Source organism: Panicum virgatum, chromosome 5N (assembly GCF_016808335.1).
Source record: "Panicum virgatum strain AP13 chromosome 5N, P.virgatum_v5, whole genome shotgun sequence".
Taxonomy (NCBI): domain Eukaryota; kingdom Viridiplantae; phylum Streptophyta; class Magnoliopsida; order Poales; family Poaceae; genus Panicum; species Panicum virgatum.
Window position 1 is genome coordinate 23,652,956 of NC_053149.1, and position 72,089 is coordinate 23,725,044.

The 72,089-nt window shown below is 44.8% G+C and overlaps 3 protein-coding genes, 2 long non-coding RNA genes and 1 other non-coding gene across 7 annotated transcripts; 3 read left to right on the top strand and 3 right to left on the bottom strand.

The window, feature by feature from the left end:
- Window positions 1–26,306: 26,306 nt before the first annotated feature.
- LOC120672608 lies at window positions 26,307–29,925 on the top strand. Its single transcript, XR_005674214.1, has 3 exons — window positions 26,307–26,700; window positions 26,792–26,927; window positions 29,571–29,925. It is a non-coding gene; the product is annotated as an uncharacterized LOC120672608 (long non-coding RNA).
- Window positions 29,926–30,518: 593 nt separating this feature from the next.
- LOC120672607 lies at window positions 30,519–32,110 on the top strand. The gene has a single exon (XM_039953103.1). It carries the CDS (start codon window positions 30,636–30,638, stop codon window positions 31,821–31,823), a length of 1,188 nt encoding a protein of 395 aa, XP_039809037.1. The 5' UTR covers window positions 30,519–30,635; the 3' UTR covers window positions 31,824–32,110.
- A 200-nt stretch (window positions 32,111–32,310) lies between these two features.
- Window positions 32,311–37,721, bottom strand: LOC120672606 (U3 small nucleolar ribonucleoprotein protein MPP10-like). Its single transcript, XM_039953101.1, has 13 exons — window positions 37,359–37,721; window positions 36,025–36,765; window positions 35,640–35,698; window positions 34,995–35,124; window positions 34,803–34,913; window positions 34,544–34,681; window positions 34,313–34,381; window positions 34,187–34,228; window positions 34,028–34,096; window positions 33,292–33,363; window positions 33,156–33,209; window positions 32,935–33,076; window positions 32,311–32,778 (listed from the first exon to the last, which is right to left on the bottom strand). Exons 1-13 carry the CDS (start codon window positions 37,371–37,373, stop codon window positions 32,738–32,740), a joined length of 1,683 nt encoding a protein of 560 aa, XP_039809035.1. The 5' UTR covers window positions 37,374–37,721; the 3' UTR covers window positions 32,311–32,737.
- Window positions 37,722–48,334: 10,613 nt separating this feature from the next.
- On the top strand, window positions 48,335–50,400 carry LOC120671969. Of its 2 annotated transcripts, none has more exons than XR_005673919.1 (2): window positions 48,335–49,291; window positions 49,741–50,400. It is a non-coding gene; the product is annotated as an uncharacterized LOC120671969 (long non-coding RNA). The 2 variants fall into 2 exon arrangements; XR_005673920.1 differs by having other exon boundaries at window positions 49,819–50,400.
- Window positions 50,401–51,830: 1,430 nt separating this feature from the next.
- Window positions 51,831–51,940, bottom strand: LOC120677117. Its single transcript, XR_005676181.1, has one exon. It is a non-coding gene; the product is annotated as a small nucleolar RNA snoR74 (small nucleolar RNA).
- A 13,901-nt stretch (window positions 51,941–65,841) lies between these two features.
- On the bottom strand, window positions 65,842–66,996 carry LOC120675856 (glycine, alanine and asparagine-rich protein-like). Its single transcript, XM_039957062.1, has one exon. The coding sequence runs from the start codon at window positions 66,766–66,768 to the stop codon at window positions 66,262–66,264; it is 507 nt and encodes a 168-aa protein (XP_039812996.1). The 5' UTR covers window positions 66,769–66,996; the 3' UTR covers window positions 65,842–66,261.
- Window positions 66,997–72,089: the final 5,093 nt, after the last annotated feature.

Sequence of the window (72,089 nt, forward strand, 5' to 3'; positions counted from 1 at the left end):
AAAGGGCACCCTTTTTGTCCCGGACTGGCGTTCCCGGTTGGGAAACTGGGACAACAGGGGTTTCCCAACCGGGACAAATCAACGTTTTTGTAGTAGTGTAAATATGAGGGCACTACCCTGTAACCGTGAGATGACTTGGCGGCTGGTGTGGGCGGCGGCGTGGCCGCGGTAGTGCTCGGATGCCGGTGTAGCTGCTGTTTATGGGGAGGAGCGCCCGTAGTCATGCCCCGAGGATGTAGTCACATCGCCGAACCTCGTTAAAAAACATCGTGCCTCGGTGTCGTTCTTGTTTGTGTGATCTTGTGATTTGGTTTTGTATTCTTGGGGTTATCGCTTCCGCACAATTATTCTAACAAGTGGTACTAGAGCCAGATCCAGGGAGAAGATCCACAAGGAGGCGCAATGGGCATGTTCCACACCGCGCAAGGTCACACAGGCTGTCCGGGAAGGACAGGGCGCAAGGTGGAGCATGGCGGCGATCGACGACTCGATCGGTGGTGTTGGACACTTCACGCGGGTGGCTCGAACCGTCCAATGAGCTGCAATCAACATGGATGCGTCCAGACGTGGAGATCAGACTGATAGCGGCTGTAGGCTGCTATTCGATAGGGGCCGGTCAGACGTGATGGCCAGGTTCGACGATGCGGCTGGAAGACGTCGTGGATGAAGACGGCGGCTTTGGCTCGCGATCAGACTGACGGGCGGTTGGTCTTGATCGTGGTGGTCGTTGCAGACTCAAGGTGGAGCAGCAACGATGATGGACTCAGATATGTTAATGGATACGGTTTGTTTCAGGTTGTGTGATTGCGAAGTTGCAGGCGGCGACCTTGGGCGAAACGTGCTGCAGCTGCGGGCGTGCGTGGTAAGGAGTCATTAGGGGCCGATGAAGATCAGGCAAGGAGAAAATTGCATGCTTGCATGCATGGATGTACGTTTGCTGCATGAGAGAGAAATCATGTGTCAGGTAATTATGGATGCATGCAAGTTGATCGAGAACTCTCGTTGATTAGAGGAAACCGGCCAGAATTGGGACTCCGACTTCGTGTAGAAATTGGACACCTGGTGGGCCCCACAGTGCATGGCTTGCCAATTGGTGGATGTGTGCGCCTGGGAAAGAAAAAAACAAAAGGAATCCCTGCGTACAAGGAAATAGGCCAATGGTGGGTCTCTTATAGGTGCATGACTAGTTCTATGCGGAGTGGAGGCGTACGTGAGTCACGGAAAAAAAGAAAAAAAGTCCTGCCAAACCAGGAAAAGGAAAGAGTGGCGGTACGGTGAACCCCCTTTTCCTCTACTGTTGCTCAAGGATGTTTGGGATGATTGGCTTAGGGCCAATCCGCAGTATGCCGCACAAACGATGTCCACTACTGATCCTACGTCGCATCATTTTGGCCAAACGTCTACGGGTAATTATGAGGCCAATCTTGCTAGGATGAAAGAGGATCTGGCCGCTATGTTTAAAAAAAAACTGGGCTTTGTTGCGGGTAGGAGTCGGCTATATCTTAGGCCATATGTTGATGCTTTTGACTTGATTCCCTACCCCACTGGTTGGCGTGTTCCTGATTTTGTCCAGTTTAACGGTGATGATAACCGATCCACTTGGGAGCATATTAGCCAATATATTGCTCAACTTGGAGAAGTCGGTTCTAGCAAGTAACAAAAAAATCCGGAATCGAAATAGAATTGGCGAGAAACACAAATTTAAATAAAACGGAAATAGAATTTTGAAAACCTGAATCAAATGGTGCAATTGCTTTACAGGTGAAAATGGGAGGGAAATAAAAAATAGAATAATTAAATACAGAGGAAAAGGTATTACAATAAATTAGCGGGAAACAGAAATTTGAATGGAACTCCAAATTTTGGCTTGGCGGGAAATTAATTTCAGGGGCGGCTCATGCTTTGAGCCGCCCCTGAAAAGGGTTTTCCAGGGGCGGGTGATGGCGTCAGCCGCCCCTGGAAAAACTATTTTCACTGGCGGCTCACGGGGTGGGCCGCCCCTGAAAAAGGGTTTCCAGGGGCGGTTGGTGCCATGGCCCGCTCCTGGAAATTGGTTTTCAGGGGCGGGCCCTGTACCCGCCCTTGTAAAACTTGATTTCTAGCTGCGTCAGACAGAGACGGGTCGCGCGCCCGCCCCTGAAGATGTCAATCTATCCGCCCCTATAAACGTTTTCTGCAGTAGTGCAATTTACTAATTTGTTCTGTTAGGCATACAAATTATCTGGGAATGTATTTTTGTATGGAATTTTGGAAAATGAAATGTATTTTATTAAAAATGTATGTGTTTTTAGCAAAATTGGGAATGTGTTTTTCATATTAATCTATAATTTACATATTCCTGTAGTTGTTAATGTAAGAATATGCTAACTTAAGCTATTTATGAGCAATGTATGTTACCATGTGATCATGTATACATGTATGGAGGAAGCTATGAGAATATCGATTTTCATGTTAAACACATAGCTAAAACTAATAGCCTCGTATGAAGGTGCGACAAAAGTGAAAAAACTATGAATGTGCATGAAAAAAAATTTATAGTAATTGCTAAAACTAAAGCCTGTCAAAACCAAATACGGATAAGTGTACAAATGAGAGCACATGGTAAACAATTCTGATATTAGCTATGTGGCTTGTTTTGAATTTCTAATAATTATGTCCCCTGAAATTATTAGCATGTGCAGAGGCACGAGTTGATGGACTAGTTAATAATAATCAGAAGTGTTGTACGAACAATACAAATAATAAATGTCAATATTGCCACTCTTGAGCAGGTAATTCCACCTTTCTGCTTAATTACATGGTTGTTCCTCAACAAGCTGCTTACATGGCTAGCTGTTTAGCAGGTCATTAAATAAAATATTAAACTGCAATAAACATGACTTTACATCACTTGTTGGCACTAACAGCCATCACCCAGAATGCAACCCCTGCGAAGGATATGAACGTATGGGCGAAGAAGGAAGCATGATTGGCAGCTTTGAGCACAGCTTCGGATGGTTTGGCCTCGTGCGTCAGGAGCCTCCACAAGAGGCCCAAGAGAACGGTGGTTGCAGTAAATAACACAAAAAATATAGAAGGGATGCCGACAGAAGCATTTGTAACGCTCGGCATTGCCACAGCCAAGAAGCCCGTAAATGCTAGCTTGGTCAATTCCAACGGGGCTGGCTTTTGATCTTCAGGAAGATCAAGCTCGTTCGATTTCTTATGATCTTGAGGTTCCATTTGTTGGCATGCTTCACTTAAATCGGATGAGGAGCTGCCTGCTACTCCTGGCGCTTCTCCTGCTGCTGCTGCTGCTGCTGCTGCAACCCCGCCTTCTGGTCCCCCTCCTCCTGCTTGCCCCTCCTCCTTCAGCTTCGGTTGGGTACCGTCTCCAGAATGGTCACGTGCCAGCAACACCAGAAGTACAATGAACGGAGGGAGTACTGGAAGCCATACTGCAGGTTTCCATGCGTGCGGAAGCACATCCAGTGTGATCAGGATCACCACCGCGGTGATAGGCAGAGCCTGAAAAAGGATACTCAAACCCCTCACGAATTCGGTGGAGACCACATTTTTGTTGCAAACATGGGGGGTCGTCCAGACATTCATGAGGAACGCGCCAACTGTGCTGAAGATGAAACTGATGAGCAAGGTACCACCAAGGAACGTCTCGTTCTGTGGTCCTTTGGCGGTTGGACTTGGACCCTCCGATGGCGCTGGAACAAGAAGAGGCTGAGGCAGGAGTCCGGCTTGTCCCTGACTGTTTCTAAGCAGACCTTCCAGTGCCACTACTTCAAGCACCAGGAACATCATGACAGTTACACCAGCTGCCAACTCAAGCAAGTGCTCCAGTTTACTATGGTACCCCTCGTCGTCTTCGGTAACATTATTGGCGCAGCAATACCAACTGATGATGTGAAAGGCAATAACACTGACAGCCATGATGGAGCATAAAGAAAGTACTAACCAAGCTTCCTTATGGATGAGAAGTAGAATCCCACAGCCAAGGACCATGAGCAAAATGTTGGAGACGAACAGCAGCACCTTGGATCAGCAAGCAGCCTTGGGGCGATTTAGCTGGCGCATGGTTCTGACATCATAACGCACAGGAAAGGCAGTATGCCAACTTGTAAAGTAGCAGCTGCCAGGTGGGGAAGCTATCCTTGAACAAAATCGATAAAGACTTCAAGAAACCGTATCCCCTGATACTTCCCAGCACCAGATAAGTTAACTTTCTTCAGCACGATGCCAAGGAGAACAGGGGAAATCATAACCGCGAAAGATCCGGTGAAAGCTCGGATACGGTTCTTGAGCTTGTCCTGTAGAAAAGGAAAACTATATGGTTATGAGGAATTGAGGATGAGGTCCATGCAGCAGAAGGATGAAAATTCCGGGAACTAACTAAATGATAGCATGTATCCACTTTTAAGGAAACATTAGCCGGCTTATGCCTTGTGTATGGTGCTTTTTCTCAAGGAGTGTTTTGTGCCAACAAGGAGCTGAAGAAACATTGCACTTCCTCTGTTTCTTTCAACTAAATTATCATAAATATAAGAAAATATTTTTATGGGAGGAACAAAAATAAACAATTTTATGTAGTCGTAGGCCCCACTTAAAATTATCTAAACTATGGTTAAACCGAGGTCGGAATGATTAGTGCACTGCTTTATTTAGTTAAGGGGTCGATTTGCATCAATTTAAATATAAGGATTGGAACATACAAATTTTCCAATACTTAATCCATGAAAAACACACTTTTCCAATTTATAATTAACAGAAGTATACAATAGTTTTGAACAGCATATAGAGCTAACACATGAATTTTGTTGGATGTGGATCCATTGGTTTGAGAATAAAAGGTTTGAAGATTGCAGTCTCTTGCTAGATGATACTCCCTCCATTCTCTTTTGATAGTCCTATTTCCAAAAGTCAAATATTCACAAATGATAGTCCTATTTGCTATTGATAAGAACCATGGCAATAAATTGCACTAGTAACGAGGAGTTTCCAGCAAAATGATTTGCGTTACATTAGATGATAAGCAAGATTGCTTTTCCTTGATCATTGTGTCAATGTGAAATAGGACTATCAATAGAGAATGGAGGGAGTAAGTGATAACCACTCCCAACACTCATATACGTAGTGTGTCCTTCTCCTTGTTACTGCTGTTTTTCCACTTGTATCTGGTGAACCCCCCTTGATATCTACTTTATGGGATGGCTCCATCTCCACTTCTGGTGACATTCAACGCTATGTTTCTTTGCTCCCTGTTTTGGCTACGTGTTCACTGTAGGAAAAAAGTGGATCTTATTAGCAATTTATTCCTCCATTGAACGCTAACTATTTGATCTTATGAATATGTCTCCAATGATGACCTACCATCGATCGAGCTGCATGTGTAAATAAAACCAACTCATAATAGATTATTCGCCACCAGTCAAATAATATCAATCACAAACAAACAAAAAACATAGGCGTAGCCATTTGAATTTGAGAACTTGGAGTTGGTAGTAGCATCAGTAAGTAGATCACTCATCCTTTATTAGGTGTCCTGTTTTCTCAGTTCATGAAAATTGAGGATCCAAGTTCTCCATGTGAGTACCATTATTTTGCAAAACCTTTATTTTATACATTCTTTTTTTGCAAGTTTGGATTGCTCAGCAGATCTGCGTGGCCAAGAAAGGAGGCGTTGGTCCTCACCCCTGACGAACTTCGCGTGTAGGTAAAGCAAATCCCTTTATTCTCGGTAAAATTAACTGATTAATTTAACTTCACCTGTGAATGATGCTGACAACAGACATCGGTACACTTAGTATTAACACTTATTATTCTGCAAATTTGTCATGTGTACATTACTGTTAGCATCATATTTGGATACTTTGGGCATAATTTTATCTAAGACATGAAGAAGAACTTAGAACAGCATCACGATGAGGTTAAATCATGAATCTGAGTGCACCAAGACAAAGCTCTTGTAAAAGATCAAAATGGGCATATAGATCACCTAATTAGGATGAGTGATCTAATTCGGACGATCAAAAGTTTTTGCAAGCAGAAGGTGCTCACAATCTGCAAAACAGGTCATTTGATTTAGGAAACCGGATCATCCAATTTTGGCACATAAGCAAACCTTGGAAACCTGGTATCCGGTTTGTTGAGTCCAGGCCATGAGTTATAATTTCCCATTAGGGCAAGACCTAATCACTATAAAGGTCCATAGCTGATTGAAAGTAATATATCCAATCCAATCAATCAACCAATCTATTTTTTTACCTTTCTCTTATTTATCCTACTTTTCTAAGCCTGTCATTCCTCTCTAACCTCCATGGTTTAAGGAGGCTTACTTGCGGCTGACCGATCCTAGAACGACCCAACCTACACCTACCCTAGCCTGATGGAATAATTATGAGATCTTCATTGGAATCCTGGCGAAACAAAAGGGTCAAATTTTTAAAACTAGGGGGATCGGGTTTTCGAAAAGACGCATGTGTATCAAGGAGTATCTTTATGAGCTGCACTTAACATGCTCATGTTATCACGTGTTTCAGCGTAGCATATTTTTTGCCAACTCTGCTGGTGAATGGTCCTGTCCAGTATGTCTCTGGATTACTCACAAGTTTTATCTGAGAGAGTTGAACAAGAACTTGTTTGGGAGGATTATGCTCTAGAAAATTTTCTTTGTTCCTAGAAGAAATATGATCTAAAAGAGCTTCATTTGTCTTTCAATCAGATACTTCAGTTGCAATAAATCAATCTATTCATGCTTAAATAATTCTGAAAGACGAGAGGTATGAGAAAAAAACAAAATCTAATTGGCAGGCGAGCGTTCCTCGGTGCGCTGGCGACGCACACGCGCCAGCAGTACCAAATAATCCAGTAACAATGCGCGAGCGGAGCAGTTAGCTACCGACACTCGGGAAGGGGGCACCTAGCAGAGTGGCTCCAGCAGCAACCCACAATAGTTAACTGGTAACGTGTGTTTCGTTTTGCTTTCCTTCCCATGTCAACCTTCAGTTTTTCATCAGCACGCTCTTTTTCGTCAATGTTTCTAGATTCTCTTATCTAGCTTCTCTTAAATTTCACCTCAATGAATTTTGGCACGCAATTTTTCCCTTTTGGGGACACCGACCGATCTTGTGTGCTTCTCTTTTTTCCCATTTTGGCACACAATTTTACTAAGTCTAGATTCTCTTTTCCCTCTTATCAGTGTTAAGGGACACTGCTTTCTCCCCGCACAAGCTCATAATAAAAAGCAAATAAATATAACCTACTGGAACAACCCACCTTATTATGAGCAGGGATCAACCCTAAGTAACTAGGTTTAAGAAAGTAAAAGGGAGAAGAGACAAGAGAAAGAGAGGGAAAAAAATGAGGAAAGTCAAACTTGGTCAAATTTCTTTCAAATTTGAAAAATATGCATGTCAAACTCTATGAAGAGTGTCAAATAGCAGAAGAAGTCAAAGGATGGTCAAATTTGAAGTTTAAAACTAAGATTCATCAAGGAAGAGTATGATGAATTCAATAATCTTATGAAACATAGAAGATGGTTGATTAGCCCCGTTCAATAACTTGTATTTTGAAATTTTGTTGAACAAGTTAACTTTTGGTCAATATGAAAGAGGTAGATCAATGTGTGTGCTTTGCTATAGAGTCAAGCTTGAAGGAATTGAAGAATATCTTGTACATATGCCAAGCACTCAAAATTTGAACAGAATATTGTTTCAACTAATGACTTAGAAAATTTCTAAGTCCGGACTACAATGATAAAGGACTTAATTAAATAAAATAAGATTTTAAATATCACTTTTGGACAACAAGCACAGTTGTAGCTACAGTGTTTGTGAGGACCAGCGGCAGGCGCTGGGGTGACTTTTCTTCGTAGCCGAACAAGCTGTCTATTATTAGGCTTCTAGGTGAAAATATATGACTTCTACCGTTCAATGGAACACCGAATTTGACTCGCCTACACGGGCGAGGCAAGCTTGCTTAGGTGAGGCGAGGCTATCCCGCCTATATATTTCCTGCATTTGCTCTACCAGCTTTCGGTGATTGTTTAGGAAATATCCATCCTACATTGACTCCTTGTTAAAGTCGTCAACAGTGAGTGCGTTGTGGAGTAATTAGACTTAAAAGATTTGTATCGTATGAATCAGTTAAACTATATAATTAGTTATTTTTTCTACAACATTTAGTGCTCCATGCATGTGTCCAAAAATTCAATGTGACAGATACTCTACAAAAAATTTTGGGAACTAAACACCCTCTGACATGTACAATCATTGGAATATATGGTTTACGATCACTACTACAAAAATGTTGATTTGTCCCGGTTGGGAAACCCCTGTTGTCCCGGTTTCCCAACCGAAACGCCAGTCCGGGACAAAAGGGGGTGCCCTTTTGTCCCGGGTCTGGCAACCGGGACAAAAGAGGACCTTTTGTCCCGGTTGGTAACACAAAAGGGGGACAAAAGGGTGCGCCACAATTTTGTCCCGGTTGGTGTTACCAACCGGGACAAAAGGTCCTTTTTTTCATGTTTTGAGGACATTTTGTCCCTGTTGGTAACACAAAAGGGGGACAAAAGGGTGCGCCACAATTTTGTCCCGGTTGGTGTTACCAACCGGGACAAAAGGTCCTTTTTTTCATGTTTTCCTTTTCTTAATTCTTTTTCTATTTCAATTATACTTTTGCATTTCAATTAAACTTATATATTGGAATTCAGTGTGTATGATCTCCACTAATATATATATATATATATATATATATATATATATATATATATATATATATATATATATATATACTTATATAATATTTGTCCTAGATAGTTTTCATATATAAATTAATTCACTTATACATATATATATGTATACACATATCTATACATGTGAATTCCTTTACATATGAAAATGTCTAGGACCAATATTATATAAATATATATATATACACATATATTATTGGAGTGCTTATATATATAATACATACATACTCATAAATAGAAATTTAATACATACACACACATATATATTTACATAGGTATATTCATTCTTAATTACATATATACGCGTATATTATCATATTTGCTGCGATTGTCAATATTAGATATTCCATCATAGTATAATTCGCCTTTTGGATCGAGGACTTGCTCAACAATAAATCCGGATAATTGTTCTTGAATCGCCATAATCTTTTCCTCCGGTATGAGTTTATCGCGCATCTGCCCGACCTATGGAAAAAGGGGATAATTAATTTCGACTAATTAAAATACGAGTTCAAATATTAACAAGTTTTTTACTTACTTCCTCCTCCCAATCTGTCCAGCCCTTTGGAGGACCTACCAGACCATGGATGTTCTCGCATACATAGTATGCGTATAAATTAGTGTCTTGTTTCTACCTCATACACTTTAAGAGAGAAGAAATTATCAGGTATTTACATGAATATATAATAAAACTAATGAATCGTGCAACGAATCATCCAAGTGCGTACCGCAAAATCTGTCTTGATCTTCAATTCCTTGTCAAATTTGCCTGGATGATTTTTAGCGAATTGTTTCCAAATCATGTGCATGATTAGAACAATTATAGTCAAGTAACAAAGTGATTCAAATTATCGGTCATCGACGGAGTAGTGGTAGAATTACTTTTTCATCATGTTAAGAAGATTTTCGTATTGTTCTGGATGTCTCCTCAATGAGTCCATAACCACGAGTAGGCTCTTCTCGGGAATTATGACAATTACGACCCAGTGTTCACTGCAAGATTATACGGAGGCAGTTCTTGGTAGTTAAGGTTTAAACAATTCGATTACAGAATAGAAAGAGTTAGACGGAAGGAATCACTCATGCAAAGTTGTAAGGAAACAATATCATTTGCTTGTTGTGATGAACGCTTATGTACTTGAACAATTTTTGGTATAGCTCATCGGCAGTGTCACGTAGAATCCTCCAATTACAAGTACTTGGGTCGATGAAGCCGAGGTGAGAGTATCTCTTTCTCCTGCAAGTTTGTATCTCCATTCTACATGATACCGAATAAATCAAGAAATCAGTATGTTGAGATCATGCAAAACAATACGTAAGGAGAGTAAAATACTTACAGAACCCACAAGCCGACCATAGAGATATCGAGGGCCTCCTGATGGAATAGTTGGTAAATTTCTTCCCAGTTTATCCATATAATGGCCTCCCCCCGTAAGAAATCGTCATCTTTAATCTTTGCGCCCTGCATGAAGATGCAATCGGCCATCGCACGCATATAGTGCTGGTGCAGCTTATACATTTGTGTTGGAAGCACGGACACTACTTCGGGGGGTACAAGAGATTTAACGATCTCATACGTCCATTTGACGACCACATCGGCCTTTGGAATATCTTCTCCCCCTGCAATCTGAGCCGCCGTCAGGTTTGATTCTTTCAAAAATATAACAAAGTCTTGTTCTTGCGTCCTCTATCCCACTACGAGAGGCTCTATTGATTGTTTCTTTTGGGCTCCGAGCTGTGGAACATCGGACAACGACGACTTTAATTGTCTCTTCTTTTTGTCAGTAGTTTTGATAATTGTGCGTTCGTAGTCTGAAGGTGGGTCTCTCGGAATGAATTTTCTCTTATTTGCTTCGCACATTCCCTTAAAAAATTTCAAATCTATCAGATTTATCACTTTCTCGGGCTCCGGCTTCGGCTTCGGCTTGAAGTGCTCTTTAACTCTTTCTTGAGTTATCCAATCGCATTCTTCAAGGCTCATGTCCCAGGGTTTAATAGGAGCCTCCTTGGTTTTCTTCCCCTTTTCCTTCTTCTTTGGAGGCTCTTTAGCCAGTGCAGCTACCTTCTTTGCCGGCGGCCGTTTCTGCTTCTTTGCCGGCGGCGGAGGGGGTGACCATGGAGGCAACGGTTACGCTTGAGTGTTCATCGGCGCATGAGATGATGGTGATGGAGAATGTGCCGGTGAACTTTGCCGAGACAGTGCTGCCCTTGGGGAGTTTTGCGGAGATGCCGGCCTTGGAGAGGCATGCTGAGATGCCGGTCTTGTGTTTGATCATCCGACTTTAGGACAATGTAGCGCTTATCCCATAGGATGTAGCCATGAATGGCTTCTGCTAGTATCCTCTCCCCATCGCCTCCAGGAATATCAAGCTCGAGCGTCTCCCAACCCTGGCACACCTGCGCCACGCCAACTCTTGTGTATCCTGGCGGAATTTGCTGCCCGTGGTACACGTCGCCTGGTTGGGTTGGCATGGCGGTACCGTACGCAACAGTGAACATTAAGTTCTTAACGGCAGTCTGCAAGTCACAAGGTGTCCGCTGGGTGATCTCATCCACTGGAAATCGCTGCGGGGCCGTCGCTTCAACTGCGGCCTGGATCCCCGTTGGCTCGGCGACGGCGACGTCTGTGGAAGCGCAGCTGCTTTTCCACTGAGACAGATGATCGGCTGCAACATTAGGCTCTGGAGGCACCGTTTGCGCTTGTTGTTGCTGGCTCATTGCTATGGCCACTTGGCGTTGAACCTCTTCCTCAATTCTTTGATCGTGTGACATGAGCCGTTCCTCTAGCCTTCGCATATGCTCCCACTCATCATTCTTTCTTCTTTGCCGGCTTCTATATGATTCAATGTAATCCCTGAACCCATACTTCCACGGAACCACGCTTTTGCCACTTGTGCGGCCCAGATGCTCTGGATTCCCAAGGGCGTAAGTCAGCTCGTCCATCTCTCTATCCGGATGGAATGTTCCCTCGGCCGCTGCTTGTATGGCCTCCTGTAGTCTCTGGACTGCTCGCTGGATGTTTGGCCCATAGATGCAGTCACCAGTCAATGGGTCCAAGCTTCCCCCGTGACCATAAAACCAGGTCCTTGACCTTTCAGGCCAGTTCATGGTCGTGGGTTGGATGCCTCTGTCAAGCAGATCCTGCTCCATCTTCTCCTATTTGGGTATTGCAAGCTTGTAGCCTCCTTGGCCTAGAGTGTGATGGTACACTTTCTTCGAGGCGTTGTCTTTGGCCTTCTGCACCTTCTCAAGCCCAAGCTCTGAAGACTTGTATTCCACAAATGCATCCCAGTGACCCCTGAGCTTTTCGAGCTCGCCGGTAAATACGGGTGTGGTCCCGGTTTTGATATATTTCTTCGTCAAAATTTTCTTGAATGATTGCAGTTGTTCGGCCATCTTACTCAGGGTCCAGCGCTTGCATATCTCTTCGGATTCAGCTGGAACCGTGAAGTTTTTCTTAAGCTCCCGCCAGCATCATTCTTTTTTTTGTCTTTTGGGTACCACATCCCGTTCCTCGCTTGCATTGGAAGCTTTCCAGAGCCTGAAGCTGATCAGGATGTGATCCCTGACAATACATCCGGATTGTCTTATGAATCTTTTGGCGGCAGCTTCTGGAGCGATCGGTTCGCCATCTGGACCAACTTCCGTTATAATGAACCGCCTTTCTAGTTTTTTTGTTGGGCCTCGCTTCGTCTTTTTCTGCTGCGACGATGATCCAGACGGCTATAAAAAAACATTCATAGTATTCATATAGATTCACATGAAAATTTGATTGTCACTACAAATAAGTATAGTTGTGATATGTACATTAGCACTTTGTTCAGCAGCAGCGTCATCCTGAATAGATGGTGGCTCAATTCCATCACCGGACATATTCAAATATATGTTGGTATTGCTGCCATCATCAGCTTATTCAGCGACATCTCCTTGACCTTCGCCGATCATATTCAACAGGAACTGTTCGTCTTCCGCATCTGTGTATCGCGGGTCCATCGTAACTAAAATATGAATACAAATAAAACCCTTAAAAAATTCTCTAAATAATCCACATATTTAGATCGGTAATGATCGGAAACTATCGGAAACGATTCGGTCGGTATCGGTAACGATCGGAAACTATTGGAAACGATTCGGTCGGGATCGGTAACGATCCGAAACTATCAGAAACGATTCGGTTGGGATCGATAACGATCAGAAACTATCGGAAATGTTTGTATGTTAGCGTGAGTTTGCGAGGTCGAGAAGTAATATAAATGACATAATTAAATAATAAATACATGATACATTAAAATATTTGAATGACATAATCAAAGAATAAATACATGATAAATTGAACTCTTTGAATGACATAAAAAAATAATAAATACATGATAAATTAAAGTCTTTGAATGACATAATTAAATAATGAATACATCATAATAGAAGCACTGGCATCATGATGAACTTTCATTTCATGCAGAGCCATGGTGGAAGATTGCACATACAAAGAGTCACAGGCCAAGTGCTATGACCACTGCTCATCTCACCAAAAGGATTCATGCCATCCGTACTCAAACCGAACCTTATGTTTCTCGCATCCAAATCAAATTCAGGGTATGTCTATCTATTTTTCTCCACTGTGACCCATCAGCGGGGTGTCTCAATATCGAGTCTTTCTTGCGTTTCTCTTTGTGCCATAGCATCAACTTAGCATTATCTTTATTTCTAAACAGACGCTTCAAATGTGGTATTATAGGAGAATACCACATGACCTTCACAGGAACTCTCTTCCGGGGAGGCTCCCTGTGACACCCCAGGTGTTTAATTAGATGAACCAGAGTCATTAGCACCAAATCATGCATCCTTAACCAAGAAACGTTGAAATAGATGTGTATGTCTGTGTGTCGAGGTGTATATGTGCATAGGTCGAAAACTTTAAATAGTTTTTAAACTGATGCAAGTTTGCTTGTGAAATTTCATAGGCACCTCACTAAAATCATAATAAACCAAAGTCTAGTTGAAGCCATGGGAAGAAAGTGAGTTTTTGCACATGAAATGATAAGTCGATCCACATTACTTTTTCTCCCATAATTAATTTCAGAAAATGCTGAAAAGATCCGAAAATACAAAGTGCAAACCATAGCTTAAATTAATTTTTGCCCAAAACTAAAGCTGTAGAGTTTCATATAACAAACAACTTTTATGTTCAAAGTTTTTCAAGTTAGCACACAAAATTTGGAGAAAAATTCGAAAAACAATGTGTATAGGGTAATTTCTTTTGCGTTTAAATTTGAATTTTTTACTTTCAAACGAAACCTCAAATGGGAAAATGCCTGAAACAAAAGTTGTAGATTTCGACATTTTGAACAACTTTCATATTCAAAGTTTTTCGAGTTTCAATTGAAAATTTTGAGAAAATTTAAGGTCAACTCTCTGACTTCTCTCTCTTTCTCTCTCTTCCTCTCTCTCTTCTCCCTCCCTTTACTCTGTCATGTCGCCGTCGCCGCGCCGCGCAGAGCACTCGAACGCCCGCGCTGCTGCACCGCTGCCGCGCTGGTGCCTCGCTGCGCCTGCTGCCGCCTCGCTGCGCCGCGCCACCACCACCCCACTCGAGCACGCGCCGCGCCCTGGCCATCGCTGACGCCCCGCTCCGCCCGCGCACGCCACGCTCCGACGGCCGCTCGGCGACAGCCGTGCCCGGCCAAGCGCCGCTCGCGCCACGGCCGGCCTCTCTGCCCCGAGACCGACGTGCCCAGCCCCTCTCCTCCTCCTGCTCGCCCATAAAAGCCGAGACAAGCCTCTGCTCGCGCGCCCGCGAGCCACAGCCGCCGCCATTGCCGTGCCGCCGCTCGACCTCGCCGTCGAGCTGCCCCTCCGCTCGGCCTCCACCCCTGCCCACCCCAGAGCGGCTTCACCACCACCCACTCCACCTCCCAGGGCTGCTAAATCGCCCGCTCCTTGCCCCACCGAGCCAGAATGCCAGGACCACCGCCGGCACCGCACCATTGCCACCGCCGTGCCCAACCTCACCGTGGAGGTCCCCCTACAGGCCACCGCCGAGCCAACTCAACCCAACCACGAGCATCTCCTGCATCCGGCAAAGCTCATCGGCCTGCTCCCGCCCCCAGACCACCACCGGAACACCACCTCCGCCGCTGCCAGTGCCGCCGCCCCTCCCCTGTCCACGCGGAGCTCTCCCTTCCGCCCCTCCTCGACCCAAACCAACTCGCCCACGAGCTCCCCCACCTCCCACTGGTGCTCGACGACCCGACCTCCACCGCCCAAAGCCAGCGGAGCGCCGCCGCCGCCACGTCCACCCTCCGCCCGCCCCTGCTCACCGTGGCCGACGCGCCACAGGCCACTTCCACGCACACCGAGACCACCTACGGGTTCCACTTGAGCCCCTGGTGCTAATCCCCCACTTCCCCCTCGCCGCCGGCGAGCAACCTCGCCGGATTTTGGCCGCCAAGGTTCGCCCCTCCCCTGGTAAGTCCGGCAGGGACCTATTTGCAATTCCCCAAAACCTTCCAGGGGTATATATGCGAGAGTCGGTTTTGTTTTCTTTTTGTTTCCAAAAACAGCAAACTTGTAAAATCTGTATAAATTCGTAGAAAACTTGTAAAAATGCAAACTCAACTGTTCTGGAATCCTGGCGACTAGATCTACAACTTTTGTTACATTCACTTTTTCATTTTCTCAATAGTTTTTGCTCTAGTTAAAATACAAAAATAAGTAGCTTTTATTCGTATCTTATGTTGTATCCATGTTATGGTTCTAATTTTTGGGTAGTGGTATAGTACCAAATAGCGTAGCTCGGTGTAAAAGTTTCATGACCATAAGACAACTCTAGCTATAGATTTTAATAGACCTTGCTTTATGCCTAGGATAAATAGTTTTATTTATATAAATTGTTCTGCTAGTATTAATTAGCTGAAACTTTTACAGTTTCTCTATTGTGATTCATGTATTCCTCAGAAAAAATTTGGAAATTTTTAGTTAAGCCAAACTGATCCAAATAATTTATGATAGGAAGAAATGTACTAAATAAAGACAAATAGTTTCCCAGTATAGAAAAATCTCATATTTTTACTAGAGATTCTATTATAGTACTAAATCCTTCTGGTAAAGTTTGAGCCTCTAGAAATTAGTGTAACAGTCTATGAGAATTAGTTTTGATCCATACAGCTATATGTTCCTCTATTTTTCATGCTCTGTTTGCTGCTGCATAAAATCTGAAAAATTAACAGTAGACGCCACATAAGAGTAGGAAGCCTCAGTAAAAATAGTAGCATCTTTACTTGTGTGGTTTGTTCTGTATAAATGAATCTTGCTCCTAGTAGTAGCTGTTTAATGTTTTTTTAATAATTAATATGCTCAATGAAATTAGCTAAAAATTTCACAGTAGGCATGTTACTCAGATATGTACCTTGCATAAAAATTTCAGTACCAGAAAGTATACGTAACCCTAGTTATGGCGTTACAGGTTAGTATAGTGTTAATTAAGAAAAATACCATTTCTACATGTCCCGAAAATGAAAGACGACAAACTCCTAGTCCTTTTATGAATAAAATCATGTTAGATAGTACTCTATAAATGATTGCCCAATAAAGAGAACATAATCTCCAACTTAACTGGAGTTGTGTTAGTTTACAACTTTATAGTGAATTAAATCATGAATTGAGATCATCACATAAACTCATGCATATGCATCTCGTGTAGATTCGACTACTCTCGCCGACGGTACGTACGAGCCGGTGCCGGAGTCCGAGAGTGAGCAGCGTGAAGCTCAAGTGAATCTAACTGAAGCCGCCGAAGACCCGAACCAAAGTTCGGAAGAGCCCAAGGCTAACTTTGCTTAGCAAGGCAAGCCCCGGAGCATGTCCTATCTATTGTAGATTTATGCAACTGCTTATATTTCTATATACTTGTGCATTTACGTTTACAGGAGTTGATTGAAACCTTAGTTGCATGATCCTAGGTACCTATGCTTGAACACTAGATGGTTTAGGTCGCTAGTTGGCTAGGCTAATGGTTCGGTAGAAGTCGAGTGATTTCCTGTCACTCGCGAGAATTATAGGAATTGAATGTCCACTACATACTGCAACTATAAGGCTCACGGGCGGGGCTGTGGTACTTGTGATGCCCCGTCTGTTTAGTGAAAATGGATAAGGCCGCATTGTGTGGTAGTGGTGGTTAAGCGTTTGAACGTACTAACCACATGCCGAGAATATGGTAATCGGTAAGCTTAAGTACTGGATTGAACCGAGGCCGGAACATACTCCCCACCATCTTGAACTCGTTCACATCTAGCTAATGACGAGTACAGAGTCGTCGTACTGCTGTACTTGAGGGCGGTGGGCCTATTCCGTGAAGCGGGAATTGAAGGTAATTGTTGCGTGGGTGACTCTGTTCCCATGCGTGTGTTTAGGTCTGCCTGGCCATGTTAACAAATTCGATTCGAATCGTCTACTTCTCACGGTTTGGGACTGCTTAACCCTTTTGCCACATAGAGTAAGAAGTGGAACAATGATGATGAGAAATATGGTTGAATGATGAAAAATAATTGTATTTCCACCATGTATGCTATTGGATAGATGCTCACCTAGAATGGCTAATTGAACTAGAATTTGGAAGCTAAAACCTGAAATTAAGGATCTACTCTTTACTGGTTTTCGGCAAAACAAACCCCTCAAGCCAAAAGCCTTGCATGTCTAGATTAAGGGCTAAGTATACCCTTAGTCGGGTAAGCCTTGCTGAGTATTAGTATACTCAGCCTTGCTTGTGTCTCAACTTTGTTTTCAGGTGATACGTTTGAATATCAGATAGCTAGCTTGATTTGGACGTGTACTTTACCTCCTGGTTGGTCGGTGGAGTGGGATACGACTCCGGCCAACGATGGCAATGCCAAGTCATGTCATGTACGGGTTTCATCATGACATCTTGTATCGTCGTTTAGAACGCGCTTTATTTCCGCTGCAGTTGAACTCTGAACTACTTTCATTTTGAATTTCAAGTACCTTTTTAAGATTTCAAACTCGGTTTGTAATATTTAAGTTAAGACTCTGTGATGTAAGAATTTGTGAATGTTGTACTCTCCGGACTCACCTTCGTGTGAGTTGCATGTAAGCTTTGGGTTTCGAATGCAGCTCAGGTGGTTTTATCGGGACTCTACCCGACTGGACTGTCGGATTACTCCGTTTTAAGTGCGTGTTAGCCGGGATTACCTTTATAGTGATGGTTAGCGCACTTGAGCCGGATTAATTCAGGCGGTACTGCCACACTCCCCCTCGACATCTCCAGGATCATCTTTTCTAATCTTGTAACGCAATGCACTGCATACGGGACATGCATCCAAATTCTCGTACTCGCCTCGGTAGAGGATGCAGTCGTTGGGGCATGCATGTATCCTTTGCACTTCCAATCCTAAAGGGCAAACAAGTTGTTTGGCTTCATATATTTTAGCAGGCAATTCGTTGTCCTTAGAAAGCATTTTTTAACAAGTTTGAGTAATTCATCAAATCCCTTGTCGGATACACCATTTGTCTCCTTCCATTGCAGCAACTCCAAGGTGGTGCCAAGTTTCTTCAATCCATTTTGACAATCTGGGTACAACAACTTACGGTGGTCCTCTAACAACTTCTAGAACTTCAACCTCTCCGTTTCACTCTCACAGTCTGCCTGCACATTGTGCAATGCTTGCCCCAGATCGTCGCTAGGATCATTTTCTGCTACATCTACTTCGGGCTCTTCCATTGGAATATCGTCATCGAATGCACTGATTCCAGCATTCCCGGGAAAGTGGTCGTCAAAATCTTCATCATTGTCTTCCATGGTAACCCCCTGTTCTCCGTGCTTCGTTCAACAAACATACTTCTCCATGAAACCATTTGCGAAAATGTGGCTGTGTAGGATTCTTGAAGATGAGTAATCCTTGTTATTGTTGCAATGAACACACGGGTAGCACATAAAAACATTCTGCTTGTTTGCCTCAGCCACAGACAAAAAATAATGCAGGCCATCGATGAATTCTTTCGAACGTCGGTCAGCAATGTACATCCATTGCCGGTCTATCTGCATTTTAAATAAATCGATTTGAATTCTTTACACTTATTGAATAAATAAAATATATCAAACCTAAATTAAACTAAATATAACATAACATGAATAATTAAAAGATATGCAATATCCATCATACATCTTGATTAATTAAAAGGAGTACTTAATCCATTACAGAACTTAACAAAGGAGTACTATATATGAAACTTAAAAATTCGGACAACACATAGGTTTTCAACCGTACTTGCGTTGGAACGCAGAATGCTCTAACGGATTTCTTGCTGGCGCAGAAGAACATGGCGGAGCTGAAATCTCCGAGTTTGGTAGTGACGAACCGTAACACTGCAATAAATCCTCAAGATCAAACGGAGGTTCTTCGCCCCTTGCACTAGATTTTTCCAAATAACGGAGCGCTGCCCTATAAAAAGAACTAGATTTTTTGGACCGACGACCTACTCGAGTTGTGCCCTTCTCTCCAGAAGGACAACGATCACCCCCACCGGCGCCACTCCCTCCAGCTGCTGAAGCCATATTTTACTGAAAAATATCTTTATTTTCCACAAAATTATAAATTCTTACCATTAGAATGGAAAAATTATTTACTATTACAATTACAATAATCAGATTAATAACTCTTGCAAATAACAATGAAATCATATAAAAAAGACGAAATGTATCATTAATCCTCAAGAAATCTCTAATTAATTGAAATAAATCTCTATAACTTCTAATTACTTTGACACCCTACAGTTCCAGGAGTACACTCTTTTCAATATCCAGAAACCCTCTAGAAGAAAAATAAACCTTTATTTCTAAAAATGTATATGTCAGTAACATCAACCCTGCGGTGATGACACTGCCTTTCGGGGGGACACGGTGCGGTACAAGGATGTCACCAATCGGCCAGTCGCAGCACCAACATTTACGATTAATAGGCACAGCACTTGGCACAGGCAGCGTGCTCGTTGATATGCTCTCAGTACAACAACAGTCATGCTGACTGCGTCAAATGCTGTCTTCTTATCAATCGGAAGTGCTGGTGATGCAACCAACCGATTCGCGACGTCCTTATAGCGCATCGTGTATCCCCGAAAGGTAGTGCCATCACTGTTGGATGGAGATTAACGATGTATACTTGTTTCGAAATAAAGTTTTAGCCTCTAGATGGTTTCAATGTGAGCCTGAATAAATACATCACTAGAGTGTCAAAATAATCCATTCATAATACTAAAAATTCTAATATACTCATTTCATTAATTCATTCATGAATACAAAAATCAACTATCCACAATATGGTCATTTATACAAGTACATCACATGAAGTGTCTACACTAATTCTAAAAATTTCTACTATCCACATACTCATCTAAATCTAAAAGAAAATCACACCCACATATGCAATCTAGCTAAATGTCCAAGAAATGAGCTAGCTACACATTTTCTCTATTTCTAAAGCATGAAATGAGCTATACAAGCCAAGGAAGAAGAGATAAACAAGCTCCAAACCTTTAGCGCCGATGGACGGACGGAGAATCAAAGATCTTCACAAATGTGATGAAGAAATGAGCAAGAACTCCTCTCTCCCGAGCCAAGAACAGCAAAGAAACAAGTGAGCTGAATAGTTCAGGTGGGGGGAGAGGGAAGGGGATAAGGGGGCCAAGGCCTTTTGTCCCGGTTGGTGGCTCCAACCGGGACAAAAGGCTGCGCGGGCCTTTTGTCCCGGTTGGAGCCACCAACCGGGATAAAATGCCACCATTTTGTCTCGGTTGGTGCCTCCAACCAGGACAAAAGGCCCCTGTCCCACGCTGGCCCGGCTAGCCGTTGGACCCGGGACAAAAGGCACCTATTGTCCCGGGCCCAAAGACTGCCGTGAGAAATAGTCTGGAACAAAGACCTATTCTATAGTAGTGGATATTTTATTGTCATCTCCTACACATCTTAGAGTGGGCCCCACAACTGAGTAAGATACAACGTCCGCCATCACCGTTGACTGAGTAAGATACAACGTCCGCCATCACCGTTGCTACTACCATGCCAAGTTCTGAAGCTCACATGTACTCTACTCCGTAGTATATATCTACAGTCACCAGATTAGCTGGCCATGCCCACCGGCTACAAATGTCCCTTGTCCTGTTGAATTTTTTGTTTTCTTTTTGTCCTGTTGATGTTGATGCAACTTATTCAGCGTATGGCCATACATGAGGGGCGACGACTGGGTAAGTGGTCGTTGAATGCGACACTGAGTAGAAGAGGCTTGCATTGGTGGGCATACACATGTTCTTATAGGGCCACTACCAGAAAATGGCTCATCCGTCCCTGGTTGTTTGTACCGGTCACGCTTTGATCCGGTACTAAAGTTGCCCCAACGCCATTTTAGTACCGGATCCAAATTTGAAAGCCCCCAAAGCCATTTTAGTACCGGGCCAAGCCACCAGCCGGTACTAAATATCGCATTTTAGTACCGGTCGGTGTTAGCGACCAGTACTAAAATGTAATATCGCATTTTAGTATCGGTCGGTGTTAGCGACCGGTACTAAAATGGTGCGTCCATTTAGTACCGGCCGGTAACACCGACCGGTACTAAAATGCGACATTTAGTACCGGCCGGTGGCTTGGCCCGGTACTAAATGGTCCTTCAGAGGTTACAATAAAAAAATACATCTTCCATCTAGTCACAAGTGTTGTATAGGTGGGATAGTAAGGAAGGGTCGCGCGAGGCCGGAGATCGCGAGTTTGATTCCCACGGACCGCGCACGTGCATATTACGCGTGAAATTCCCGTGACTTGTGACTAATCGACGATGCGCATGTGCGGTAGCCTCCTGGTTGTTCCTCAATTTTTTCTTTATTTTTTGGGCGTAAAGTCATTTAGTACCGGTCGGTGTTATCAACCGGTACTAAATGACCCATTTAGTACCGGGCGTTTTGGTCGGTACTAAATACAAACGCATTTAGTACCGATCAAGCGGTACCGGGCGCCCGACCGGTACTAACCGGGAGTTCCGGCCCGGTACTAATGTCCATTTCTCTAGCTGTGGGCAATTACCATTTACCAATGTTTTTTTTTGTTGCATGACAATTTTGTGTGTACTCATATGAATCTCATCAACTACCACAAGATGATGTTCCAGAGAGCCCCAACCACCGTGAACAGCTAACTTTGTTGCTGGTTGCATGCTTTAGGTAAAATTGTTTTACATGTGCGGCGTAAGTTTGTGCTGATAAGTTTTTGATGTATGTTATTTGGTGGGGCAAGTATACGTGTTATATATACTATTTATGGATGCAAATGGTGAGACCGATGATACATATTGAAGTATGTTAAGTTCGTTAAAGGATATTTATTTTAATCCATATATACCATATGAGTTGCACTCTTATTCTGTCGTACCATCCGAGGGGTGCTAATGGCCCGTGACTTTAATGATCTCTTCACAATCCAACTTGACTCTTATACATTTTTAGCTTAAAATTGAAAAAATTAGAGTCCGACTCTTTTAAAGTCCGGGCCTTGAATTATCTAAGTTAAATTTCAAGTCTCTTTACCACCCACCTCTCAGTGACATGTGGTTCCATACCATATGTCATTTATATTATACAGTATTTGTTGATGAGGTTTTTGCTGTCGCAGGCAGCATGCTCAGTACCTCTTTTGTTGTCTTTGGATTTTTGGGTATCAGATATTTATCAACTATTCTCTTTTCCATTCTCTAATCCTTTAATTTCAATAAATTTACCTCCATGAAACCTAGTCTTGTCCTAATGATTACAAACAATTTGGTAGAGTGTTTCTTTTTTAATACTTGGACCATAATAGACTCCACATCAACAAAAATAGCAACTTTGCCCCAGAGGGAAAGACAGTATAAGGCATGATAATAGTTTTGCTTCACAGCCTAAAATCTGCTAGTTTCTTTTTGTACAAAAAAAACAGTTGCTACAACTATATCATAGATCTACTCTTTCTTTTTTTATATAGATGTATATATTCACATAGCCAATGTTTCTTAGTTAGGATCACAACAATACGAAGCAATAGGCTGGTTATTAATTAATTTTCTATAATTACTAAATTTCTTTCAATTTTCAGTAGGGTCCAGCTAATTTTTGCGATCACCATTTTTAACCCTAAAGAAAAAAACTAACGAGTTGCACACTAAGCATAGCCTATGGGCACATGACCTTATGCTCACTAGGTATAATAGTAGCTTCTCAACCTAATGGAAGCATCAAGATGGAGGTCAAATTTTACTCGAAGCAAGGCCAGGCGATAACGTACCTCATAAAGAGAGGCCCTAATAACGCAGTACTAAAGGGGGAGCATTTCTGCTTATACATGTTATTGGAAGGAGAGACCACATCGATCAGGTTCTAGAATGCAAGAGGCTTACAGTACTGATTGCTGATGAGACGACTGGAATCAACACGAAGAGAAGATCCAAGCCAGGCACCAATCTCTCTCTCTCTCTAGCTCTGTCTCCCTCAGAGAAGCTTTATCAGACGGAACTGATGAGGCTCAGCTTTAAGGAGGGAATGCGTAGAACTAGCTAGTGATGAGGTTCGTGTAGCCCAACGACCAGGTCGGTTGTACGAGCTCGTGAAATAATGAAGAAGCTACGCTCGATTCGGTCCATTACTCGGAGAGACCGGGGGGATGGGGAGACCTCGATCAAGCTCTAAGTCAATGGCGAGGCAGGGGAAAACGCGGGAGCACCATCCATCCATACGCGGAGCACACTTAACATTAGACTCTAAGGCCAATTTCAATAGAAGTGTTATGGGACTGTCATGAGCATTAAATTTGCTGATATGACAGAAAAAGAATAGAGTGCTATGACACAGTCTCCACTAAGACTAGCCTAAGGTGGTGTGATTGGTTCGGATATGAACCGAGCTTGGCAAACTCCGGCCTGTCTCAGTGCATGCGCATGCAAAACCAATGTGTTTGTTTGCCTGACTTCATTTAACCAACCTGCTGGGAGCTATTGCTTGGTCAGCTGTTCCGCGCATGCATCCAGATTGTTTCCTCATACATTGTACGCGCGTCATGCACTGCTAGAGCCAGGCCCATAGGAAACTCTCAATTTTGCTGCATCCATGGAGCCAGACTCGCACACCAGGCTGTGGCTCTGCTTCAGCCAACTAATCACGCGCAGATCGCATACACGGGAGCCTGGTTGATCCAAAACCAGGCAACCAATCAGCCTCTTATACAAGCTGACTTTGCAATAAATTTGCTGAGCGTGCCAGGGGCATCGGAGCGGAAACCGCGGATGTGGCCTGTCGGCCGCACGCCGCGAGGGTAATCGAGCGCGACGCGGCCGTGGAAGAAGAGGACGACGACGATGAAAGGATGGGGCCCGAGAAGTGAGTTGAATTACAATTTTTTCAAATTTCTACCTAGTCCTTAATCTAAAATCTAATCACTAGAGCACGCTAGCAAAAAGTCCTAAGGTAGGTAAACACACTATCATGATCATTTTGTCTAGATAGAGGCACACTAGCAAGATCAAAACCTAAGTAAGAGATCACACTACCATACAAAGTTGTCCTAGTCAATCTACAAGCAATCAAAAGCAATAATAACAACAAATGGATTTAATTATTTGAAATAAAAATAAGAGACACGAGACAACCGGATTTTTTCCATGGTATCGAGGAGTTGACGCTCCCCCCTAATCCACATTGGAGCACCCACACAAGGGTATACATCTCTTGCTTCACCAAAGAGCAAGTGATCACTAAGAATGCTCCTTCTCCATCTCCGGAACGGCGAGCTTCACACCGTGTACAAGCTTCTTGTTTTGGGGCTCCCACAAACTCCAAGAACTCACCAAGAACCTCCCGATCACCGAGACCGGTTAGGTGCCATCGAACACCAAGAGTAACAAGTTTCTAAGTCTTCACTTGACCTATACTCAGTTGGCCCTAACTCAAACACACTTGCTACACTTGCAAAGGTTGAATTCTTCAAGGTTGAAGCACAATCAATGTACAGATCTTCACTCTTTTGCTCAAAACACTTTCTCTTCTTCTCAAGGGTGGCCTCAGGTGTTCATTGTGTCAAAGGCAGTTCAAATGAGCCATTGGTACCCTTATATAGAGTGGAGATGGTCACATAGCCGTTGGAAGTCCACTCCAGAAAAATCGTAACCATCGGAAGAACCGACATGTGAGAAATTGAAGGCATCGGTTCAACCGGTCTCTCTGTATCCAAATAATAGCCGTTGAGGGTTCTAACACAGTATCCAGGTTTGCTTCATTTCACCGGTGCATGATCCGTAGGGTATCGGTTCAACCGGTGCTGAAGAGGTTCACTGATCAACTCAAACAAGTTTTCTGAAACATAGTACATCCAATGCACCGGTGGTTAATTCTGAAGCGTCGGTTCAACCGGTGCGGAAGACGAGTTGAGGTCCACCAAACATACTCTCTGGAACAAAATACATCTAATGCACCGGTGCTTTGCCTGGGACCATCGGTTCAACCGGTAATATAGAGTGACTTGACTTGATTTCAGCTTGCTTCCAAGAGAGATAGATCGACAGGGCGTCGGAACTTCCGCCAAGCATCGGATGCTCCGATGACAGGGGCATCGGTTAAACCGGTGCTGCTGTTTTTCTTCATTTTCAACTGAATTGACTTGGATTTGAATGTAACTTCGATTGTTTCTTCTTCCAAGTGTTGTGTTGACTTCTATTGACCATATTGGGCTGTTTTGAGCAAGTGTGCAAGATATCTAAGACCAACTCAATTTTGGTCAAGCTACCAACTCACAAAATCCTCTTAATAGTACGGTCAACAACTAGAAACTATAAAACCTAGCTAAATCAAGTGTTTTTCATCTCCTTGTGACACTTGAGACTAAAAAGATCTTTAATCTTTCAAATTTAGTCCTTGGCACGCATGATTGTTTTGAATTGAGAGGTCTTCATTCATATTTCATATGAGACTAATCCAATCATTGATTTTTCCTTCAAAAACATATGTTAGTCGCATACAGTTGTCATTAATCACTAAAATTTACTATTAGCATCTATCAGTCTAGATGCGCTTCAGACGATTTTACCCAGCCCACCTTAACTTACCCAGCTCGATCGCGGCGAGGACGCCATGGCACGGAGTCACGATCCACAATTACAGACAGTACAAAACAAACCCTGTCCCACCTGTAACACGCGGTGCGTTGACGATATAATGGCTTCAAGCTGGGGTGTCCACCGGTATTAGCATCTTCCTCCTCGGTTCACGACTCCGTTCGTCGAGATTCAAGAACACCGCCTGTTTGTCTCGGACGTACAGGTACCTCAGGTGGGACTCGATCCGCTGTGCGCGATTCTGCTCCCAAATCTCCCCCTCCACTTCCTAGGTCTGTGAGTCTCTAGGGAGTCCTCCATTCGTGTACCCCACTCACCAGTCCCTCTAGATTTGAATGAGGGCTCAAAAACAAGGGTTTTTACTGGAGTTGGATATATTATTTGGAGGTATGAGATGGGGATCAACTCCCAAAAACTATATAAAAATTGTGATTTGGAAGCTATTGCTGGAGATGCTCTGATACAAGCTGACTTTGCAATAAATTTGCTGAGCGTAATCGAGCGCGACGCGGCTGTGCAGAAGAAGACGACGACTTGACCCAGCCCCTGTATACCTTAACTTGGCCCTTATCCCTCACCAGCTCGATCGCGGGGAGGACGCCATGGCACGGAGTCACGAGATCCAAAATTACCCACGGTACAAAGCAAACCTGTCCCACGCGTAACACGCGGTGCGTTGACGATATAATGGTGTCTTAGCATCTTCCTCCTCAGTTCACGACTCCGTTGGTCGAGATTCAAGAACACCGCCTGTTTGTCTCGGAACCAGGTACCTCAGGTGGGACTCGATCCGCTGTGCGCGATTCTGCTTCCACTCCGGCCGGTGCGGTGAGCCACCATCCCCTTCCCTTGGTTCACGCGTCCTCATCACCACTATCCAGGGCGCCTAGAGCGAGGCCTAACCAGCTACTTCTTGCAGCTAGCCCCACCGCCACGGAGCTCCGGAAACAACGACCCTCATGGCCTCGTCTGTCCCCGCACGTCTACATGGCCTAGCATCTCATCAGGCGTGGTGCCTTGGCGTCACGACCCTGAATGACATAGTCAATAACTTGGTGAGTCTTTTTTTTTTTTGCCTATTTAGTATGTGAAAGAAATCGGTGATGGTAGACTAAAAGGGGAGGAGGTGAATTAGGGAATCTAAAAACTTAACATATGGTCTCTATTTAGATTGTACAAAATATAAATTTGAACATACTATCTAGATGTGCAACTAGGGTTCAACTAGTGTGAAATCTTTATCACAAAATAAGTTTTGCAAACAATAACCAATCCTAGCAAGATACTACACTAAAAAAGTAAAGACACCCACAAATTGCAAGTATGAAATACAGAAACGTAAAGGAAAGGATGAGAGGAAGCAAACTCTTGACGTGAGGATTTATCCCGTACAAAGCCATGAACACTACTCCATCAAGCTAGAGACTCGAAGACTTGCCGACAAGTCTCCAAGACTCCAATCGGCCAGCTCACCAAGAGACAATCTTGGGATTCACTCCAGAACCACGCACAAGGTTCAACACCTTGCTTTCTCTCGCTCTATCTAGAGCTATCCTAGTAGTAACACTCTCAAGTCTTGTGCTAAAATCTAAGGGTTTGATCCATTGGCACTTTGATGGCTTGGAGACATTCTTCAATGTGTGTAGCTTCTCTGGACTCTGGCAATCTCAAATGGCCGGAGTGAGATATATATATAGGCTAGAGGGCACCACATACTCGTTAATAACTGTTATGCTAAAACTGCACAAAGCGTCGATTAAACCGGTCGCCACCATCATTTTAACCAGTCACACTAGGCCTCCAACTTGCCATTGAGCTGACTGTTGAATTCCAATTGTCTGCATGCTGATGTCATGCACCGGCGCTTGTCGGTTCAACCGGTCCTAAAGACTTTGTCCCTCAACCGCTGCTGCTATATGACATGCTCTCTAGGCAATACCAGTACCAATGCACCGACGCCTCTTGTTTACCCCATCAGTTTAACCGGTCCTACTGGGTCTTCTCAGCTTTGAACGTCTTAGCTTCTTCCAATGCACCAACCCGTTGATTTTCTGACCCATCGATAACTGGTCTGTTGAACTCAACTTGACATTGTCCATACGTCTCGGCTGTCGGCTGTCATTTGAACATCTTGGATATAGTTTGGACTATATCCATAAGACCTAGAAATCCTACAAATTTGAGCTTACAAACACTGTTAGTACAATTGACTATGTTGTCACACAATCACAAATATGGCCTAATGGGGCTATGTTCCTTACCGTATGAGCATGGGATGATCTTTTTTTTATGAACAAGGATTTTTTCATAATTCTACTCTCTATAGCATGAAGATTTGCAGCACTACTAGAAAAGATACTTTTAGTACTGGTTGGGAAAGAGCACCAGTCCATGGTTCCCAATCGGTACAACCCGTAGTACGTAACTGAGACTAAAATTCTCCATCTTTTAGGACCGGATGAGCACCCGGTACTAAAAGGTCGGGAAGCCACCCTTTAGTACCAACTGATGCTACCAACCAATACTCAAGTGTAAGACATCAAAAAATATATAACAATATTTTGAACATAAGAAGAGGTCTTCACAGGTTGCGCAGATTTTTCAAGTGAAATACAAACACGTGCGGTACATAGGATTTGAACTCAGGACCTCTTATCTCGCCTACACTCCTTAGCATCTCACCTACACAACAGTTGTGATTGAGAGATATGCTTTTCTTTTGTACTAACCTATGGAGGATCTTTTAGTACAAGGTAGTAACACCAACCGGTACTAAAGGCTATACATCAGTACCAGATGGTGTTACCAACTAGTACTAGTATGGGTGTTGGCATTAGCGCCTGGTCAGTACACCAACCGGTACCAAAGTCTCTTATATTACTATATTTGGGTAGACCAATGTCTTGTTTTGTAGTAGTGGTAGTCATAGAAATTTTAGAAAAAAAATAAATTGCAGAATTTAAAGAGCAACACAATGTAAAAATGATGAAGAGATGCAAATATGGCATGCATGATGACTTTTATCATGTAAAAATGATGACTAAAATTAAAGTCCTCTGACATTAATAGTCCTGATCATAACATCAATGAGACTAAATATAGACCTTTAATCTCGGTTCGTAACACCAACCCGAACTAAAGTCTCTTTTGGTCCCGGTTGGAGATATAGACCTTTAATCTCGGTTCGTAACACCAACCCGAACTAAAGTCTCTTTTGGTCCCGGTTGGAGTTACCAACCGAAACTAAAGGGTTCACTGCATGTTTGTTTAAAAGAAAAGTATCACATATGAGTCACATGTGTTGTACAGGTCGTAAGGAAGTTATGTGCGAGGTAAGAAGTCTCTGGTTCAAATCTCACAAATTGCAGAGTTGGTAGTGCTTGCCAATTATTTTTCGAGCTTGCACACTTCAGGACTTTTAGCCTCAGATGCGTTCCCAACCGGGACTAAAAGCACTTTCTGTAAAAGTGGGGGGGAGTTTGTCTGGTTTTAATAGTTGAGGTATGCAAGATTTTTGGTTATTGAGTTCGGGGTTGTTTTTCAGATTTGGTGACAAGTTTATTAGGAGAGTAAAATGCATTTTTCTCTTATAATATAGCCCCAACAAATGTTTCCGTTGATGTCTCTGCCAGAACTTTATGATATTTTTCTAAAATATTAATTAGTTAGATGTTTACTAATTGGTTTCTGTTTTCTAGAATGTGATGAAGCTATTTGCGGCGTCACTACATGTCAACTTGACAATGAGTACAGTATTTTTTGTGGCACCAAAATATATCTTTCACATAACGCCGAAGATCACGACTGCGAAAAGTGATGATGATCCAGGCGATGACATTTTTGGCCTTTTATGTCTGCGAAAAGATGAGATCCCTTGGTGTATGCTCTTTGCTGATGATGTAGTGCTAGTTAACGAGAGTATGGCAGGGGTTAATAGGAAGTTAGAGCTGTGGAGACGCATGTTAGAGTCGAAAGGGTTCAGACTTAGTAGGACCAAAACCGAGTACATGATGTGCGATTTCAGCGCGACTAGGCATGAGGGGGGAGACGTTAGTCTAGATGGGCAAGTGGTGGTCTAGAAGGATACTTTTCGGTATTTAGGATCGGTGCTACAAAAGGATTGCGACATTGATGAAGATATTAGGCATAGAATTTTAGCTGGCTGGTTGAAATGGTGGCAAGTTTCTGGCATCCTTTGTGACAAGAGGGTGCCACAAAAGCTAAAAAGCAAATTTTATATGACAGCAATTCGTCCGACGATGTTATACGGTGCTGAATGTTGGCCTACAAAAAGACGACGTGTCCTGCAACTGAGTGTAGCAAAGATGCGGATGTTGCGATGGTTTTGCGGGTACATAAGGAGGGATAGAGTCCGGAACGAAGTTATTCGGGATAGGGTCGTGGTGGCACCAATTGAGGAGAAACTTACCAAGCATCGGCTGAGATGGTTTGGACATGTCCAACGAAAGCCTCCTGAGGTGCCGGTGCATAATGGGGTTCTTGAGCGGGTCGATAATGTAAAGAGGGGTAGAGGTAGACCTAAACTGACGTGGGATGAGTCGGTTAAGAGAGACTTTAAGAATTGGAATATCTCTAAAGAGATAGCTTTAGATAGGAGCGCTTGGAGACTAGCTATTAATGTGCCTGAACCTTGAACTTATTTCTTTCGGGTTTCATCTCTAGTCTACTCCAACTTGCTTGGGAAAAAAAGCTATGTTGTTGTTGTATGTCTGCTGCTTCCATTTATCCGGAATTATCTCTGGATGCTGCTTTCTGATATGGGTCTCGACATCAATTACATGGACAACAGCGCTATAGTAGTCATAGCATATGCCTTTTTGCTTAAGATCAATCTGCAGTATTACATCCTTGCTCCCTTCCCCATTAGTTTGGTTACCTTCATCATTCATCTGTGCAACAAGATCCCGGTGAAGCCGCAGCATGTCAGAGGATCAGAGGGTAAGGATGACAAGAAATCTGAGGAACTGGTAGCGCCAACTGACCTAAGCAGGTCAAAGCTTGGCTCGGCAGAAATAGATCGCACGCAAGTTGGCGAACTTGAAAGAACTGTAGTGTTTCCATTTTTCATGCTATTAATCAGTGCCATACATGGTGACAGTAGCCCTGTTCTGTCTCACTTCCTGCTCTTTTCATGCTGTGCGCTAGGGACACTGGCACTTATGTATTCCAGATTGGCTGATGAAGTAACAGGGGATCCTGCCTTAAAACCGGCACTGGAATGCATCCGAATGTCCTACATGATAATGCTGGTCATAACAGCACACACGGTGGCGGCAGAATGGCTGGGAGAGGTCATGGCATTGGTCTGCATGCCTGAGCTGATTGCAGGGCTTGTATGGTTCTCTACTCTTCTCCACACTGACACTTCTAATAGGGCAGTAGTCGACAAGGTGACATCAGATAAAGATAGCATCAGTTCAGTAGTCGACAAGGTAACATCAGATAAAGATAGCATCAGTTCGATTGCTGCGGTTGTGTCTGATTCTGAAACAGAACAAGTTCCTGTTGGTATCTTCAAAGGCTTCATCTTCCAAGGCTGCGTGTTCATTCCACTTGGAGCTGCTTTGGCAGGCTTAATAACTTGCAGTTATGCACATGACTGGGAGCTCCTGTCCTCCTGGAACACCAAGGCGACAGTTGCCTGTGGCGTCGCAGGGTGTATGCCGTATCTCAGCATGTGGATGATATCACGGTGGCCCAGCAGCATACCTGCCTCAGATAAGGCGACGCAGCTGCTCAGGTTTCTTGCAAATATTTGCTTGACCGGAGCTTGTCTGATGCTGTTTGCTTTGCTTGCTGAGAGGACACTGGCTTACCGTTTATTTGGTTTGGATGCCCTTGCTGATCCTGCTGGTGTACTCAAGTATCTTCCATTTATTTACTTCAGTACAGCAGTAGCGTCGTTCGGAGCTTTGTTTATGATGAAGTAGCTTGCTCAGCAATCGACTCTGCGTTACGGAGTGGAGTTACTTGCTGCTTTTGCTGCAGAGTAAAAAGCATTCTGACCAAATTGTTTATATTTATATGACCTCGCACTTGCAGTAGATATATGATGTTCTATTCATCCTGGAACTCTGAAATTTTTCGTGTTTATACGAATTAGCAGTTGCAACAGTAGATGTATTAATGTTATGTTTGGAATATATCGGAACATATATGGTGAAGCATGTAACTACAATACCACCTGTGTATATGAGAAGTTGCTCAGTTTTGCTGCTGTGTTCCTTTCCAAGTCATCCATTTCTCAAGCCATTCATAGTGCTTGAACCAGCGGCAGCACCGGAACCTGCAACACCAAGGTCCTCAGATTCATCCATCCATGGGGATCTGCCGGGCTGCCTGCCTTGCTCGTGCACAAACATCACAACCTGACATCGATGGTCGATGGTCCGGCGGCAGGGGCAAATTCTGACGAGGTAGTCAATTTTCTTGCCACAAAAGTATGGCAAGACTAAGGTAGTAAGGTTAGCCACCAACATACTCTAAGAATGTGTGGCAAAATTAGTAAACAAGCATACACGTGCTTAGTACAAACTACAAAAACACCGTAATGTTAGCTTTCTGAAATTCCAGTATCATCTTACTTTCTGAAAGTTCACTCACTATCACCATACTTTCTAAAATTTCACTAACAGCTTCCTAAAGGGCTCCAAAACACACTCCCAACCTGTCAAAACGCCAGCACTTTCGTAATCATGTGACAAGCAAGCACAGACTATAGCAAGGTGTACAATCAGCATTGGAAATCTGTAGTTACCGCTCTTGGACCCCTTTCCAAGTCAATATCGGACATTTAGGACACAACAGTGGCGTGCAGGCAGTCCTTGCTTCACAAACATTGGGTCTAATCTTTCTGCAACTTAGCTGGCCTCTCCTTGTGTGATCCTGCATTTTGGAAGGGAAACAAAAACCATTTTTATGCTCAATTTGAACAAATGACTAAGCAAGTTAAACATATTTCTCTCTATTTGGAGGTTCTTAAGAAAAGCCAAAGAATGAAAGAACCAAAAATCATTTCTCTGGAAAGCCTAGAAAAAGTACCTGCATATCTCCTTTTCTTGTTGGCTCTTCTTCTTTTACGCTCAGCCTGTGTAAGTTCCCCCTCTTCCTTAATATCGCCTTTTCCTTCAAATATTTCTTCAGGAGCTAGCATCGTAGCATCAGAAACAGCTACGGGTGCAATCTGCAAGACAGAGATCATGTCACTGCAGAAAATGTTATGATAGAGAAACATCACAGGAAAAAGTGAAGGGTTTTTGTACCTCTTCCATTGCTAAGGCTGGCACATTAGCTTGTACAGACATATCTTCAATGACCTGAAAAGACCATACTTCACATCATACGGCGAAAAAACTAGAGCAAAAAGATTGCAAACATGAATTTTGAAGGTATCCATACCGGCTTTGGAGCGAAGTGGAAATGTGATAGCGCATCCAACTTCAAGCATATCCTCTTAAATAAAGTATTTGCCTTGGTAGACACAAGTCAATAACAGTACACACCACTTAGCTTAGCTAACATTGAATCATGTGGCAAGCAAGAATATAATCACAACCGAAAACATAAACATAGCATCAACAGCATGATTGAAGAAAATGTAAACATGAGAACAAGTTGGCTAATTTAAGAATTCCACCCCCAAATAATGTTCACTGTAAAGCACCAAGTTTTATATGTATATAACTATATATCCTTGTAGAAACACAATGTAGTAAAATAATCCAAATCTTCTCGTTTGTCAAAACAAGTAATTATGAAATCTCCTCAAAACGGTCCAATAGCTCAACTATAATGGCCTGGCAAGTTCATGGCCAAGGGCAAATAACCCATGGCCAATCACCATTGCCAACAGCCCAGCAGCTAATATCTTAATATTAAGAAAATCATCTTGTATACTATCACAAAGCCAAACTACAAATATAGATAGTGATACCAAAAGAAGCAAAAGAGTATAAGAATTTATTAAGGAAGATGAGAATGTAACATCTGCCATGATAAAAAAAAAAAGACATGACACTGAAAGACTGTTCTTTCAAAAACAAATGTATAAATTTAGATAAAGGGTAGACTAATATTATTTTCACAATAGATAAACCTAACTCCCCTTGTATTCTTGTGAGGAGTGAATAATTACCTCTTTCTTTAGTTCATCTGAAATAGATAGAGGGGCAGGTGCAATGCCTGCTTTTTGTGCATAATCATCCTGGAAGAATGAAAAAAGAATTAATTGATTTAATGCCTATCTTAACTACAATCTGTTTAGATATTAAAAAAACATTATGAAAATGCGAACCTCATACAGTTCAGCAAGACCCTTTTTGCTCTTACTTTCATCCTGTTCGAACAATATTGACATATTGTCAGATATCAATAGCACAGTTACCTAATGGCTACCATGTAAGAATTCTAGTTACCATACCAGTTCCTTACGCTCCTTGGGAGCTTTAGATAGAATGAGAGAAGGCTTCTCAACATCATCAAAATGACCCTGTAAGAAACCAGGAAACCAAATCTAGACATTAATAACGGAAACATAGAAAGTGATCTCAAAGTAGTACTCAGAGTTTGCCAGTGCAACTAGTACGACTACACTACCCTAGCTAAATCTGAAAACAATGGACAGGATCAAAAGGCAAAACACAGCAAGTACCTCTGCAATTCTTTTCTTTATCATCTCTTCAAGAGAAGCTGTGATTTCTTCAGTGATTACTGGGGCAGGTCTTACATTGTGCTCAAAATCAAGGTCCACTTCTAGGGCACTGTTTTTGGGCCTGCTTGAAGCAGTAACCTACAAGTAACTATTTAGTTAATTTAAATTTGAAATGATAATAAATTATCATCAACAGGATGTCATAAGTTAGAAAAATGCATAGTTCTAAAAGTAGAACAAAAGGCATTCTGTTTATTACCTCTCCCTGCATGGTCCAAGTACCAGGTTCAAGATTAGCTTGCTCCATTTGCTCTATTTTAGCACGCATCTTCAGAAGCTCCTTTTCATGGGTTGAGAGACCCTGTTTTTCCTGTAGAAAGGGAAAACATTGGAAATCTAGTATATGTGTATATAGTTCAACTAAAATGAGTATATCTAGTGTGGAACCAACATTTCCATCATTGATCTCACTGCCACCAAGTTCAGTTTCATGTGCTTCATCCTTGAATTGAACTTTCTTTGTGGAACCACCTCTCTGTTTGACTTGCTGGTTATGGCCTTTCATAAAAAAATCTTTGTACCTGAAAAGACCCTTCGATGTTCAGGTTACAATGCCAAATGCTATCGTATCAGCAAATGTGTACCTGTTACTACAGTGGCTACACTATGTTAAGTTTGTGCAATCTAAGGAAATTTACAAAGGTTTACTACAAAATATATGTATGCTAAGAATGAAAATTAGCTACTTCTGCTTCTGTTTCTGCACCTTCTAAGCTATTAGCATCAAGAGGAGCCACATATCTAGTATGTTTCATTTCATGGAATGAAATCTATCATGCAAGTCTGGTCAGGCATATAGAGCATAAGAAACGATAAGGTAGAAAAGAAACATGAAGAATTATTCAATCCAAATCAAAGCCACTCCATGTGCATAAGTTTTTTTTTTACAAAGCTTCTCAAAAGTAATGTCACGATAGTGCAACTAAAATTAACATAGCTTGGTATATAAGTGTTCAATTTTTTTCCCAATTGTGTAATAAAAAATGATTTGCACTTATTGTAATAGCATACTTGATAATTAGCATAAAAGACTTACATTATACCTCCACCATCTTCTCCTTTGCCCTCTTCATCATCATCCTCAAAATCTTCCAACTACAGTTAATCTACATCAGTAGGACAGAAGAAAAATATCTGGACTAACACAGTTACTTAAAAATTATAGAATTGAACATTGTAAATGCCAAAAGAAGACAGTAAATTCATGGAGGAAAATCTCTGAAAAATTGTATCATTGCTAACTGTTCTGAGCTGAGCTACTTCCCTTTCATATCTAACAGAAAATATGGCTTCAACAGAAAATATGGCTTCCATTCCTGAGATATTTCCTACTGTGGTTCTATTTCATTGTTTTCTCTAGAAGAACCAAAGATTATCATTATCTTGCTACAATTGAGAGAGAATGACAAGGCAATCCTTACATCCAATTGGCCGTCATCGTCATCATCTTCACCCTCATCGTCATCAACATCTATGTCCTCCTCACCCTCATCATCACTCTCCTCCATCCAGTTTTTTCTTGCCTTCTTCTCTCCTTGGTTGGCACCACTGCCATACTCCTCTTCATCCCCCTTATCCAGGAACTCCGCCATCTCATCTATCTTCAGGAACTGGTCTTCCAAACCTTTCAAAAACCCTCCTCTCTCCTCCTCCTCCTCCTCCTCCTCCTCCTCCTCCTCCGCATCATCATCATCGTCGTCGTCGTCGTTGTCGTCTCCCAAATCCTCATCATCATCTATCTCCTTCAGCTCCTTCAACCCATCCATTTCACTATCCTGTCTGTCCTCTGACAGCTCCTCCTCAGCATCAGCAGGTGTCTCCACGGGAAGAGCTGCCTGTGGTTGTGACGGGGGCTGCTGCTCAAGGTGACGGAGCTGGCGGCGCAAGTGGGGGAGGATTGGACGGGCAAGATGCTCGATCTGGGACCAAATCTGCTCGGCATCAAAGGCCGCATCTGCAAGGAGGGTGGGGAGTGGGGGCGGCTGCGCAGGGCAGAGCGGTGCCAGTGAGGAGTAGATATGCTGTGAGGCCACACGGGCGGCGACAGAGAGGTCCGTGGATGGGGAGAGGAAGAGAGCTGGGTCTGCATCCCGTAGCAGCTGCAGCGCCTGCTCACCCTTGTCTGCTGCCTCCATGTGGGCGAAAGCTGTCTCACAGCTGTTCTGCAAATAGGATAGACAATATTAATGAACAATGAAATGTGTACGATCATATTGTAATTCAGTATAAAAGACATCAGAAACTGTGTGCCTTCAAATTGATGGGCCACCTATAGATGAGTCGCACCATAGCTAACAAATTGGGAAAAGGAATGTGCCATCATTTACTGAACATTGACAAGTCTAACACATGGATAGGACTAGGGTTGGATAGCGCGGCTCGGCTCAGCTCAATATCTAAACAAGCAGAAAATCCTGCTCAGCTCGGCTCAGCTCGCGAGCCAAACACTAAGATAATATATACAGCCATACAGCATACAGGTGATTCAAGTCACACTCCTAATAAAAAAAATTGGCATGACATATTGTTTCATACTTTCAGGATCACAATTAAATTAAATCTTTTACAGATGATGATAGTTCCAAGATTCATCAATCATCGTACATGTAAACTGCTCTCTTTCATCTTGCTACATTTGCAAATTGCAATTGGAAGGCGACAATGATAGACCAGCACCAGCCATCAGCCTTTTGCGTCATATCTTTCCCTTCTACAGACCAAGTTAAATCTAGCCTAAAGAACCATCTGGATATACCTTATGCACAGACATGGAGCCTCCCCTGGCGGCCTGGGCCGCGTCGCCCGGAGGAACGAAGAGCCCGAGAGGGAGGGCGGTAGGAGAGTGCGGGAGGGCGGCTGGAGAGTCCAGAGTGCAGCGGATTTGATCGGCAGGTGGGGGGCTGGGGCCGCGGGCACGCCGGCGCGCCGGCGCCTGCGCAGGTTGGGAGAAGACGAACTGAACGCTCTATTCGGTGTGGCGGCTGGGTTTTGGGGGGCGGCGTGACTGTCGAAGTGGAATCGGGATGCAGCGGCGGCCGTCGGAGTCGAGCAGGAGCCAGGAGGGCGCGGCGCCGCCCGTCGGAGTCGAGCACGAGGCAGGGGCCGCAGGGGGGAGGGGAATCAGCTATTCAGGGTTTTAGTCTGTTTATATACATACATAGGATTTCTTTATTGGGCCTGGGCTACTGGGCGTGGGCTGATATTTGTTAATGGGCTCTTTTCATTATCTCGGTTTCTCGTTTATTTCAGGTAACCGAAGTTAAGATAATCTTAAAAAAAGGAAACCGAGGTTAAGACCAAATCGATCCAGTTAAATTCGGTTAGTTACTATCTGTGACCGAATTTGAATCAAAATTTTCAACTTTAGTATCGGTTATTTCGGTTCTGTTTTTAGTCTGAGTAATTTATGCCCATGCGTAGAGGCAGGTACTCGGAACTAGGGTTCGTGAATGCTAGCGCACTACTATGAGTAGACGTGTCGTGGAAGGCCTACTGGCAAGCGGTCCGTCGGTGGTCCGAAGGAGCTTCTGCGCCTGTCGGATTAGAGGTTAGGGTTGCTAGGGCAGGGGGTTAGAGGTTAGGATTGCTATGGTAGGGATGATAAGGACATGCTTAGTGTCCAGAAAATTTGTCCATCTTTCACAGTCCTTGTAGCAAGCAAATTACCTTACTTCTGATCTTTGATTTTATAATCTGTTCAAATACTGTCCCTTCTTGTACATTGGTACAGTAGCACTTTGAATATCAATTATTTATTCATAATATAGAATATAAATAGTAATAGATTTTCTCTCGGTATGCAGCTATTAATCCACAACAAAATCAGAGCAGCAACTGAATCCATACGGCTAACCAAACTGAGTTTATCCTTCCAACCAATCACAAGGCAGTTGAACCGGCGGGGTGGGGTTGGTTGAGATGGCAATGGGGGCACCACCCGCGGCACAGTGGAAGATGGTGGAGGGGCAGGGTTTGGTGGTGCGGGAGTTTCGGAATGGGGAACTTCGATGGCGGTGGTGGATGGCGGCGGATTAGACGTCAGGGATGCGCCGGAGTTGAAGGAGGTGGGGGAAGTAGCGGAGGTTGGCCGGAGGCTTAGCGTTGGCCGCGGTAGAAGACGGTGGCGGAGATGCCGGAGCGGCGTTGGAGCCGACAGGCGTAGCTCCTCGGGCGGGAGAGCGCGGCCGGCCACCCGCAACTCACAATCGTAGCTCCTCGGGCGCGGCCGGGCCACCCGCAACCTACAATCGTAGCTCCTCTGCTAGACTCCGGTCTTGGATTTTAGACTAACTCCAACAGCGATAGGCAAACATATTTTTGCCTCTCCGATGGCTACTGTTCATGAAGGCATCCCGTCCAACAGATCACGCAAACGCGGGAGGCAATTTGCATTCGAGGAGAGAGGCGATGCAAAATTGCATTCCCTCTCTCCTCGAACGCATCTGCTCCGCCCCGCCGCGAAGCGCGCTGCTCCGCCCTGACGCGTCGCGCACCGCCGGATCTCGCCACCCGCGGCGACGGAGATGAAGCGCCGCCAGCTCCCCTCGGTCCTCGTCCTCCTCGCGCTCTCGCTCCTCGCCCTCCCCTACCGCCGCCACGGGCGAGGCCGGCGCGTGGCGAGGCCGGCACGGGGCATGGCCGGCCGGCGTGTCCGGGCGGCGGAGGACGCCCCGGACGGCGGCGATGCCCGGCCGGCAGAGGAGGAGGCGGCGGCGGACCAGAGGAAGAGGAGGCGGCGGCGGAGGACCAGAGGAGGAGGAGGCGGCGTTGAGGGAGCTGTAGGCTGCCGCGAGGAGAGGGAGAGGGAGGGGCCAGGGAGCTTTGCCCGGGGGAGGAGGGAGCTCCGGGCCGCCGCGAGGAGGGCTGGGGAGCAGATGCCGGCAATGGCGGTAGCGCCCCGCGCGGGACCGTCGAGGACGCGGGGTCGGGCGGGGCCATGGCGTCGAGCTCAAGCGGCCGCGCTCAACCCCCTCCTCCAACCGCTCCCGCCCCCGCCTCCACCGCGTCACCACCCCGCCACCGCACTGGGCCGCCGCCACGGCACCGCCGCGCCTCCGCCGGGCCTCGCCACCGCCGAGCGCACGGATCCGGCCGCTCCGGGTCCTGGCGGATGGCCGGCGAGGGAGGTCGGGAGGAGGGAGGAGGGAGCCGCCACCGCTCGGCCGGCGTGGCGAGGGAGGAGGGAGCCGCCGCCGCTCGCCTCGTCCTCGTCTCGTCCGCTCCGCCTAGCCCTGCCGAATCGGCGGAGGAGGGCGCGACGCCGCCGCGACGCCTCTGCTCCCTCCCTTCACAAGCGGCGCGCGAGAGGAATGGCTGGTGCGTTGCATCTGCTTTTGCCTCCGTGTGTTGGAGATGAGGATTTTTGCGGGCGGGATGCATCTACTGTTTATGAGGCAAATCGTGGAATGTCTCTCCCATTTTGCCTCTCTTTGTTGGACTCAGCCTTAGTGGGGGATTTCCTATTTGTCTTCCAGAAGATAGATGGCCCGTAACAGTCCACAAATAATATGTCTTGACTCCAAGCGTGACATTTGCTGAACAAACTAGATGCAGAGCGTTTCATGAAAAGAAAAACTAGATGCAGGGCCCACAGTAGATGGACTGATGGACACGGTAGCAACAATTTTATTGTATTTTCATGCTCAGTTACATCTTAGCATTGATTTTCAATCACTGTTCCTTAAAATGATATTCAACATTTATATATTAGTTCAGCATTTTGTATAATACTGTTGAAATTGTATATCTAGAATGTTGAAGTAGCGTATTTGAAATAATGAAATATTATATGTAAATATTGACATTCAAAATTTCAAAAAAATATATAGACAATTAGATCTTAAATTGTTGAAAAAAATCTAAAGAACACTATCGTTTAAACAGAATTGAAACCCGATGCATCGTTGGAGAGAAACATAAATTTGAAGTCTGAAAATCGAATCCTCCCGTCAACCACCAAAACGACCTGTACCTTGCTTCTGTCCACCTGCTCTGCTCTTGAGGGCATCCAGCAACAATTAACGGCAATGGCTCTCTTTAGTACCTATGTGTCCATGCCAGCTCAACTTAGAGCAAGCTTAATAGGATACGCCCATATCAGGCTGGGAGGAGGCGCCATGGTGGCGGGCCCCATTGGTAGTTAATGCGCAGCAGGATTTTGCAGCCAATGACAGCAGCATTTTGGTCTCTCTGCCTGCCCAACGCGGCGCTTCACCAACCGCCCGCAACTTTTTCTCTCCTGCTTTATCTCTCTTTCACGTATGCTCACAACCAACTCTCAACTTTTTATAATACTTGTTCTTATAGAGAGTACAATCGGCAACAACTCCAACGATTGATCTTTGACACAGAATCCACCATAAATGTAGGTTCCATGTGGCCGCATGCTTGTCGTGTGCCTCTCCTATCTGCACCCCACCTCCCCTAGGTCCATACGGAACAGGGAAAGTACACTGTGGGGCCAGTTTGGCGTCGAACGAAGTGTTAGCGACTCTCGCTATGCTTTTTTCGCGACCGTGACTGAGCACGTTTTTCATTAAGAGGAGAAAAAAGTTTTACATAAGAGTCGGTTTTAGAACAAAAAACATGACTCTGCACAGTCCAATAAACATGACTACATAGTCCCTATTGCGCGACCCGAAAGCCTATCTAGTTTACAAACCGCCGACTCAAGGCATCTAAAACCTGCTTGAAACCAAGTGACAATCTCATCATACACGCATGTGAGTTCATCATCGACTATGCGCACTCGTTGATTGAAAGTCTTATTGTTTCTCTCCTTCCATAGCAACTAAGAAGTGAGGATAATTAAGATGTCCAAACACCGGCGGTTGTCTTTTGAAATTGGTTTCCTTGCAGCAGACCACCATGTAACAATGAAAGTGGATTGAGCCGACTCTCGCTGCGTCTAGTTACGTGTAGCGACCATTCTTTCTCTCTCTGTTTCTCTCTCCGACGTGGCTTAAATTGCTATCGGCGCGTTGCGGGCCCTGATGGAGTCATCCTGCTCTGTCTCCCTTCATCTCCAAGGTGCCAGTCTGCCAGATGCCCAGATGAGAGAAAAAGAGCCGCGAGAATGAATCACCACTGTTCCCAAATCTTTGAGTAAAATATATTTTATTTCCCATCTGTTGACGCAAATCTCGGTAACACACGAACGCACTAGATCGTGCGGCACGAGAAAGAGCTCGATGCAGCTCTCTCTGTGTGGAGCGGTCAGACCGGTCTAAGGAACCGGTCAGACCGATCGCCGGTGAGAATCGGCGACGGCCGACGAACGCGAACCCGGGAGGGACCCCGTCAGGGTAGGCGCACGTAGGGTTGTTCTAAGATCGGCAGGCCACTTAGAACGCCTTCAAACGTCACGGAGACGAGGGAAGAACAGCAGATGGGGTTGGAAAAGTTAGGGTTTAGAGAAAAAGATAAAAAGTAAAGTTTGTATTGATTTTGTTCGATTGGATGCTCTAATCGGCCGTGACCCTTTATATTTATAGGGTGGGGTGGACTTATCCCGCAAGAAATACTGTTTACAGATCTAAATCTATAAAAATCTCTAGTTGGACTCGGACTCTACCTGGACCGGTCAGACCGGTCGGACCTACCGGTCAGACCGGTCGGTCCCTGCCGGACAGGCCGCAGTGCCTCTACCGGTTAGACCGCTCGGTCATACCGGTCAGACCGGTTGGTGCCAATTTTGGCTGTCAACATATGCCCCCCTGTTTTTTGGTAAAGCTTGCTTACCAAAAAACATTCTTCTGAGCCAAAATTGTCTAAGGGCGATGATTAATACTACATCGGCCATGTTTTGCTCAAGTCAATGTTGAAACAACTTATTTGGGCCGCCACACCTTCTTCATTGTCGCTGACGTCTTTGGCACGGTCTCCACTTGTTGTCCCATTGCCTCCTTCTTGCGCATACGTTGCAGCCTTCGCTTTTGAGTATGAGACAAACCTGAGGGACACCACCTCGGCTGCCTTCGCTTTTGAGTATGAGACAAACCTGAGGGACACCACCTCGGCTGCCTTCGCTTTTGAGTATGAGACAAACCTGAGGGACACCACCTCGGCTGTAAATACTTTGAATCTTGCTCCTTGCTCTTCCCATTCTCTTTGCTGCAATCAATATCTTGCTTGACCGGATTATTGCTAGCAATAATCGGTCTTTGTAATAATGCATGATTTGGATACATAGGAGAATATTGAATATAATATGATTGCATATGCATCCTACTATAATCCATAGGTGTATAAAAGTAAGAATACCAGCAATACCATGGAGCAATCGGTCCACTAGATGAAGTATAATTACTTTGACTCGATTGTTCTTGATGCCTTGACGATGATCCCGTATCCTTGACTTCGCTTGGTGGCCCCTTCTGTCTCTGAGCACTCCCTTCCTTCTCATATTTGGCCAAGAGTTCTTTAAAACTCGGCCTTATCTTAATTTTGGAGGAGTTTCCAGATTTACTGGGCGCACCGGTCAGACCGGTCCCATGACCGATCGAACCGGTCAGACCACCGCCATGGCCGGTCAGACCGGTCGACTTGTTGTCGGCCTTCTTCTTCTTGTCTTGCCCCCCGAGTATTTTTGCGCCTTGAGGGATCTTCTGTGTTAGCTTCTTTTCAGGTCTTTCATCACCAATAACTACATTCTTCCCCTTGGTTGATTCGGCTTGACTCGGCCGAACTAACACTTTAGGATTATTCAATTCTAACATATGGACCGGGAAAGGAGTCTGATCAATTTGCATATTAGAAAGAACCAATCGTCCTTCATTAATGGCCGATTGAATTTGTCTACGTAAGACATTGCAATCATTAGTAGCATGTGAGAAAGTATTATGAAATTTGCAATATGCTCGCCGCTTCAATTCTTCAAGCGACGGTAAAGTATGTGACATTTTGACGTATCCAATCCTATATAACTCATCAAATATCCTTTCGCACTTGGATACATCAAAAGTAAATTTTTCATCTTGCCGATTTTTCTGAATCGGCTTAAGAGCAGAACAAGTAAATGGTTTAGCTTGAGATGGCAAAGCAAATTCAGCAGCATACACATCATTAGATTCATCGTCCGAACAATTTGAATTGCATTCTAAAGTATGTACACTAGAACGATGATGTCTTTGAGACTGTTGAGGCTCTCTGCTTCGGCCTTCTATAGCCAAAGCTCTTTGATGCACCTGAGTAATGGTAAAGAAATCATAGCCCTCTAATCTTTCTTTAATATGAGAGCGCAAGCCATTAAAAGCCAAATCAGCTAAATCCTTTTCTGCAATATTCACACTAAAGCATCGGTTTTTTTATCGCGGAATCGTCTTATATAATCATTGACAGATTCATCACACGATTGTCTAACCGATGTTAAGTAAGACAATTTAAGCTCATCATACCCACAGAAAAAATGCTCATGGAACTTCTGCTCTAACTGTTCCCATGAGCCAATAGAATTAGGTGCCAAAGATGAAAACCATGAGAAAGCGGTTCCAGTTAAGGATAAAGAAAATAAACGCACTTTCAACTCGTTTATTGAACCAGCTTCTCCTAATTAGGAAAGATACTGACTAATATGCTCAAAAGTACTCCTAGTATCTTCCCCACTGAATTTAACAAACTCAGGCAACCTAAAACCAGCAGGGTATGCAACCGAATCAAACGAAGTAGGATATGGCTTTTGGTATGTGCGGGTTTTGCTTCTAACATCCACTCCAAAACTTTCTCTAAGCAGATTAGCCAAATCATTCTTATAATCAGTAAGCATTTTATCAAAATTACTTGAAGAATTTGGCTGTGTGGATGTAGATATCTCTCGCTGGTTTGAAACAAACTGGCCGGATGGACCGGTCGGTACGACCGGTCGGACCGGTTGGGGGGAACCGGTCTGACCGGGCTGATATACCGGTCTGACCGGTCTCTGCTGGTTTTGCCAACGCTGCACATATCGGTCGAACATCTCGTCGAAGATAGGACCGGGGTGTGGCACTGAATTCCTGGAGATTTCTGGTGGTGTGTACTGAACAATCTCGTTTGTTCGGCTAATGTTGGCCGAATCAGGAATACTCATAATAGGATCAGTATATGTGGGTGTAACAGTTTGACCACTGAAATAATTTATCGGCATCCCATATTGAGGTTGACTCGTAGGAGATGCTGCCGATGGTTGAGGAACATAAAATTCAGAAGTAGAAACAGATGGAGGTTCATCGGCTGATTCTGGTTTCTTACCAGCCGATTCCCTTTCCTTAGAGCTAAGCCAATTAACCCAATAAACATCACGCTCAGCTAACAATGTCTGAATTTGTTCCATAGTAACACCAGAAGGTGGAGCAGTTGCAGCAGGTGTTACCTCAGTAGATGCATCCGAGGAAGTAGAAGTGAAGTCGATCTCTTTGATCTTGGTGACCTTGCCGCATCGACCGACCTTGATGCTCGCAAGTGCCGCTTGTAGATCTTCTTCATCACGCTTCTTCTTGTGCTCCTCCAGCAGCAAACGAACGTCCTCCAGAAGATGCTCATATGAAGGGATGATGTTCTCCTTGTCGATTTCTGTGTTGGAGCCCATCTTCTTTGGAGTAGATTATATCGGTTCTATTAACCAAGATCTTTCTTCCCCAGTGGAGTCGCCAAAAAGTATGTTGACGCAAATCTCGGTCAACACACGAACGCACTAGATCGTGCGGCGCGAGAAAGAGCTCGATGCAGCTCTCTCTGCGTGGAGCGGTCAGACCGGTCGCCGGTGAGAATCGGCGACGGCCGACGAACGCGAACACGGGAGGGACCCCGTCAGGGTAGGCGCACGTAGGGTTGTTCTAAGATCGGCAGGCCACCTAGAACGCCTTCAAACGTCACGGAGATGAGGGAAGAACAGCAGATGGGGTTGAAAAAACTAGGATTTGGAGAAGAAGATAAAAAGTAAAATTTGTATTGATTTTGTTCGATTGGATGCTCTAATCGGCCGTGACCCTTTATATTTATAGGGTGGGGTGGACTTATCCCGCAAGAAATCCTGTTTACAGATCTAAATCTATAAAAATCTCTAGTTGTACTCGGACTCTACCTGGGCCGGTCAGACCGGTCGGTCCCTACCGGACAGGCCGCAGTGCCTCTACCGGTCAGACCGGTTGGTGCCAATTTTGGCTGTCAACACCATCGTTGACAAGATGTATAGGATTTCCATTTTGGCCAGGAGCCGTCAGGCCCGGTCCTAAGCTTCGGCCCGGGACGGGACGAGACATAAACTAGGGGCCTTTAAATAATAAATAAATAATATAAAATAAATAGTATCACTTCTCTTAAAGGCGTCTTCTCTACTAATGTCGGCTGGCCGTGTTGTCTTGCGTATGGTGCCGTTGAACTAATGCCGGCGTGCGATGCCATGGCTGCCGTCACGGAAGGTCACTACTCACCAGTGGCGGATCCAGAAATGGTTGAAGGGGGGGCTGATTTCTTCTTCCTCTCTCTCCCTTTCTTCTTCCTCTCCTTCTTCCTCATCCTTTCTTCTCAAAAATTTGAGGGGGCGCTCAAGGGGAGCTCCATGGATTTTTGGGGTCTAGGGGGGGCTGGAGCCCCCCTAGACCCAGTGCTGCCTCCGCCCCTGCTACTCACTAACGGCGGCGGCGCGCGCGAGCGATGGTGGACTCCGGTGGCGTGCGAGCGGAGGAATAGAAAAAAACGATTGGAATTCTGGAACCCATGGTTTGTGAAACATGTGAATCGCCAAAACCTATACGTACTAGTGTACGCGACTCTCTAAAAGGATGTGATTGGTTGCTTGGGCTAGTCTAGCCAGGGTTATGATCTAAGCCAGGCCAGTCTAAACCTAGCTTGAGCAATGCAATATGTTGTTGTTTGGTTCACTGCTATGGATAAGTTGATACTAGCTAGCTCATGTTTGGTTGGTTGGCTATCGGTGATACAATAACCTTACACAAGGTGAAGGTGGAGTTACCCCATTGAACGCCTCCCCCTCGAAGCAGTCCCCAAGCTAGCACCGCCGGCCACAGCGAGCTGCCGCGGGGCGAGCTCCACCGATGTGCGGGGGACCAGGCCGGACACGCTGTGCCTGCACGCGTGGCGCGGACCTCCACCGCCCGCTGGTGCCCCGCCCTCGAGCCATGGCTGGAGCCCCACTCCTCCGCGCTGCTTGCAGCCGCCACCATGGCCGGCATCGAGAAGGTTGAGGGAGCGGGCGTCGTCGTCCCGCGCGCCCGCCGCCGCAAGGCCCGCCGTCCCGTCGAGCAGGGGGCGGAGCTCGATGAGTCGCTTGTCTGCGCCGAATCTTGAGCAGCAAGGGAGGAGGGGCCCGCCCGGAGGAGCTGGCGTGGCCGGAGGAGGAGCTGATCCGGTGGGACAGGGCCCTGGATCTCTGCCGCAGCCTGCCACCGCAGGCAGGATGGCCGGCCACCGCGGGCGAGATGGCCGCCGCCAGCCATCGCGGCAGGATAGCCCTCGGCGCACCCCTGACCCCACGCACCATCGCCGGCGTGCGCTCGCGGCCATGGCCGTTGGGGCCGCCGAGGCAGGGAGGAGGGACCCGCGGCCATGGCACCTCCGCCCCGCCGCCATCGGGAGCTGCGCGGGCCGGCCACGGCGAGTGAGCACTGACGGTGAGAAAACTCATCTAAGCCCACCAATGTAGCATAATACAGGCTGCACTAGCTGGTACGCTCAAATCGGCCGTTCCCAGCAATGCAGACCGGATGGGTGCTTTTGCACGACCCAAGCCTTACTTAGAGGTTTATGGAACCAAACAATACTCGGCTGCACTGCACAAGCCTGGCTAGAGACTAAGGGCAGTCCCAACCCAGACTCTACCATGGAGTCTAATCATATTTATAGTCCTTCATTTATAGCTTGTTTGCTAATGTGGCACCCTAATTATTAAAGAGAGAAGGAAAAAAACAAGACTTGGTTTCTAGATAAGACCTCAAGTCTACGCGCCCTTCAATGCCCAAGAAACCAGGAAGACTCCCATTGTGAAGGGGGCGTGGAGTCTATGGATCTTGTGATGGAAGAAAAAACAATAAATAGTTTTATGTATAGAAACTACTATTTCACATTTTGCATTGGGAAGGATAGTTTTTTTTAATAGAGTTTTTGAGACTTAAAACTCTACGAGTGGAGTTTGTATTGGAACTGCCCTAATGCACCCATCCAATCACTGGGACGGCCGCCCCCAACCCCGGGGCCTGTCGTGATGCCTATTGCGCCACATATCTGCGCAACTGGAGCTAAACAGTTGAGTAAACCAACTGACCCTCCATCTTGACTCTCCATACCGCGCTTCCTCTGCAGCTCCGATGAGGTCGGCTTCGACGTGCCCGCGCGCGCGCTGGTCACGGACGAGGCGCTCCGGCAGGGGCAGCTCTACTTCGTGCTCCCTCTGACACAGTCACACCATCCTCCCGCTTCTCGCCGCCGCTCGCCACTGTCCACGGCTGGTGCACATCCTTCCCTGTGCATCCTCTGCCCTCTGAGCGGCAATTTCTTTTCTATATGTTAAACGCGCACTGCTGGGCGCGCTCCTATTCGTCCACGCCAGCAAAAAATCTGTCCACGCGATAGCCATCGAACGGTCGGAGGCGCAGCTTCTATCCCGCACATTGCCCTCCCAAGTCTCCCATTTGCTCGAACCTTCTCGGATCCTCCTATCGCAGGGTGCCCGGCGGGGCGGCGCAGCCGCCACTGACGCTCGCGAGTCACTGGCCGTTATAGCCGCCAGTTCTGTGGCCTTGATGTGCAGCTCCCACCCACGCGCTGTCCGGCGGCTGTGGTACCCGCCAATCCGCCGCGGATCAGGAGAACGGAGGAGGTGAAGCTGCAGCGTTGAGCTACCCGCCGGCAGCCGCACTGATCCGCCGGGCCTCCCGCCGGACCACTGCGTGCCACCGGCCCGCCACGCTCCTCGGCGCGAGCAGCGAGGCCACTCCGGGCCGCCGGCGCCGCAGCTTGCGGAGGAGGATCCACCACGTCGAGCCGCCGCGCCTCCCACTGGGCCACCGCGCGCAGTCGCGTCGCCGCGCTCCTCGGCGCGAGCGGTGAGGCCACGCTACGCTCATCAAGGGAAAGAGATTATTGCGGACCTAGGCTCCGTGGGCGTCTCCTGCTAATGCACCGCCATCACTCGCTGCCTGCACGCAAAGGTCTGCGCAGCGCCGCCTCCTCCTGCCCATAACTGGCACAAAAGACTCCAAGGTTCACTGAGTCCATGACTCCATGTATCCTCTTTCTAGCGTAAGTTGTCCGCCCGCCTTCCAGAACATTGGCGGCGTAACATTTTGGAGCTTGCCTAGGCACAGTGATGGCAACGGCTGGGCTGGGCGATTCAGGATTCAGGAATGGCAGCGTGGTTGACAGGAGGAGCGTGGCCCCAAATGCCATCCTACAGTTGCAAGTGCATGTCATGTGCTCGCTGAAATGCCTATGTGAGATGTTCAAGTCCTACTATCGTTTTCCAAACCTACATTTCATCAGCAAAGGTAGCTGGAGGCTCTCCAGGAAATGTGTCTAATCTCTATTTTCATTTTGCAAATCTGTACTTGGATTTCATGTGGATTATTTACTTGCCTAAATGATCATCTCTACCTGCGGATGATCTCACAGATGCATCTTCTCATGTTCAGTTTCACTAACAGGAAAAAGCCACTAAGTGAACCTTCAATCAGAACAGCAACAGGGAAATGCCATGTAAGTGGACCTCTACTGCATTCTTGGATGGATCATTTTTTTCCTCATCTATAATGGTTGATGCGTAGTTATTTACTACTATTTTGGTTGCACAAATGGACCAATGATGTAAGTGTTGCCCAGCATATTTTGCAAACAGTTTGCACATGCTAATTCGTCAGTTAAGTTCCAGCATCAACTTTTACTGGACTTACATTTTTTTATATTGTACACAAACTGGGCCTTCATGTTAAAGTGCTTCATCTATAAAAAAGCTAGGTGTAACAGTAGGATCGGCTGATAGGGTGAAAATGTAACGTATGAAATAGTTACCTTGATGATAGATCATTGATCAAGCTTACTCAGCATATGTTCCTTTGAATGGTCTCTTTGCCCTATGTTGTAACAATAGCAAGTATCCATTTGCTATGTTTTGGTCTTACTAATGACTGGCTAATAATAAACTGCAGAATTACATGAAATGGTGCCTGGGGGTGTGCATTATCTTAGCAGATCCAACTATTAAATTCTTGATCCTGTGAGTGCAGGACCTGCAATTCATGCTCGTTGCTGTCCACTGATACAATAGGATCCCCAAATCCGTGTCATTAATAAGACAAACAATGTCTAACTAAAATGGAGGAGATCAACTTGCTCTTTCATGGCTTGAAAAATTGATCATGAAGTTTCCGTTAAATGGTTGGTAAAGCAATTTTGGTCTCACTATATCTGTGTGCAAGATGCAAGAATTTCAGTTCGGAATTCAACTTAACACTGCTAAATTGATACTTTTCAGAGTCATAAAAAATCAAGGTATTCTAAGCCTTCTCTTTATACATGTGAATGCTTCTTAGTATATTCTTTTTGAAAAACTGTGTTTGGTAACTATTATTCAAAAATGTTATAGATTTTTGGGGTACAAGATTCACAGTGGCAACAAGGTCGCTCGAATCAGGCTGCATATGTGTCGCGTCCTTTCAAGGCTATATATTTGTGTTGATCTGCTTTTGCTTTTAGTAGATTTGTACATGGTTCTGTTAGCTCCATTGGCTAATACAAGATGAGATTATATTCTGTGCACTGTTGTTTAGCTTCTAATTAGCTAGAAAGGGAAAAGGAACATATTTTTAGAAAGCTTTAATTTTGCTTTTCACAGCAAGCACCTAGTGGTGGTGACATTCGTTAATTACCGACCACTATAATCAAGTACCATTGTGCTGGGATTCTTTTCCTAAGCACAGTGGTACATTAATCTCCGTGAAAACACGTATTGTAGAGCTAATGATATTATCATTATATTATTAAAGTGACTAAGGGCGCGCCAAAGCGCGCGCAAAGTACTCGTTGAAATTAGATACACATAGCACCAGGCCGCGTCGGCCGCTTGTGCGGGTGCGTGCGCCGCTGCCGCCACGGCCGCGACCGGGGCCAACATCGGCCTCGCCTCAAGGACCACCCGAACATCCGCGCGCTATTGGCGAAGGCCGGGGCCGTGCCCCTGCTCGCCGTGCAGCTTGTGGGCCCCTCTGCGGCCGCTGGCGTGGATGCCACCGCACTGTTCCTCAACATCTCCATCTCGACGCGAGAGCAGCTGGCGTTCGCGCCGGACCTCCTCGATGCGCTCCGCGCCGCCGCCACCGTGCACAGCCTTCTCTGCCCCGAGGCCCACCGCTCCACCATTGGCGCCACAAGATAGTCGAGGATGCCACCGCATTCGTCGCGCGGGGTGGCCGGGTGCACCGAAAACGTCGAGGCCTTCAAGTGGGGTGTCCGGGGTGAGGAGGAGCGGGGTGGCCGGGTGCACCGAAAACGTCGAGGCCTTCAAGTGGGGTGTCCGGGGTGCGGATCCTCCTCGACCTCGTCGAGCCGAGGGGCGCCGAGATGGCGAGGGCCCGCCACGTAGCTCAACCTCGTCGTGGCCGGGGGTAAGCCGGCGGTGCCGCGGTGGCCGAGGTGCTTGTGGTTGCCCACACGGCCACACCCATGCTGCGTCGGTCGCTGTCCGGGATGGAAAGGTGGATATGCTTGGGATAATATCCGAGCGAGGATGACGGGATAACTAGCGGGATAGATTACCAAGGAGGATATAGTCTGTTGGATCCAATTTTTTGTAGGATTTCTCCTTTTTTTTAACTAACTCATCAAAGATAGTCTCTTGAGATCATCAAAGATTAGACCGGGATGGAAAGGTGGATATGCTTGGGATAATTGCCGAGCGAGGATGACGGGATAACTAGCGGGATGGATTACCAAGGAGGATATAGTCTGTTGGATCCAATTTTTTGTAGGATTTCTCCTTTTTTTTTAACTAACTCATCAAAGATAGTCTCTTGAGATCATCAAAGAATAGAGTCTCTTGGAGGTGCTCTAAACACTCTTGTGCTCATATCTGCACAACTAAACAATGCATCGTGGACTCATTACGCACGTGAGCTCTCGACGTCACTTGTTACACTAACTAGTAAAAAAACATTGTATCGTGGACTCGTTACGCTCATGAGCTAGCTCACTAGTAAAAAAACACTGTATCGTGGACTCGTTACGCTCGTGAGCTAGCTCGAACTCACTTATTATACTGATGAACCAACGGTTCACCCAATGACAATGAACAAAATGTTCCTATAGTTTGCAGTGACGCTGCTATCAAATTAAACATCATCCTACTTTTTTCTTTAGGGCATTAACAAAATAAACACAACTATACAATAAAATCACCTGTAAACTGCAAAGCATTGCATAAATATTGGAGTTCCTAGAAATTGCGGACCTGGAAGGATTTTAATTCCTGAAATTTGTCTAATTTTCCTATATCACAAAAAACGTACCCATCTACTTCAACATGAGATGTGTCCATATGACACCTTCATATAGACCACAGAACAGAGAAAATGCATGCCGTACAGAAACTACAAAGTGGCTTGCCGGCAACAACACACAATTCATCGGAAACAGCAAATTTACTGAACCAATAGACATCAAGCTGTGATCACCGATCAACCCAACAACAATGAAGTTGGCATTCTAAAGTTTACAAGGATGGTTACATTGTGTCTATCCTCTTTTGGTGCCTGATATCTAAATCAAACAATCTGTAACTATAATTTATCATATAGCCATGCTCCAAAAAACATCTACGGATCACATATAAAAGAAAGAGGCCAACTACACATGGTCTCTACAGATTCTATTTACAGTGTTCGGCAGTGATTGCTGCTGCAACCAGCACTCCAGGATCCAAAGTCAGTAGCAGGTTGCTGGCAGCTGAAGCTGCAGAGCGCTACTGTGAACAAGATCGATGACAAAGAGGATCAAGAACAACAATGCAAGGAAAGACATGAATCACTACTACAAAAACGTTGATTTGTCCCGGTTGGGAAATCTCTGTTGTCCCGGTTTCCCAACCGGGAACGCCAGTCCGGGACAAAAGGGGGTGCCATTTTGTCCCGCGTTTGGCAACCGGGACAAAATGTCCTTTTTTTCATGTTTTTTTTCTCAATTCTTTTTCTATTTCAATTATAATTTTGTATTTCAATTAAACTTATGTATTGGAATTCTGTGTATGATCTCCACTAATATATATATAGTTACTTATATAATATTTGTCCTAGATAGTTTTCATATATAAATTAATTCACTTATATATATATGTATACACATAACTATACATGTGAATTCCTTTACATATGAAAATGTCTAGGACCAATATTATATATATACATATATATTATTGGAGTGCTTATATATATAATACATACATACTCATAAATAGAAATTTAATACATACACACACATATATATATTTACATAGGTATATTCGTTCTTAATTACATATATACGCGTATATTATCATATTTGCACCGATTGTCAATATTAGATATTCCATCATAGTAGAATTCGCCTTTTGGATCGAGGACTTGCTCAACAATAAATCCGGACAATTGTTCTTGAATCGCCATAATCTTTTCCTCCGGTATGAGTTTATCGCGCATCTCCTCGACCTAAGGAAAAAGAGGATAATTAATTTCGACTAATTATAATACGAGTTCAAATATTAACAAGTTTTTTTACTTACTTCCTCCTCCCAATCTGTCCAGCCCTTTGGAGGACCTACCAGACCATGGATGTTCTCGCATACATAGTATGCGCATAAATTAGTGTCTTGTTTCTGCCTCATATACTTTAAGAGAGAAGAAATTATCAGGTATTTACATGAATATATAATAAAACTAATGAATCGTGCAACGAATCATCCAAGTGCGTACCGCAAAATCTGTCTTGATCTTCAATTTCTTGTCAAATTTGCCTGGATGATTTTTAGCGAATTGTTTCCAAATCCTGTGCATGATTAGAACAATTATAGTCAAGTAACAAAGTGATTCAAATTATCGGTCATCGACGGAGTAGTGGAAGAATTACTTTTTCATCATGTTAAGAAGATTTTCGTATTGTTCTGGAGGTCTCCTCAATGAGTCCATAACCACGAGTAGGCTCTTCTCGGGAATTATGACAATTACGACTGTCGTGGAGCTGCAACCACGGCCGGGTGGCGGAAGGCACCCGCCCTAGCCCAGAGGGTGTGTACTCGGGGGTTAGCTAGTCCCAGAACGATCTCACTCAAGAACACGATGAACACAGCAAGATTTAGAGTGGTTCGCGCCGCCGGAGCGTAATACCCTATGTCCACTGTGTGTTGTATTGCCTCCCCACGAGAGTGTGAGAGCTGCGAGAGCTTGTGTCCGTCCGGCCTTGTCCTGTACCCAGCGAGTGCCTCCCTTTTATATCTCAAGGGAGGCGCGTACATGGCTGCCGGGACCCTGACAAGTGGGCCCAGCGATGCGGTATAAAATATAGTACTGTTCATCATTATGGTGTTGCAGGCAAAGGAGATCTTTCTCTGGATATCTTTGCCTGCTCTTGGAGTCTCCCGTTCAGCATGTCTAGGCGCTGTCTTGTCGGAACGGCGCCCGTCGTAGCCAGCGGCGTCGCCTGCCACGTAGCTGAACGGCTGTGTAGGGAGCGGCGTAGGCGGTATGATGAAAAGTGCCGTGCCGTCGTATCCATTTAATGCGGCTGACGGGCTCTGCGTGGGCGCGGCACAGGCGGCTGCACTGTGCACCTTGGTAATACGCGGTGCACAGCGGGGCCTGACAAAGGCTGTCCCGCGTGCTACGGCGGCAGAGCATGCGTCAACCATCCGCATTAAATGCGGTGGGTGGGCGAGTCCCCCTTGCGGAGGACTCGCGCACGAGCCCGCGCCCGTGCCTCTGGGACATGTGGCGGCTCCGGACCCCCACACGGTAAGGGGGGTCCGGACGGCGCAGGAGGTCCCGGACCCCTATGGGGGGTCCGAGGCCTCGGCTGTCAGCTCGGAGCTTCCCTTTCTTAGAGACACGTGGCGTCTCCGGACCCATCCCCAGGCGGGGAACGGGTCCGGGGCCGTTGGCCTGGTGAGGGAAGAGCCTGACCGGAGGGGCCTGGCTACTCCGTCCTTACGCGTAGTTACGGATAACTACGCGGGTCCTGTCTTGCTGCGGTAAGAGTGGGTATCCCTGCTACAGGGTACCGACAATGACCCAGTGCTCACTGCAAGATTATACGGAGGCAGTTCTTGGTAGTTAAGGTTTAAACAATTCGATTGCAGAATAGAAAGAGTTAGACGGAAGGAATCACTCACGCAAAGTTGTAAGGAAACAATATCATTTGCTTGTTGTGATGAACGGTTATGTACTTGAACAAGTTTTGGTATAACTCATCGGCAGTGTCGCGTAGAATCCTCCAATTACAAGTAATTGGGTCGATGAAGCCGAGGTGAGAGTATCTCTTTCTCCTACAAGTTTGTATCTCCATTCTACATGATACCGAATAAATCAAGAGATCAATATGTTGAGATCATGCAAAACAATACATAAGGAGAGTAAAATACTTACAGAACCCACAAGCCGACCATAGAGATGTCGAGGGCCTCCTGATGGAATAGTTGGTAAATTTCTTCCCAGTTTATCCATATAATGGCCTCCCCCCGTAAGAAATCATCATCTTTAATCTTTGCGCCCTGCATGAAGATGTAATCGGCCATCGCACGCATGTAGTGCTGGTGCAGCTTATACATTTGCGTTGGAAGCACGGACACTACTTCGGGGGTACAAGAGATTTGCCGATCTCATACGTCCATTTGACGACCACATCGGCCTTTGGAATATCTTCTCCCCCTGCAATCTGAGCCGCCGTCAGGTTTGATTCTTTCAAAAATGTAACAAAGTCTTGTTCTTGCGCCGTTTGTCCCACTACGAGAGGCTCTATTGATTGTTTCTTTTGGGCTCCGAGCTGTGGAATGTCGGACGACGACAACTTTGATTGTCTCTTCTTTTTCTCAGTAGTTTTGATAATTGTGCGTTCGTAGTCTGAAGGGGGGTCTCTCGGAATGAATTTTCTCTTATTTGCTTCGCACATTCCCTTAAAAAATTTCAAATCTATCGGATTTATCACTTTCTCGGGCTCCGGTTTCGGCTTCGGCTTGAAGTGCTCTTTAACTCTTTCTTGAGTTATCTGATCGCATTCTTCAAGGCTCATGTCCCAGGGTTTAATAGGAGCCTACTTGGTTTTCTTCTCCTTTTCCTTCTTCTTTGGGGGCTCCTTAGCCGGTGCAGCTATCTTCTTTGCCGGCGGTCGTTTCTGCTTCTTTGCCGGCAGTGGAGGGGGTGACCATGGAGGCGACGGTGACGCTTGAGTGTTCATCGGCGCATGAGATGATGGTGATAGAGAATGTGCCGGTGAACCTTGCCGAGACAGTGCTGCCCTTGGGGAGTTTTGCGAAGATGCCGGCCTTGGAGAGGCATGCTGAGATGCCGGTCTTGGTGTTTGATCATCCGACTTTAGGATAATGTAGCGCTTATCCCATAGGATGTAGCCATGAATGGCTTCTGCTAGTGTCCTCTCCCCATCGCCTCCAGGAATATCAAGCTCGAGCGTCTCCCAACCCTGGCACACCTGCTTCACGCCAACTCTTGTGTATCCTGGCGGAATTTGCTGCCCGTGGTACACGTCGCCTGGCTGGGTTGGCATGGCGGTAGCGTACGCAACAGTGAACATTAAGTTCTTAACGGCAGTCTGCAGGTCACAAAGTGTCCACTGGGTGATCTCATCCACTGGAAATCGCTGCGGGGCCGTCGCTTCAACTGCGGCCTGGATCCCCGTTGGCTCGGCGACGGCGACGTCTGTGGAAGCGCAACTGCTTTTCCGCTGAGACAGATGATCGGCTGCGATATTAGGCTCTGGAGGCACCGTTTGCGCTTGTTATTGCTGGCTCATTGCTATGGCCACTTGGCGTTGAATCTCTTCCTCCAGTCTTTGATCGTGTGACATGAGCCGTTCCTCTACCCTTCGCAAGTGCTCCCGCTCATCATTCTTTCTTCTTTGCCGGCTTCTATATGATTCAATGTAATCCCTGAACCCATACTTCCACGAAACCACGCCTTTGCCTCTTGTGCGGCCCGGATGCTCTGGATTCCCAAGGGCGTTAGTCAGCTCGTCCCTCTCTCTATCCGGCTGGAATGTTACCTCGGCCGCTGCTTGTATGGCCTCCTGTAGTCTCTGGGCTGCTCGCTGGATGTTTGGCCCATAGATGCAGTCACCAGTCAATGGGTCCAAGCTTCCCCCGTGACCATAAAACCAGATCCTTGACCTTTCAGGTCAGTTCATGGTCGCAGGTTGGATGCCTCTGTCAAGTAGATCCTGCTCCATCTTCTCCCATTTGGGTATTGCAAGCTTGTAGCCTCCTTGGCCTAGAGTGTGATGGTACACTTTCTTCGAGGCATTGTCTTTGGCCTTCTGCACCTTCTCAAGCCCAGCTCTGAAGACTTGTATTCCACAACTGCATCCCAGTGACCCCTGAGCTTTTCAAACTCGCCGGTAAATACGGGTGTGATCCCGGTCTTGATATATTTCTTCCTCAAAATTTTCTTGAATGATTGCAGCTGTTCGGCCATCTGACTCAGGGTCCAGCGCTTGCATATCTCTTCGGATTCAGCTGGAACCGTGAAGTTTTTCTTAAGCTCCCGCCAGCACCATTCTTTTTCTCTTTCGAGTACCGCATCCCGTTCCTCGCTTGGATTGGAAGCTTTCCAGAGACTGAAGTTGATCGGGATGTGGTCCCTGACAATACATCCGGATTGTCTTATGAATTTTTTGGCGGCAGCTTCTAGAGCGATCGGTTCACCATCTGGACCAACTTCCGTTATAATGAACCGCCCTTCCAGTTTTTTTGTTGGGCCTCGCTTCGTCTTTTTCTGCTGCGACGATGATCCAGACGGCTATAAAAAAACATTCATAGTATTCATATAGATTCAGATGAAAATATGATTGTCACTACAAATAAGTATAGTTGTGATATGTACATTAGCACTTTGTTCAGCAGCAGCGTCATCCTGAATAGATGGTGGCTCAATTCCATCACCAGACATATTCAAATATATGTCGGTATTGCCGCCATCATCAGCTTGTTGAGCGACATCTCCTTGACCTTCGCCAATCATATTCAACAGGAATTGTTCGTCTTCCGCGTTTGTGTCGCGGGTCCATCGTAACTAAAATATGAATACAAATAAAACCCTAAAAAAATTCTCTAAATAATCCACATATTTAGATCGGTAACTATCGGAAACAATTCGGTCGGTATCGGTAACGATCGGAAACTATCGGAAATGATTCGGTCGGGATCGGTAACGATCGGAAACTATCAGAAATGTTTGTGTGTTAGCGCGAGTTTGCGAGCTCGAGAAGTAATATAAATGACATAATTAAATAATAAATACATGATACATTAAAATATTTGAATGACATAATTAAAGAATAAATACATGATAAATTGAACTCTTTGAATGACATAAAAAATAATAAATACATGATAAATTAAAGTCTTTGAATGACATAATTAAATAATGAATACATCGTAATAGAAATTCTCTCTAATTCTATATTTCCTTCTCTATTTCTCTCTAAATTCTCTCTAATAATATATCCATAATTTGTCGCTAATAATATATCCAAAATTGATTTCTAATAATATTTGCACAAAATTTGCACCTAATTCTAATAATTGAATTCTACTTAATATATAATAAATAAAATTAACACCTAATTCACTAAAATTTGCACAAAATTTAGGGTTTGGGGGTCGGGGCGGCAACGGCCCACGGTCGGTGCCGTTTTCACCTAATGCAGCTCGGGGCGGCGCACGGGCGAGGCGGAGGTTGAGGACGACGACGGCGCAAGCGGCGCGGCGGTGGACGACAGGTGCGAGCGGGGAGGAGGGACGACGTCGGAGCTCGGGGTGGAGGCTCGGGGTGGACGCTCGGGGCGGCGGAGATCGGGGACGACGGCGCGGGGGGCAGCGGAGCTCTGGGCGGCGCTCGGGGATGGCGGACCTCAGGACTGGCGGCGCAGTGGGGCGGCAGAGCTCGGTCGGCGCGTCCTCTGGTGGCGGGGGACGGCGGCGCTCCGGGACAACGACGGCGGCGAGCAGGAGGCGGTGGCGCAGGGGACGGCGGCGGCACGAGCGAGGCGGAGATCAAGAACTGACCAAGTGGTGGAGGAAGGCGGAGGAATGTGAGATATATAGGGTGGGGGCCTTTTGTCCCGGGTGAAGCCACCACCCAGGACAAAAGGGCCTTTTGTCCCGGGTGGTGGCTTCACCCGGGACTAAAGATGATTTTGGGCGGGCCGGGAAAATTTCCAGCCCACGGCCCACCTTTAGTCCCGGGTGGATCTACCACCCGGGACAAAAGGGCCCGTTTTCCCTCGTTCCCGCCAAATCTTATGTTTGTTTTGTTTCTTTTTACTTCTCTTTTAAAATTGGCTTTCATTTGTTAATTCAATTAATAAAATTATGATTCAAAAAATTATGGAACAAAATTTCTTATCTCTATATAAACTTGATACATGCAACAAAAATAATTAATTTTCATTCATGTGATTGGGTCAACGAAATATCTAACTTTTTTGAAATCATATTTGTTATTTTGACCATGCAAAAATATATTAGGTGAACAAATTTTTTCAAACTGTTGCTTTTCGACAGAAAGTGGATTCTATCACGATATTAACGTTTAAAAAGTGAATTTTAGATAAAATTAAGCAATTTTATGATATTAATGAGTAGTGTGTGAGTTTGAGAGATAGTGTGTGTTAGTGAGATTGTGTGTGTTAGTGAGAGAGTATAGTGTGTTAATGTGAATGTAATTTCAAGAAATAAATAAAATTAGTTGAGTAATCCATTATTGAATGAAAATTATAATTGAGTCTGCTAATTAAGTGAAAAATATAAAAAATAATATATATAACACATAAAATATAATTGTACAGTACATATATAATAAAAGTATTCGAATTGCGATTACGTTTTTATACAATAATATAAAATGATTCAAGTACTTGAAGGATTAGCGGTAACAGACTTTCTCTTCACAAATGTCCCTTGATTATGATCACGGCGCAAGTATGGAGCATCATCATTGACTAGCAAGATGCATGGATCAGCATTTACTTCGAAAGGTGGAATGACAACAAAATTATTATATTCTTGTGACAAGTCTGTTTTGTCCTCCACTCCAACGATGTCTCTTTCCTGATAGAACTATGTGTCGCTTAGGCTCATCCTTTTGCTTATTTATCCCCTTTTTTGGCTTGCTGGACATGTCCTTAATGTAGAAAACCTGAGCGACATCCTGGGCTATGACAAATGGTTCGTCTCTATACCCAAGATTGTTGAGATCAACTATTGTCATTCCATACTCATCTTTTGTTACCCCTCCTCCAGATAGCTTAACCCATTGGCAACGAAATAGAGGCACCTTGAAATTGGAATCGTAATCCAGCTCCCATATCTCTTCAATGTAGCCGTAATATGTGTCCTTTTTCCATTATTGTCCGTGGCATCCATACGAACACCACTGTTTTGGTTGGTACTCTTTTTATCTTGGGCTATTGTCTAAAATGTGTTTCCATTTATTTCGTACCCTTGATATGTTAAGATATTCCAAGATGGTCCCCTAGCCAATAAGAACAATTATTCACTTATATCCATGTTATGCATTAGATGCTTCCGCAACCAGCTGCAGAAAGTGTTCATGTGCTCACGTGTAATCCATGCCTCAGATTTTTCTAGGAAATTGGAGAGCAGAATTTTCTTGTGTTTCTCGATATATGGGTCAACCAAGGATGATTGTTGAAGAACCGTATAATGCGCTTTCTTGAATGAGGAATCATCTGTGCAGACATAAAATTTCTTTCCTAATGTACCCTTTCCAGTTGGTCTCCCCTCATATCGCGATTCAGGGACTCCAATCCGTTTAAGGTCATCAAAGTCAATGACCTCCGCAGTTCCGTAGGCACTGGCGATCCTTCCTTCTGGAGGAGCTCGATTACGAACACTTTTCTTGAGTACCCCCATGAACCTTTCGAATGGGAACATGTTGTGTATAAATACTGGACCGAGGATATCAATCTCTTTGACAAGGTGCACTAGAAGATGTGTCATAATGTTGAAGAAAGATGGTGGAAATATCAGTTCAAAGCCAACAAGACATTGCACCACATCATTTTGCAGCTTTATCAAATTCTCCAAGTCAATTATCTTCTGAGAAACTGCGTTGAGGAAGGCACATATCTTCACGATGGTTAACCGAACGTTATCAGGCAGAATCCCCCGCAGCACAACTGAAAGTTCGGTCATAAGCACATGGCAGTCATGGGACTTAGATTTGTAAATTTCTTCTCTGCCAAATTTAAGATTTCTTTTATATTCGATGAGTATCCAGATGGAACCTTTATACTGCTCAAGCAGTCAAACATGGTTTATTTCTCTTCCTTACTAAGAGTTTTGCTGGCAGGACTTAAGTATTGTCGTCCATTATCTCGCTGTTGTGGATGTAAGGCATCTCATTCTTCCATACGTTGCAATTCTTGACGTGCTTCTACTGCATCTTTTGTCTTTCCGTACACTCCCAAGAATGCTATCAGGTTGACGCAAAAATTCTTCGTGAGGTGCATCACATCAATTGCATGACGAACATCTAAGACTTCCCAATATGATAGCTCCCAAAATATAGATTTCTTCTTCCACATGGGTGCCATTCCGTTTTCGTTCCTAATAGGTTGGCTACCAGATCCCTTTCCAAAAATAACTTCCAAATCTTTTACCATGTTGAAGATGTCTTTACCACTACGGTGCATCGGTTTTGTTCGGTGGTCCGCTTGGCCTTTGAAATGCTTGCCCTTCTTTCGTACCGCATGTCTGATGGGAAGAAACCAACGATGACCCATGTATACATCCTTCTTACAGTGAGTCAACCATATATTATCGGTATCGTCTAAACAGTGTGTGCATGCTTTGTATCCCTTGTTCGAATGTCCTGACAAATTACTAAGAGCAGGCCAGTCATTGATCGTTACGAACAACAATGCTCGTAGGTTGAAGTTTTCCTGTTTGTATTCATCCCACATCCGTATACCTTCATCGCCCCAGAGCAATAAGGGTTCTTCGACCAATGGTCTTAGGTACACATCAATGTCATTTCCGGACTGCTTTTGACCCGAGATAAACACTGGCATCATGATGAACTTTCGTTTCATACAGAGCCATGGTGGAAGATTGTACATACAAAAAGTCACAGGCCAAGTGCTATGACCACTGCTCATCTCACCAAAATGATTCATGCCATCCGTACTCAAACCGAACCATATGTTTCTCGCTTCCAAATCAAATTCAGGGTACGTTCTATCTATTTTTCTCCACTGTGACCCATCAACGGAGTGTCTCAACATCGAGTATTTCTTGCGTTCCTCTTTATGCCATCGCATCAACTTAGCATTATCTTTATTTCTAAACAGAACGCTTCAAACGTGGTATTATAGGAGAATACCACATGACCTTCGCATGAACTCTTCCGGGGAGGCTCCCCTCGACATCTCCAGGATCATCTTTTCTAATCATGTAACGCAATGCACTGCATACGGGACATGCATCCAAATTCTCGTACTCGTCTCGATAGAGGATGCAGTCGTTGGGGCATGCATGTATCTTTTGCACTTCCAATCCTAAAGGGCAAACAAGTTGTTTGGCTTCATACATTGTGGCAGGCAATTCGTTGTCCTTAGAAAGCATTTTTTTTAACAAATTTGAGTAATTCACCAAATCCCTTGTCGGATACACCATTTGTCGCCTTCCATTACAGCAACTCCAATGTGGTGCCAAGTTTCTTCAATCCATTTTGACAATCTGGGTACAACTTACGGTGGTCCTCTAACAACTTCTGGAACTTCGACCTCTCCGTTTCACTCACAGTCTGCCTGCACATTGTGCAATGCCTGCCCCAGATCATCGCTGGGATCATTTTCTGCTACATCTACTTCGAGCTCTTCCAGGGAAATATCGTCATCGAATGCACCGATTCTAGCATTCCCGGAAAAGTGGTCGTCAAAATCTTCTTCATTGTCTTCCATGGTAACTCCCTGTTCTCCGTGCTTCGTCCAACAAACATACTTCTCCATGAAACCATTTGCGAAAATGTGACTGTGTAGGATTTTTGAAGATGAGTAATTCTTGTTATTGTTGCAATGAACACACGAGCAGCACATAAAACCATTCTGCTTGTTTGCCTCAACCACAAACAAAAAATAATACAGGCCATCAATGATTTCTTTCGAACGTCGGTCAACATTGTACATCCATTGCCGGTCCATCTGCATTTTAAATAAATCGATTTAAATTCTTTACACATATCGAATAAATAAAATATATTAAACCTAAATTAAAATGTAACATAACATGAATAATTAAAATATATGCAATATCCATCATACATCTTGATTAATTAAAAAGAGAACTTAATCCATTACAGAACATAACAAAGGAGTACTATACATGAAACTTAAAAATTCGGACAACAAAACATATGTTTTCAACCGTCCTTGCGTTGGAACGCAGAATGCTCTAACGGATTTCTTGCTGGCGCAGAAGAAGATGGCGGAGCTGAAACCTCCGAGTTTGGTGGTGACGAACCGTAACGCCGTAATAAATCCTCAAGATCAAACGGAGGTTCCTCGCCCCTTGCCATGCATTCTCTATATTCTTTTTTCCAAATAACGGAGCGCTGCCTTATAAAAAGCATTAGATTTTTTGGACCGATGACCTACTCGAATTGTGCCCATCTCTCCAGAAGGACAACGATCACCCCCACCGACGCCACTCCCTTCAGCTGCTGAAGCCATATTTTACTGAAAAATACCTTTATTTTCCACAAAATTAAAATTCTTACCATTACAATGCAAAAATTATTTACTATTACAATTACAATGATCAAATTAATAACTCTTGCAAATAACAATGAAATCATATAAAAAAGACGAAATATATCATTAATCCTCAAGAAATCTCTAATTAATTGAAAGAAATCTCTATAACTTCTAATTATTTTGACACCCTTCGGTTCCATGAGTACACTCTTTTCAATATCCAGAAACCCTCTAAAAGAAAAAATAAACCTTTATTTCTGAAAATGTATATGTCAGTAACCTCAACCCTGCGGTGATGACAGCCTTTCAGGGGGACACGGTGCGGTACAAGGATGTCACCAATCGGCCAGTCGCAGCACCAACATTTACAATTAATAGGCACAGCACTTGACACAGTCAGCGTGCTCGTTGATATGTTCTCAGTACAACAACGGCCATGCTGACTACGTCAAATGCTGTCTTCTTATCAATCGGAAGTGCTGGTGATGCGACCAACCGATTCGCGACGTCCTTATAGCACATCGTGTATCCCAGAAAAGTAGTGCCATCACCGTTGGATGGAGATTAACGACAAAAACTTGTTTCGAAATAAAGATTTTTTTAGCTTCTAGATGGTTTCAATGTGAGCCTGAATAAATACATCACTAGAGTGTCAAAATAATCCATTCATAATACAAAAAATTCTAATATACTCATTTCATTAATTCATTTATGAATACAAAAATCAACTATCCACAATATGGTCATATATACAAGTACATCACATAAAGTGTCTACACTCATTCTAAAAATTTCTACTATCCACATACTCATCTAAATCTAAAAGAAAATCACACCTACATATGCAATCTAGCTAAATGTCCAAGAAATGAGCTAGCTACACATTTTCTCTATTTCTAAAGCATGAAATGAGCTAAACAAGCCAAGGAAGAAGAGAAAAACAAGCCCCAAACCTTTAGCGCCGATGGATAGACGGGGAATCAAAGATCTTCACAAATGTGGTGAAGAAATGAGCAAGAACTCCTCCCTCCCGAGCCAAGAACAACAAGAAACAAGAAACAAGTGAGCTGAATGGCTCGAGCGGGGAGAGAGGGACGGGGATAAGGGGGCCAAGACCTTTTGTCCCGGTTGGAGACACCAACCGGGACAAAAGGGGGGTCTTTTGTCCCGGTTGGTGGCTCCAACCGGGACAAAAGGCCGTTTTGTCTCGGTTGGTGACTCCAACCGGGACAAAAAGCCCCTGTCCCCCCCCCCCCCCTCCCCCCCCCCCCCCCGCCCCGCGCTGGCCCGACTTGGACCCGGGACAAAAGCCACCTATTGTCCCGGGCCCAAAGGCTGCTGGGACAAATGGCCTGGAACAAAGGCCTATTCTGTAGTAGTGAATGCTTATACCAGTAAGTTCAAGATGAACATGCTACATGAAAACTAAAGAACGAACCTTAACATGTGAGTCAGACGGCAGGAATCAGTCAGGCGAGGCCAAATCTATGGCTGCGACCAAGATGCGCTATCAACAACCAAACTAGCATATTAATAGCTTTCATCAACCCCCACCTCTAATTCCCATGCCCTTTCCCATCAATTGCCAAATGCACCATTAAAAAAATATGCTCTCACCTCGTAATGTAAATAAACTGTGTACCTCAAGCAGACTACTATATTTAATAGGTGATCATGGTCCAGAGTACTAGGTTTAGTATGGTAGAAAATTCTATACGCAGCTCAAGTAAGTAAACTGTGAAATGATGTGATTCCACTGAGAAGCTAACCAAATAGTTATTAGAATCATTCCTCCCAGAATGGATCACATTGAGTGACTAGTATAGAAGCATTCTACTACAACCTAATTGCCACACATTAATATCAATACAACCTAAATGCCACACAGGATCTGTTTGGCTCATCTCCAACTTCGAGATCGTTGGATCCACAGTTTATAGACTAAATTAAAATGGTTTAAATATTTATATTAGTTTAAACTCTAAACAAATTGATTCGTCTAAATGCTCTAGAAGTACCTCAAACTCCAGATTCAAGATTTCTTAGAGCTACACAAACCCAGCTCAAAGAAATCAAGAGATTTCTTAGAGTTGGAGCTATACCAAAAAGGGCCATAGTAATGCGACATTACATAACAAACCTATGCGGAGCATTTGCATCTTAGAGAAACCAAATTCTGCTACAATTCGCAATTGCAGAGACATACCTTATCTAGGTTCAGCAGCTGAGTTGAAAATGCACTGAAGCTGTAGCATACAGAAACAAAAAAGGAAACAGTCATATGTCAGAACTCTGACTTGCAAAGATACCAAGTAATTGTTTGATTTCTAAGATTTCCACAGATGCACTATTGGCAGCACAACTTGAATGGCATCAGTAGCCAGGAAAATAGATTACACCAGACTTATGTACACAAGCAGCAGATCGTATCACGCTGCATCCTACCATAATTTGCATCGAGCAATGATCTTGAGTCAACAAAGGGGGAAAAAAGAAGTTCTTATTTATTTGTTCTTCCATTTGAATTCGACGAATTTTGTTGCCTTTCCCGATATCATCGCTCGAAGCGCGCACCAAGGAAGAGGCAGAGATCCTGAACCCCCAAAGGTCCCAACCACAGGGGCAAACATACATGTATACAGAAGCGGTTTGCAGACAGGCAGGCGAGAGGAGGAGGTAGCAAACCAAGCCCCACGGGGCGGTCAGCAGACGGCGGGGACGAACCGCAGCGCGGCGACGCGCACGGCGAGGAGACCGGCGAGCCTGCGGACGGCGAACTGGGTGCAGTTGGAGAGCGCAATGAGGCACATGAGCTCGTAGACGACCCCGAGCGCCGCCTCCGCCGCGGACCTCCTGGGCGCGGGGACGTCGGGCTCCCAGTCGCCGGGGCCGCCCGACCCGGACCCGGACCCGAAGCCGCTGTTCCAGCTCCCCCGCCCTCCTCCTCCCCCGCCGCCGCCGGATCCTCCGAAGCCGGGGCCGCCGTCGTCGCCGGAGAAGCAGTCGCCGCCGGCGTCGGCGGGGAGCTTGGAGCGCCCCGTGCGCGGGCGGGTGCGCGCGCGGCGGCGGACCGTGGCGGTGCCCGAGATGGTGGGCGGGCGGCGGCGGACGGTGGCGGGGTGGGGCGACGACGAGGCGATCGGCCGGAGGAGCAGCGGCCTGGGCGGCGGACAGGAGGCGGCCGCCGCGGCGGAGGCGGAGATCTCCATGGGGGCAGGCTAGCGCGTGGTGGAAGGGAGTCAGGGACACGCGGGGGGTGGCGTGGCGTGGAGCGTGCGCAGACCGGTCCCCCGTGGGATGGACCTGTGTGTTTGTTGTGCTGGGTCCGTGTGTGGTGTGGGCCGGAGCCCGTGCACGGAGGGTGCGTGTTCGGATTCTCTCCTCTCCCTGCCGTGGTGGTTGAGAGGCGCTTCGCCGGTGGTGGCCGAGCTGCCGACGTCGCGTGACTCAGAACGAGAGACCAAGGCTGGGGGGAGTAATCCTTCCATTATATGCTCCAGGAGATCATACGACTGAATCCGCCTCGGACTCTTTCCTAATCCGTTTCCAGGCACGCGGCAGCTTAAGGAAAACAAACTAGTAGAATCGACGATCTTAATTGTGAAAGTGGAGTGGGTTAATTCGTTTTTTTTTTTGCGAGGAGTGGGTTAATTCGTTCTACCTTCGCCGCACTGCCATATGGGTGATACACTTTTTTTTTTGAACAATCGGTGATACACTTGGATAGGAAAAGCAAAACTTTATGATGAGCTGCAATGATGACTGAGTTCCGTTTATTAAAGAAAAAGGGAGACGATCAAATTCCTGCTCTCACAGGCTTCTTATCTGAATATGACTATTGATATATATATATATATATATATATATATATATATATATATATATATATATATATATATATATATACTCATCATATACATACACACACAACACTGCATATGGCTTTAAAACTTTCAACTTGATTTATTATGATGTTTGAACTCAAAAATTATTTCAACAACTTTAAATTACAACAAAAAATGTGTCATCAAATGATTTGTAACATTGATCACTTAATTATCACATTTTGTAATTTAACCATGGGGCTCTCTACGTACGTTTGAACTAAAACAAGCTAATTAAGACAATGCAATTAACTAATCATTCCCATACGATGAAGTCAAACATGACACGGATATGTTAGCCTTAATCAGTAAAGTTTCTGCATGTTGTGAACTTCAGATACATGATAAATTGTCATTAGCAGAAAGAATGCTTAGAAATAAGAAATGCCCGCGAGTCCGTGCTCCCTGCGCTGCCGTTTCCTCCCCAGTACTAGGAGTTGGCAAAAGGGCGGTGGCTTCCCGTGCTACAAATTTGCGGTTTGTCATCTGAAGTATGAGGAAAAGTAAATGTGGCCCACGAAAACTATCAGATGAAGCGAAATAAATAAATTCAGCTCATGAAGGAGGAAAGGGCAATGTGTGTTACTAATCAATTTGGGGGGAAGGAGGATGCCGACAAATATTGAGTCACACGTGTCACTACTAGTCAAATCATAATATAAGGTGAATTTTTTTTTATTGCTAGAACAATTGTTCAAGCAATTATTTCACATTTAAAAAAATATTCCAAAAAAATCTTTGATATTTGCTACGCACTGATATATTAGGCCAACCTCGCTTCTTACTTTTGGCCCACTAACAAGAAAGCAGCTCCACCATGCCTTGTGCCATAGATATCCATGAGGTAACCCGTGTTACCCCTAACGCCCCTGAGGATGCGACCCATGCTCCAGTTTATGATCCAATATGCTCCTCTCCTCCAACTTTCTTCTCATTTTACTTTCACTTTCTTTTATATTTATGTTTTCTTCTATTTTCATTTATTTATATTTTGTATAGTAACTTCTCCGCCATGAACACATATTTCTATTTTCCTCTTCTTTACTTGTTCTTGTTCTTTAATTTTTCATTATTTATCATTTTATTATTTTTCTTTACTGGTAATGATGATTTTTTTTGTGCGTGTAGTTATTTTTGTTCATTTTTTAGACTAATATGTTCACAATGTTAAATTATTTTTTTGCCTTACAAACTAAATTATTCATTCATACGAATAATATGTTTGCATGTATATTTATTTTTATTTTGTAGACTCATCTGTTTGCAATGACAAACTATTTGTTCGTAGTATGCAACCATTTATCCATATATTTGGTGTGAAACACTTACTTATTAAAGTATTTGTTCATAGCAATAGAAATAACTATTTGTTTGAGATTTGTGGACCCTAGTGTCCTATTACTGGATGTATGCATGGATGCACCTCCTCCTCTTTTTAAAATTCTTGTTTTTTAAATAATATTATGTTAATAGTGTAGGATCAAGAACACCGACTAGAAGGGGGGTGAATAGGCGGAAACTAAAACCACAAACACTAGATAAATTTAATTAGTAACCAAGGAATGCCCTATGTCATACTACACTATCTTTAGTTTGGGTTTGCAACCTAGGGTGACAAAAAATAACACAAGCTCTAGTAAAGTAAATTGCACAAAGTAAATGCAAGAATTGAAGTGAGCAAGAGAAATAACCGAGCTTGACACAAGAATTTATCCCGTGGTGTCGATGACTTTGCTGGTCACCCCTAATCCACGTTGAGGTGGATTCCAAAAATCAACCGCTCCTCTATCAAGAACCTCTTGATCTTGAGCCGGCTTGAATCAAGGAACCGCTCCACACCTCAATTCCACTAGAGTTGCTCTTCACCACTCCGGTGAGGTGAACACAAGACCTCTCACAATCGAAATCGGGGCTCCTCAACAATCTCCTTGGAGGTGCTCCACGAAATCCTCTTCTTCAAGCCGTCTAGGGAGCGGCAACTCCCAAGAGTAACAAGTCAATGACGCTTGCTTGAAGTTTTCCTAGTGCCACAAAACTCAAACTCTTGATGCAATGCATTAGGATGCTCTCACACTCTCAAATATGCAATCTCTAAACAAGTGTGTGAGAGAGAGGTGGCTTAGCTCTATAGTGTCAATAATGCAGTCCAAATGGCCAAGAGAGTCACCCAATGGCCAAGCATTGGGTATATATAGCCATCCCCTCAAAAACTAGCCGTTACACTCTTTTCTGCGAAATCGCAGACCGTCCGCGGTTCAAAAAAACCGAACTGTCCGCCGTTATTAACCAGTGAGTCAGAGTGCAATCATTGTGTCAGAACTAGCCGTTGGAGCCCTGGCGGACCGTCCGCGCCCCAGGGGTGAACTGTTCGCTGTTAAAAGATCTGACCCACCAGAGACAAACATCGTCTCTGGTACAAACTGAAAAAGACCGGTGGACCGTCCGCGCCCAAGGGGTGGACGGTCCGTCCACCATTCAACCTTGAAACCCACCAGAAACCAAAACGTCTCTGGTACAATTTGTCAAATAGCCGGCGGACCGTCCGCCGCCCAGAACATCAGCCCAACCAGAGAAACATCCTCTCTGGTACATTTTGAGTTAGAGTGGCGGACCGTCCGCCCACCTGGGCCGGACTGTCCTCCAGCCAAAATTAGTTTTCACCAGAGCCATACATGCTCTCTGGTACGGGGGCGGACCGTCCGCGCCCTAGGGGCGGACTGTCCGCACTTAGGCACTTAGATCTTTTTCAAGCTTTTTCAAAACGTCATTAGCCCTCATGCATGCATCTAGATATTTTGAGCAAAATGGCACTAAAGACCCGTCAAGCACGAGTATACGGCCCCTCTTGGGAGTATGGCTAACTATCCAACAAATCCGGTCACTTTTCATCCACTAAACACCTTATGACCGGTAAAATGCAAAAGCCCTAGTTTAAACCTTTGCCTTGAGCCCGAGCTTTGCACATCATCTCCAAAACTCCATACGTTCACAATCAAATCTTTTTCATCCGTGGATCAACCTATGCTCATTATTTCAAATGAAATCGTTAATCCACAAACTGTTGTCATTTATTACCAAAACTCGAATTAGGGGCCTAGATGCTTTCAATCTCCCCCTTTTTGGTAATTGATGACAACACTAAATTTTGGAGTGATAAAAGTGTTCAAGTCAACTTTATACACAAGGCAGAAGGTGGACTTAGAATTGAACTTTGGAAGAACTTACTCATTTTTTTTGAAAATTTCAGAATATGATATGAATAAATTCATCTAAGTTCGATGAATAGAGAGAACTCCCCCTTAATATGTGCTTATAAATTTGAATGAATACCAAGAGCACATATATATGAATTTTGAAATTTTGACGGAGTTTCCCCTACAAGTGGAAATCGAGGCATACAATATACAATATATATATATATATAATATGAACTTTACAAGATTAGCACAACCTCAAAAAGCCACAAGATGAACATAAATGGATAAGAATGTCACAAACCAATGTAGTTCATCACATATTACAAGCCAAGTTCAAATTCAAGCCACAAATCACATACCGAGTCCATGCAAGACATAAAGCAAACGTGCAATGCAAGACAAAGTTCGACACAAGTAACAAGAGTAGCAAGCGGAAGCAAAATAGAAGAATCTCCATGCAAATTCCATGAGCTCCCCCTAGATCCAAGCACTCCAAAGGTCCATCTCCCCCTTTGGCATCAATTGCCTAAAAGATCAATCCATCGGCGGCGGAGGCGGTGGCGGTAGGTAGAACGGCTGGTGCGGATAGAACTCTGGAGGCAGCACTGGAGCTGGAAAGACGGAGTAGAAGTGATCCGAGAATCCAGTGAAAGCTGTGCTGAATGTGTCAAACCTCTGCTCAAGCTGCTGCTGCCTCTGCTCAAGCTGCTCAAATTGCTTAGATGACGGCAGATCCTCAAAGCGTGAGTCCAGGGCTGCAATGTCAGAGTGAAGACTCTCCTGAACCCCCTGCATCTGAGCCATCATAAGCTGGAATATCTGCTGCTGCATGTTCTGGAAGCCAAGGTTCATCTGATTCTGCATCTGGCTAGCCAACCCGACAATCTAAGAAGACATGCTCTGCTGCATGGATGCAAAATAAGGTTCAAAGTATCTAGCTGGAGGAGCCTACTGCTGCTGCACTAGAGGTGGCATGGCATGCTGTGCTGCAGGTCCTTCCATGTGAACGTCATCATCACTATCATCACCAACATCATCCTGATCATGCTCATGTCCGCCCAGATCCATATCATCACCTGGGAAAGGAGTCAGGAGCCTCAAGAGAAAAACAGTGTCATTCTTGAACGACATGAAAGGAGTGTGCTTGCACTCACATATCCCTCTAAAACTAGTCTTGGCCTTGATAATAGACATAATATAAGGTGCAAAGTATAATTTCATATCAAAGTTGAGCCTCAGATCTACCAGCTGATCCATAATAAGGGCAATGACATTGATTCTGTTGCCATTCATCACATGAGAAAATCACATTCCAATAAAGTCCTCTAATCTTGTCCTTGTTGCCATTCTTTGGCATGAATGTGACTAGCAATCTTGTTTATAACAGCAAGATGATGCCTAAGATCCTGAATGCCCCCAAAACTCCTAGCAATACCAACATTTGCAGGC

Coding starts and splice junctions, on each gene's coding strand:
- LOC120672607 (XM_039953103.1), top strand. CDS start 30,636: ATGCTGCTTTCTGATATGGGTCTCGACATCAATTACATGGACAACAGC.
- LOC120672606 (XM_039953101.1), bottom strand. Junction 34,382..34,543: donor TAAAGAAAAGAATTGCAGAG/GTACTTGCTGTG, acceptor GGTTTCTTACAG/GGTCATTTTGATGATGTTGA. Junction 33,077..33,155: donor CAGCCTTAGCAATGGAAGAG/GTACAAAAACCC, acceptor TCTGTCTTGCAG/ATTGCACCCGTAGCTGTTTC.
- LOC120675856 (XM_039957062.1), bottom strand. CDS start 66,768: ATGGAGATCTCCGCCTCCGCCGCGGCGGCCGCCTCCTGTCCGCCGCCC.